Source organism: Lithobates pipiens, unplaced genomic scaffold (assembly GCF_037356315.1).
Source record: "Lithobates pipiens isolate NorthernLeopardFrog02 unplaced genomic scaffold, aLitPip1_a1.2 Scaffold_30, whole genome shotgun sequence".
Taxonomy (NCBI): domain Eukaryota; kingdom Metazoa; phylum Chordata; class Amphibia; order Anura; family Ranidae; genus Lithobates; species Lithobates pipiens.
In genome coordinates, this window is record NW_027507791.1 from 157,685,257 (window position 1) to 157,757,345 (window position 72,089).

The following is a 72,089-nucleotide window of genomic DNA, read 5'->3' on the forward strand; positions in this document are numbered from 1 at the left end:
TAATGTAGTGACAGGGTTTTCTCAGCATAGAGGGTTCTTTACCGTAAGAGCGGCAAGGATGTGGAATTCCCTTCCACAGGTGGTAGTTTTAGTGGGGAGCATCAGTAGTTTCAAGAAACTATTAGATAAGCACCTGAATGACCACAACATACAGTGATATACAATGTCCTATACTATGTTATGTACTGATATAAAATCACACACATAGGTTGGACTTAATAGACTTGCGTCTCTTTTCAACCTCAACTACTATGTAACTATAAATAAAAAAGTTGAACCTGTGTAGGAACAGCAGAAGGGGAACCTAATGCTGGATAAGGCAGGCACGTCCTTGTGCAAGAACAAAAAGACAAAAACACTCCTTTTTATTATAGTGTAGGGTGATCCTAACCAGTGTTGGTCATCTTACTTTAAAAAAGTAATTAGTTAGGTTACAAATTACTTCTCCCAAAAAGGAATTGCGTTAGTAACTCAGTTACTACATTGGAAAAGTAATTAGTTACTCAGCAAAGTAACTGTGACTTTTTTTTTTATATTCTAAGGGGCGGGTCTAGTATTACTGTAAGCAAGGGGCGCGTTCCCCCCCTGCACGTCTATTTCCCCTCTGTACCCCCCTGCACGTCTATTTCCCCTCTGTGCCCCCCTGCACGTCTATTTCCCCTCTGTGCCCCCCGGCACATCTGTTCCCCCCCCACACATATATCTGTTCCCCCTCTCTACCCCACTACACGGCTGTCATCCCCCCACAAACATATCTGTTTCCCCTCTGTACATCTGTCCCCCCCAAACTCACGGATCGGATCGTTCCTCGGATCAGAGTCACGGATCGGATCATTTTTCGGATCAGCAGATAACTGAATTTGCAAAAACCTGTGAAAATTCCACCACCATATAGTAATTGCGGCAATTACATCTACCGCCCCCCGCCGTTTACTTTAACTCAGTTACTTACATCACTGATCCTAACAAAGGGGCAGGGGCAGAGCTGACCCAGTATTATACTGACATGAGGAGACCAGATATAAAAATGTTACCGTAGGTTCCACTTTAAAATTCTGGATTCCCCCTCTATAGACAATGGTCATCAGGACAAATAGTGGTTAAATCCTACTAAACTAAAAGAAAACATATTGCCTATAAACATATTTTTAACTCTTTTACTGCTATGGTGGTGGATTGGGGAGTGTGGAGGTGGGGGGAGTTACGCACATGCTGCAGCTGGCAAGAGTGTGTGTAAATCTGAAAAATGTCACCGGGTGACCTTGCTTATATAACAGCTGTCACAGCCAAGAGACAGCAGTCAGCGGGACGCCTTTTTGTTCTATTTTTTGGCGTCCGGGAGCTGTGATTGGTCCATAAAGATGGATTGACATTGCGGGACACTTTTTTTTTTTTTTTTAATAAAGGAATTGTCAAAAACTGTCTCCTGTTGTTTTTACTTTTTTTTTACATTTTTTTTGGTGAATGGGTTGCGGTACAATGTTAAAGGGGGCTTCCAGATTCCGATAAGAGCCCCGCCCATAGACCCACACAACCACGGGCAAGGGTTGTGGGAATGAGGCCCTTGACCCCATCAACATGGGGACAAGATACTTTGGGGGGGGCCCTAAAGCACCCTTCCCATGTTGAGGACAAGCAGCCTGATATTGTTCAGGAGGGGGGGGTGCTCGCTCGTCCCCCCTCCTTTCCTGGTCTGCCATGGCTGCTTGCTCGGAAAAGGGTCTTTTTTTTAAATTTTGGCATGGAGTTCCCCTTAATATCCATATAAAACCTGAAGGGCCTGGTATGGATTGGGGGGGGGGGGGGGGGGGGGCATTCACACCATTTTTTTCAAAGGTTTATCATCTATATTACCGGCAATACATTACAGCCGCAAGCCATTTTGAATCAAATTTTTTTCCTTTAGAAATGTAATTTTGTTGCGGCACAGTAAAACACATGAGAAAGATGCACCACTTTACAGGCAGACTAAGGGTGCCCCCAGGCACGATATTTAAAAGAATATTTCATTTTTATAAGCATTATTAAAAACACTGCTCCTAAAAACTGCCACTTTAAAAACTGTCCCCTGGGGCAGTATGGATACTAATAATGTTTAGTTTGAACCAGAACATGCAAACAGACAAAAAATTTGTGCGAATATGCAAACACCATTAAAGTCTCTGGAACACAAATGTGAAAAATCAAAAGTGTTCGTTTTAAAGGCTTATATGCTAGCTATTGCCATAAAAAGTGTTTGGGGACCCAAAGAAAGAGTCAGCCCCCCATACGTCATCCTTTTTCTGTCCTCAAGCCTGCAGGATCATGGATCACCTGGAATGGCCTCTTCTTGGGCGGCTTTAGCACGAATCTCTCCAGGACTATCTGTCACGGGACAAGTTGGTCATCTTTTACCACCTTCATGACACACTATAAATAAGTTTTAATATCTTGCGCTTACCCAAAGAATAGTGAAAATTAATTGGTGTAAAATATAAAAATGCAAACAATGTGTAGTGCTGCGATTCTAAAATTGAAATACTATATATATATATATATATATATATATATATATATATATATATATATATATATTATACGGAAGTGCACGATCCTAACCAATAAAGTGAAAAAATAAGACAAATTCCTGTAATAATATCCACAACAAATGATAAAATAAATTATATTTATAGTGAATGTCTCTCTCTCTCTCTAGATAGATAGATAGATAATATATATATATTTGAATATTATTCCTTAAACCTCTGGTGGAGTAATTACCACAGTGGGAGGAAGTCCTCATATTGGAGTTTAACAGAGTGGAATATCGCAGGTGGTTACCTTGATAACATGCGTGTTTGATCCCTATAATCTGGGATCCATCCTGTCTGGTAAGAGGCTTTAATTTTCCCCTTTTGATACAAGAAAATACAACTCTGAACATCACAGATATTCATGCTTTGCACTGAATTTATATATGGACAGTCACTATATATACATATATATACATATATATATTTATTTGATGTGGATATCATGACACACTATCATGACATCCTGTATCCAGCTGCGCTTACTTCCCGTGACTTGGGAAAAAGCTTTACAGTTGTCTACTTTGTAATCGAAATTAAACAAAAAACTTTTGCAGGAACCCTCTCTGTGAGCGATTTATTTATCATATGTATGCAGCCATGGAGGCACCAGGAACACGAAAAATGTAATACCTTTCCGTAATTTTCCTTTCCTGGTACCTATCCATGGCAGCATATGCTCTCCCTTTTATATAATCCTTAAAAAAGAATGGGGTTTTTTTTGTTTTGTTTTTACAGAATCACACTTACCTAGGTGGATGCAGCATTGGTCCAGGCCTCTGCACTAAGAACCGAGCGATCAAACAATGCGGATGGCTCAGTTCTCACAGCTCCCCGAGCAGAGAGCTGCAGACTGTCAATCAGAAGCTCTCCGCTGTGCCCCGCCCCCCTACACTCACTGGAGTGCTGAGCTGTGGAGGGGCAGGAATCGACCATCTCAGGCTCTGTGGCTCGCTGAGATGGGTATCAGACTTAATTTATTTCCTGTTGGTTGGGGGTGGAGCAACCAACCATGCGTATGCTACCATGGATAGGCACCAGGAAAGGAAACTTACAGAAAGGTAAGTATTACATTTTCCATTTTAGTGTGTTATTTTACTGAAATTTTGTACTTATTTTGCATGCCAAAAAACTTTAAAAAAAAAATGTTTTGGCAGGGAAAAGGTTAAAGCTGCTGAAGTCAAATCACCCTAAAGTGGAACTTCCACTCATCAATTGGCACCACAATTGGCACCTTTCAGGGGGGAGGGGGGTACAGATACCTGTATAATACAGGTATCTGCACCCACTTCCTGGCATAGATAGCCACAGAATCTGTGTGTATTTGCCCCCGCTGTCTGCTAGGAAACACACGGATCCCAGAGACAGCAGGGACCGTCCTTATTGCACAGCGCGACTCGAGAATGCGCAATAGGAACTGGGAAGTGAAGTCGCAACGCTTCACTTCCTGATTCCCACACTGAAGATGGCGGCGGCGGCAGCACCCGAGAGCCGATCGTCCACATTTAAAAAGCCAGCAGCTGCTGTATCTGTAGCTGCTGACTTAAAAAAAAGAAACAGCGGCACTCCCGGTTTAATCAGAAATGACAACTGACCACTATCAAATGCTGTGTTTTACTTAAAGGTTTTTTGTTTTTTTCCTGTGAGTGTATTGTAAAAACAACCAACAGGCAACAACAATGATGTGTACATTGACGGCGGCCATTTTCCCGAAGACCACAGTATTTTTATTAAGGAAATTAAGTCATTTCCGCCTTAACCTTGTGTCCTCTTGTGATAAGATCTCCAGTCCAGGTCCGGAAGAAGAAGCAAGTGCAGAACCGGCGTAGTAGTGTTCGTTTGCGATGGATCTCAGCTGGGGAGGATTATTATTACTCTGTGCTTTCTCGTCGCTGTGCACAGCTGATTTGGAGACGTTAAGCTCGGGATTTGGGGGAGATAAGTTTAAGGTTGAAGGACGAGCTGTCGTGCCTGGAGTGAGGCCTCAGGAGTGGGTGAGCCGGGCCCGTGTGTTAGTAGACGGAGAAGACTATATTGGCTTCCTGCGGTAAGTTTAAAGGGCCCCATGACTTTCATTTTGATGGATGGTGTAGACTTGCTTTTTCAATGCTCGGGCTGCGTTCATACCTTTTTGTGCTACGTAAACGTGCACAAAATTGCGTGTTTATGAAAAGCTGTAAAAATGCGTAACGTTAGCAGTGCCATTCACTCCTAATAACCACAAAGCAAGAATGAATGCAACAAAAAACTTTAGGCGCTAATTGCAGGTCATTGAAATCAGTGTGTGTGTGTGCGCGCGCGCGCTCTCTCGCGCCGCCCCCCCCCATCGTATGTCACAGAAGTTGACCAACATGGGCTCCCGCCGCTGTCTGTGTTCTGAGAGGAGAGAGCACAAGTAGTGGGAAGTTTTTGACATTAATGCAGTGAATGAATTAATCACTTCAGCCCCCAAAGGATTTACCGCTTAATGACCAGGCCATTTTTTATTTTTTTTGCGATACAGCACTGCGTTATTTTAACAGACAATTGCGTGGTCGTGCGACGTTGTCTCCAAACAAAATTGACATTCTATTTTTTTATTTTATTTTTTTTCCAACAAATAGAGCTTTCTTTTGGTGATATTTGATCACCCGCCGTTTTTAATTTTTGCGCTATAAACAAAAAACCATAAATTTTGAAAACAATATTTTTGATATAATACATTTTCCCCCAAAAAAAAAGTGTTCATCAGTTTAGGCCAATATGTATTCTTCTAACCATATTTTTGCTTTAAAAAAAAAATTAAAAATCCAATAAGCGTATATTGATTGGTTTGCACAAAAGTTAGTGTCTACAAAATAGGGGATAGATTTATGACATTATTATAAAAAAATAAAAATTTAAAAAATGTATAATATATATTTACTTATTTTTTTTTTTTTCCTAGTAATTGCGGCAATCAGTGCTTTTTAGTAGGGCGGTGGACGGATTGGACACCTGACATTTTCAAAACTTTTATTTGGGAACCAGTGACATTAAAGCGGAGGTCCACCCTAAAATGGACCTCCGCTCATCGGAATCCCCCCCCCCCCCTCCGGCGCCACAATCGGCACCTTTCAGGGGGGAGGGGGGTGCAGTTACCTGGATAATCCAGGTAACTGCACCCACTTCCGGGCTAGCTCTCTGCGGAACGAGCGTAGGTTACGCCCCCGTTCCGCAAGCGCCCGCCCCCTTCAGCAAGTGCCCCGCTGCCTGCTGGGAAACACACAGCTCCCAGAGGCAGCGGGGACCGTCCGGATTGCGCCGCGCGGCTCGCGCATGCGCAGTAGGGAACCGGGAAATGAAGCCGAAAGGCTCCATTTCCTGATTCCCATACCCAAGATGGCGGCGGGACCCGGCAGCCGAGCGAGCGATCGGCTTCGGGTGCCGACATCGCGGGCGCGCTGGACAGGTAAGTGTCACTATTTAAAAGTCAGCAGCTGCAGTATTTGTAGCTGCTGGCTTTTAAAAAAAAAAAAAAAACGCGGAGTCCCGGTGGACTCCCGCTTTAATACAGTGATCAGTGCTTAAAATATGCACTGACATTAGCGCTTCAATTAACGATTATTTTCATAACCGATTAGTTGGCCGATTTTATTGTTTCGATTAATCGGTTAATAACCTTTAAAAAAAAGTGGATGTGGTTTTCGTTCAGAAATTACATTAATTTTAAAAACAATGTTAAAAACAAGTGAAAATTTCAAGCAAAATTCTTTCATTCAGCAAATGTACAACGACTTTTCGTCTGAATATTCTCATCTGAAAATTGATCTGTGTGACCAGCATAAGGCTCGGTACACACCTGTGCAGTTTGCTTCTGATCTGTTTCTGTGGTACTTTTTGCTGTATGTTTTTTTTTTTTTGCGCACGTGATTTTACTGCAATTTGCATATAATATTATTATTATTATTATTATATATATTTTTTTTTTTTTTTGCAGATTAAAAAAAAACACAAATTTCTGCAAAAACCCTAGGGATGCACCGAAATTTCGGCCACCGAAACATATTGACCGAAAAAGTCCGATAATTCAGCCGAAAATGGGACGGGGGCGGAGCACCACCCCTGGTGCCGCCCATCATGGGAGATCTATAACGCAGGAGAGCCGCCTCCGCCGTCTGGTTCAGTAGAGCGCCGGGAACATCACAGCTTTAATTTCAATAGCTGTGTGTTCCCCCGTCACACGCCGTCGCATACAGCCCCTCCCTCTTGTCCGGGGAACTGTGATAGACAGATTACCTGTCCAGATTAGACGGGTGATCTGTCTATCACAGTTCCAAGGGGCTGTATGCGATGGCGCATGACGGGGGACCACGCAGCTATTGAAATTAAAGCTGTGATGTTCCCGGCGCTTTATTGAACCAGACGGCGGAGGCGGCTCTCCTCTCTCTTCGCTGCATCACTGGCTGCACAGGGCACAACACACTTATCTTTTTTTTATCATGCCGCCAGTCTCTGACCACCCCTCGGTACCATGCCTCCAGTCTCTGACCATCTCCCGTATAAAAATATTTTTTAAAAACAGTCATTTTCGGTATCGGTGCTGTATTGGTTTTGGTTTTCGGCCTAGTGTATTTTTCATTTTCGGTATCTGTTTCGGCACCAAAAAACCCATTCGGTGCATCCCTAAAAAACGCATTACATGCTTTTCTGCAGCTTCTCCATTGAAGTATATTGAGCCAATAAAGCACCAGTTTGCATTTTTTAAAAGTCCCTGACCCTTTCAGATGTGAATGTGTCCCATAGGAAACCATGTAAATGAACTGTAGTGCATTTCTGCAAAAAGCACCAATAAACACATAGATGTGAACCAGGTCTAAGACATTTAGTAACATAATGGGGTTAAAAAAACAAAAATTAGCCCTTTATAGTAGAAAAAAAGCAGATAATCATTTTTTTTACTGTAGAACAGTGAAAGTAATATTTACAGTAGCGATTATTTGCTTTGTGTTTTTTTAACCTCCAATATGTTACTGGGCGATTAATCGATTTAATTTCATAATCGATTCGTTGTTTCAACCCTAACTGACGTTGTATAAATGGCACTGGCAGAGAAGGGGTTAACATCAGGGGAGATCAAGGAGTTAAATGTGTTCCCTGTTTTGTGATTACTAACTGTATGGAGGACTGTGTGACTGGGGAAACGCACATCTTCCTGCTCCGTGTCATCCCCTGACAGAATGGAGATCTGCGTTGTTTACTTCGTTAGATCCCTGTTCTGTCTCAGCAGGGAACGATCGTGGGCGGCCGGCAGACATTGAGTCCGCCGGACCTGCTGGTTGGCACGCCCCCCCCCCCCCCCGCGGTCAATGGGAGCCCACAAATGCTAGTGTACAAATTGCTGTACTGGTATGGCGATTTGAGCAGCCAAGCCACCTTGCCACAGTACATCTGACAAGTAGTTAACCCATTCCTGCCAAGCGTACACAGATGCGCGTACTCGACCTTCGGGGGTTATACTGGGATGATGCCCGTGGCTGCAGGCATCATCCTGGTACCGTTGTTTAGAGTAGGAGATTGGCTTTCCTAGGATAACCACTGATGCGGCTAAAAGCCATTCGGTTGTTATCCCGGCGCTCTTCCCGGGCCTCCCAGTGGCAGCTAGTGACAGACTGGAATGAAGCCGGAAATTGCTTTGTTCCAGTCTCCTTGATGTAAACACGGAAGCAACGTCGCTCCCTGTTTACTCGACTGCCAATGGCACTGGATTTTAAAAAACATACATTATTCAGATACACCATTTTTGGTGATCTGAATACTTTGAAGTATCTTTTAGACCCCCGATCCCTCCATAAAGAGTATCTGTCACCACCTATTACTGTCACAAGGGATGTTTACATTCCTTGTAACAGCAATAAAAGTGATCCAATTTTTTTAACACTATTTTAATAATATAAAAAAAATTCAAACCGCTCCCGTCGCCACAAGCAGCAAAGAAAACGCATACGGAAGTCGCACCTGCATATGAAAAAACGGCATGGGGGTCCCCCTAGATCCATACCAGACCCTTATCCGAGGCACGCTACCCGGCCGGCCAGGAAAGGGGGTGGGGACGAACGAGCGCCCCCCCCCCCTCCTGAGCCATACCACCCCAAAGCACCATGTCCCCGTGTTGATGAGGACAAGGGCCTCTTCCTGACAACCCTGGCTGTTGGTTGTCGGGGTCTGCGGGAGGGGGGCTTATCGGAATTCGGGAGCCCCCTTTAATAGGGAGGCCCCCAGATCCCACCCCCCACCCTATGTGAATGAGTATGGGGTACAGTGGGGGAGATTGTGGATATTAGTGGTAGAATTTTCACAGGTTTTTGCTAATTAAATTATTTGCTGATCCGATCTGTGACTCTGATCCGAGGAACGATCCGATCCGTGAGTTTTTTGATCCGTTGCACCCCTAGGTACAATGTACCTCTACCCATTCACCTGTGAAAAAAAATGTTCAAAAAAAAAAAACACACAAGGGCTAAAATAGTTTATTGCACAGCTCCAGTGGTCTTCCGTCTTCGGGGTGGGTCTTCTCGCCGGACTCCTCCGCTATCTTCTGCTCTTTCACTAGCGGAGGAGCCCGGCTTTCTTCTTCGCCGCCGCCCTCCTCTTCCGACTTCGGGGGTCTTGTCCCCCTCTTTGGTTCTTCTTGCCGGGCCACCGCACCTTCTTCTAGCTCTTTTACAAGCGGTGGCCCAGTCTTCTGGCGCCGTCTTCTGTTCTTCTTCTCTTCAGGAGATGTTGCCTCAGGGACGCAGTGTGCACTCTCTGCTAATCTAATCTCTTATCTTGGTTGATGGAGAGCTTGTCAGAAGTTATCATGCTAAAAACAGAGAAACTAAATGGCAGAAGGGAGGGGGGGGGGGGGGGGGGGAGAGGGAACACTACAGATAGATGTGCTTGGGTCAAAGTTCATGAATCGGGTCTATATCCACTTAGCCCCGATACACTTTTTTTTTTTTTTTTTTATTATTTTTGCCCCTGCTGATGGTCCTGGCCCTTACTGAGTGCCCCCAAATAGCTCCCAAGCCACGCTCAGTATGTCCATTCACACATGGAGCGTGCTTTAGTCCTGCCATTCATGCATATTACTTGACATGCACCACCTACCTAAACATTGTTGCTGACCAAGTACACCCCTTTGTGGAAACTGTTTTCACTGCTGACAGTGGCCTCTTTCAGCAGAATCGTGTGTCCTGCCACACTGCAAAAATGGTTCAAGAGTGGTTTGAGGAATATAACCGGTTCAAGGTGATGACTGGGTTCCCAAATTCTCCAGTTCTCAGGCCAATGAAGCATCTATTCTATGGGATGTGCTGGAAAAACAAGTTTGATCCATGGAGGCCCCACCTCGCAACTTACAGGCCTTAAAGCGGAGTTCCGTTTGGTTTTGTGTTTTTTATTAAGTCAGCAGCTGCAAAAAGTGAATCTGCTGACTTTTAATAAACACACTCGCCTGTCCCACAATCCAGCCGTCTGACCCCTTGGTTCTCTCCTCACCAGCATCCCAAGTGTGGGCACCCAGCCATGACAGCTTGCGGTTTCACAGCCGAGTGGGCATTCGTGATTCGTGCTGCGACCTCTCAATGGCTGGACAATCTTCTGGGATGTGTCCCAGAAGATTTCTGGGATGGAGGGGGAGAGAAGAACTTCCACTTGGCCGCCTAGGTGACTCAAGCGGAAGTGGGAGCTGTGTACCTGTGCAAACTAGGTACCTACTTTTGGGTAGAGCTCCACTTTTAAAGTAGTTGTAAACCGCAGACATGAAATATGAGCAAAGCATATTACTCTAGGGTTTACTTGCCTCAATTAACCACTTAAAGTCCGCCCTATAGCATTTTTACTGCTACAAGGGGGTACCTCTTTTGCCGTATCACGTGTATATAAACATGATAGGACTATTCCGGGTAGGATGCACGGTGGCAGGTGTACGTTACCTGATGTCTGCTAGTACCCGCTGTTCGTTAGGCAGAGAAACAGAACGGCTATCTGCCTATGTAAACAAGACAGATCACTGTTTTGACAGGAGGGAAATATCTTCCCCATAGTAAAAGCACCTCACACAGTATAGTAAAACACTGGCTAGGCACACAGTTAACCCATTGATCGCCCCTGATGTTAACCCATTCCCAGCCAGTGTCATTAGTACAGTGACAGTGCGTAGTTTTTAGGACTGATCACTGCATTAGTGTCACTGGTCTCCAAAATGTGTCAGCGTCAGAATATCCGCTGCTATAAATCGCTGATTGCTGCCATTACTAGTAAAAAAATAAAAATGGATGTAGTAGATGTTATAACTTTTAGTACAAACCAATCAATATACGCTTATTGGGATTTTTTTTTTTTTTTTTTATATTTATTTATTTTTTTGCAAAAATATGTAGTAGAGTACATATTGGCCTAAATTTATGAAGAAATTCGATATTTTATTTTGAGTATGTTTTATAGGTGATCAAATATCACCAAAAGAGCTCTATTTGTGGGGGGAAAAAGAACAAAAATGTTATTTTGGTACTGTTGCATGACCGCGTAATTGTCTGTCAAAGTAACGCATTGCAAAAAAATTGCCTGGTCATGAAGGGGGATAAATCTTCTGGAGATCAAGTGGTTAAGAACACTGGTCTGCTCTTTTTTTTTTTTTTTTTTTTTTTTTTTTTTCTTAATCACTTCTGACAAGTTTTACTGACACCCTGACACCAAGAGGTGACAGGGGAGGGATCTCCAGCTGATTAACAGCCTCAGCTCAAGGGCAGAACAAACTAATCGTTTATGAAAATGGTTTTCAACTATTTTCATAATTGATTAATCGGTCAGCCAATTAGTTAGCCTGTATACAGACTGCACTATTTGTTTACATATCAGGAAACACAGTGCAGCACCCATACATGTCATACATTGCCTGGGAACTTGTGAATGTGTGAGGAGCAATGCGACATGTAGTCCTGGGCAGGAAATGAGTGGTTCTAAAGGCAGCTTGCTATAGCGGCACTCTATAATATAATATACTTTGCAGCTTGTTATTGAGGCACTCTGAAGGCAGGAGGGGCCAGAAGCACCAGTGGGGGACCCCAGAAGAGGAGAATCATTGCACTCTGTGCAAAATCTTTACACAGAGCAGGTAAGTATAACATGTTTGTTTAAAAATAAATATCACTTTAAAGACTGTGTGTGCATGGAAGACCTGATATTTAGAAATCGGGGTGGCCGATATATGATGCTGATTTTTGCAGCCGATATTTTAGGGCGGTTTTTTTATTTTATTTTTTCCCTTCATCTCCTAAAATCTAACAGTTTAAATAATAAAGAGAGGATACAGAAAATTGCTTAAATTAAGCATTTGATAAACAGAATTAAACAAAGCCTCCAATTGGTGCGCTGTAAAAATAAAATAAGGTAAGGTAATAATAACTTTTGAAAGAAATAAACATTATCAACAGCAATAGAGAATGACCATTACTGAAGTGAGTTTTTGTAAACCACACAAGTGCACATTATCTTTTAGGTTTTTAGGCTTTTATCTTCAGTTCCAATCCCTAAATCTCTTCCGCTTCGCCCGCATTCATTACTTAAAAGTTTGTAGTTCAGGAAACAGTCTCTGTGCATTTTCTCCTGTGCTCCTCTTGATCCCAGTCTCAGGACACTTATCTGCACTTATCTCCACGGACCAGAACGATCACGGGCTGGGTTTTAATGTAGCAGGTGCGACACTGTGTTAATTGGCCTAATTTGTATAATAACCGGTCGATGACAAAGCAAATCGGTTTGCTTTTTTTTTTTTTTTTTTTGTTTTTTTTTTTTTTTTGTTTGCAGTAAATATGCACAGCAAAAGGTATGAACCAAGCCCCAGGCTGCTTATCGATTTCCAGACAAGAATATTCATAAGAAAAATCTTTGTACGTTCGCTGAATGAAAGACTGTAGTTTTGAAAATTTTCACTTTTAATATTCAGTTTGAGACTGGGTTCACACTGCTGCGGTTTGAGATCGCATGTGATTCGCACTGCAGTGCAAATCACATCTGATCTCTGTGCGATGCGAGTTCAGCCATACAGATAGTATGGCTGAATTCGCATCACACAGGACCCTTTTTTTGGTTCGCAGCAGAATCGGATCGCATGGGTGTTCACACCATGCGATCCGATTCCTGTCCGAGTTTGCAGATCGCACTGCGATATGCAAACTGACCTGGGGGGTTGTCATTAACGTTTCACTGACGCAGTTCGCATAGGGCAGTGTGAACTGCCGCCGGGAGGCATGCGATGCGGGAACCCAGCCTTAAAATTAATGTAATTTCTGAAAGAAAGCCACATACACTGTCTGAAAATTGCTGTGACCAATAAGTTTTCTATTCTGCTCCTTCAAATTTTCCCATCGCTGTGGTGGGAAACTAACATCGATTTGACCCCACTATCGATTAGAGACTCGAATGAATGTTCTTAAAATGAACCAACCTTGTTTTGTATGGTCAGTATTCCTCTTTTTTTTTTTTTTTTTTCTTTAACCACTTGCTGTACATCAGCCCTTTAACCACTTGGGATCCGCGCTATTGCAAAATGACGGCAATAGCGCGGACCCACATTTTCGGGACTACGTCTATTGACGTAGTCCCGGTTACGAGCGGCCTGCGCGCCCCCTGAGGGGCGCGCGCGGCGCGCTCTGTGATCGGCGAGTCCGTGAGACTCGCCTGATCACCGATCCGTGTAAGGGGTCGATCCCGACCCCTTATCACGTGATCAGCTGTCAGCCAATGACAGCTGATCATGTGATAAAACGGAGCCGGTAATCGGCTAGTATTCCTCCTCGCGCTGACAGCGCGAGGAGAAAAAAAAAAAGCCGATCGCCGGCGGCCGTGTTCGGGACATCAGTCCCGGTCACGGCCAGCAATTTAAAAGGACACCTGCCCCCTGCCAGTGCCCACCTGCCACCCGCAGTGCCATCCTGAAATAAAGTAAGTGCCCCCCTGTCAGTGCCACCCAGCAGTGCCCACAGTGCCACCCAGCAGTGCCCACAGTGCCACCCACAGTGCCACCCAGCAGTGCCACCAACAGTGCCACCCAAAATCTGCCTCAGGTGCTGCACCCCAGTGCCCAGCAGTGCCACCTATCAGAGCCACCTATCAGTGCCCATCAGTCCCATCTATCTGTGGTACCTATCAGTGCCCATCCGTGCCACCCATCCGTGCCATCTTATCTGTGCCCATCTTTGCCCATCAGTGCCGCCTTATCTGTGCCCATCAGTGCCGCCTTATCTGTGCCCATCAGTGCCGCCTTATCTGTGCCCATCAGTGCCGCCTTATCTGTGCCCATCGGTGCCGCCTTATCTGTGCCTATTAGTGCCGCCTTAACTATGCCTATCAGTGCCCACCAGTGCAGCCCATCAGTGCCCACCAATGCAGCCCATCAGTGCCGCCTAATCAGCGCACTTCAATGAAGGAGAAAAATGACCCGTTTGCAAAATTTTATAACAAACTATTAAAACATGATTTTTTTTTTTTTTTTTTGCATCTTTTTTTGTTTGTTTAGCAAAAAATAAAACTCCGAGCTGTAACTAAATACCACCAAAAGAAAGCTCTATTTGTGGGAAAAAAATGATAAAAATTTCATTTGGGTACAGTGTTGTATGACCGCGCAATTGTCACTCAAAGTGCATCAGCGCTGAAAGCTGAAAATTGGTCTGGGACTGAGGGGGGTTTAAGTGCCCAGTAAGCAAGTGGTTAAGCAGACACGTGCTGTCTGCATGGAAGCCATTGCAGGTGGCCGTCAGTCCCATCCCCCTACAGTTAGAACACACACAAGGGAACACAACTGTTAACTCCCTTGATCGCCCTCTAGTGTTAACCCCTTCCCTGCCAGTGACATTTACACAGTGATCTGTGCATTTTTATAGCACTGATCACTTTGTAATTGTCAATGGTGCCAAAAATGTGTCAAGTGTCCGATCTGTCTGCCATAATGTTGCTGTCCCGATATATTTACATTACTAGTAAAAAGAAAAAATGCCCTAAATCTTTCCCCTATTTTGAAGACGCCAAAACTTTTGTGCAAACCAATCGATATATGCTTATTGCGTTTGTTTTTTTTTTTTTTGCGCAAAACATAAAACCTGCAGAGATGATCAAATACCACCAAAATAAAGCTCTATTTGTGGGCACAGCATTGCACTACCGTGCAATTCAGTTAAAGCAACGTAGTGCCAAATCGCAAAACATGACCCAGTCATTGAGCAGCCAAATCTTCCGGGGCTGAAGTGGTTAAATATATACCAGATTCAACCTCTAATAGTATATACACTATATCTCTTCTGTCTGTTTTTCTCGGAGAGGATTAGAGATTTTGCTCCCTAACCATAGAGCTGGGTAATGATATTAAGGCATTAAACTTGCCTTTTTTTTTTTTTTCTTTTTCATATTAACTAAATTATACAGCACACTTTATTTTAAGGTTGTTGATTAATTGAAACAATAATCGACCACCTAATTGATTATGAAAATAATTGTTAGTTGCTGCCCTACTCAGCTCTGTTCCTGGGGGGGCGTCGGAGGAGTGGGGGGGGGTGTATCCCTTTCCTTCAATCGGCTGTCAGAGCTGAGATCTGCAGAGTGTAATTTCATTTCTCCGCCCCCTTTTTTTCTGAACCCTCAGGCAAGCTTTAAAATTCAATACTCTGCATGGATGTAGAGAAGAGAGGCTACAGGTTTTACAGGTACAACTTGTGTAGAATTTGTTTCAACTGTGTATTACCTGAGGCCAGTCACTTCATTGGGTATCTGTAAGAGGTTTACACTAATTGTGAAGGATCTGCTACTGACAGATTGGTGCCAGATAACGCAGCAAATCTTCAGAGGTCTGGGGCTGTTTTGGTAGCAAAAGGGGGACATACTTAAAATATTAGGTGGATGGTTTTGTGCTCTGTTCTTATTTCTTTGGTTCCTTCAGCGTACGTAAGTTCCCTGCATACTAAAAGTGGTTGTAAAGCTTGTTATACTTGCCTGCTCTGTTTTGCACAGAGTGGCCCCGATCCTGCTTTTCTGGGGTCCCCCAGCGGTGCTCCTCCTCTCAAGTGTCCCCACAGAGAGCCGGTGTCCATGGTGGCACTCATGCGGGCACACTCCCCAGTCCTGCTGCTGAGTCCCTTGTCACTGGCTTTGATAGACAGCAGCGGGAGCCAGTGTCACCTGTTGCTATCGATCTGTCCAATGAGGATCCAAGACAGTGGCTGGAGCTGCTGGGCTCGTCTCCATCGCTGGAACGATCGGGTTCAGGTAAGAAAAAGGGGGGAGGGGTCGGGGGGGCTGCTACAGCACAAAAGATTTTTCACCTTAATGCATAGAATGCATTAAGGTGAAAAACCGCAAAGGGTTTACAATCCCTTTTAAAGCATTTACCTTCATTTAATCTTATATGAAACCACAGGATTCCTAACCATTTTCCATTTGGTATCCAGCACCGTTTACTGCATTTTTTCCGCACAAAAAAAATTAAAATGAGGTTCTAACCCACTTTGTCCAAAATAAACAATTTTTTAACTTTAATATTTACAAGATTGCTTGTTGCTTTTAGGATGGATGGAAGCTTTATGGTCCATGATGTTCCTCCAGGTTCCTATGTAGTAGAAGTTGTGTCTCCAGCTTATCGATTTGAGCCAGTCCGAGTGGATATCACATCAAAGGGAAAAATGAGGTAATTATGAGTATTTGTGATTAAAATCTTAAGCACGAGCTAGCTCAAAATTCTTTTTTATTATTTTTATTTTTTTTGCAAAGATCTTATTTTTTTTTTTTTTTAAATGCCAACCATCTTACCTGCTCTGTGCAATGGTTTTGCACAGAGCATCCTGATCCTCCCCTTCCCCGGTCCCCTACCGGTGCTCCTGGCTCTTGCTATGGGGGCACTCGTGCAGGCTCACTCAAGACATTTCTGTGTGTCCATAAATGCACAGAGAGCAACTCGGCCCAGCCCCTAGCTCCCTCATCACTGACTGTGATTGACAGCAGCGGGAGCCAACGAGGAGGGAGAGAGCCTTTGTTCTCGTGCACAGCACTGGATCAGGCTTAGGTATGCAAGTGGTGGAAAAATATATATATATATGTGTGTGTGTGTGTGTGTGTGTGTGTGTGTGTGTATATGTGTGTCATGTGACTCGTTAGTGTTACAAGGTCGCAGGTGTGTTTAAATTTGGTGTTATTGCTCTCTCTCCCATACTGGTCACTGGAAGTTCAACATGACACGTTATGGCAAAGAACTCTCTGAGGATCTGAAAAAAAAGAATTGTTGCTCTACATAAAGATGGCATAGGCTATAAGAAGATTGCCAAGACCCTGAAACTGAGCTCCAGCACGGTGGCCAAGACCATAAAGCGGTTTAACAGGACTACTCAAGTTCTACTCGGAACAGGCTTCGCCATGGTCAACCAAAGAAGTCGAGTGCACGTGCTTAGCGTCATATCCAGAGGTTATCTTTGGGGATAAAGACGTATGAGTGCTGCCAGCATTGTCTACAGAGGTTGAGGAGGGGGGGTCAGCCTGTCAGTGCTCAGACCATACACTGCATCAAACTGGTCTGCATGACTGTCGTCCCAGAAGGAAGCTTCTTCTAAAGATGATGCACAAGAAAGCCCGCAAACAGTTTGCAGAAGACAAGCAGACTAAGGACCTGGTTTACTGGAACCATGTCCTGTGGTTTGATGAGACCAAGATAAACTTATTTGGTTCAGATGGTGTTAAGCATGTGTGATGGCAACCAGGTGAGGAGTACAAAGACAAGTGTGTCTTGCCTACAGTCAAGCATGGTGGTGGGAGTGTCATGGTCTGGGGCTGCATGAGTGCTGCTGGCACTGGGGAGATGCAGTTGATTGAGGGAACCATGAATGGCAACATGTACTGTGACATACTGAAGCAGAGCACAATCTCCTCCCTTCCGACACTGGGCCGCAGGGCAGTATTCTAACATAACGACCCCAAATGCACACCTCCGAGAAGACCACTGTCTTGCTAAAGAAGCTGAGGGTAAAGGTGATAGACTGGCCAAGCATGTCTCCAGGTCTAAACCCTAGTGCGCATCTGTGGGGGCATCCTCAAACGTAAGGTGGAGGAGCGCAAGGTCTCTAACATCCACCAGCTCTGATGTCATGGAGGAGTGGAAGCGGACTCCAGTGGCAACCTGTGAAGTTCTGGTGAATTCCATGCCCAAGAGGGTTAAGGCAGTGCTGGAAAATGATGGCCATACAAAATATTAATGCGTTGGGCCCAATTTGGACATTTTTCACTTAGGGGTGTGCTAATTTTTGTTGCCAGTGGTTTAAACATTAATGGTTGTGTGAGTTATTTTGAGGGGACAGCAAATTTACACTGTTATGCAAGCTGTACACTCTCACTAAAGTACTGTTTAAAAGTGTGTGTGTGTGGTTCCCCATAGAAGTCAATGGAAACTCAGATAATTAGTTTTTACAGTGACTTTGCGCCAGAAACGCTCAGAGGCTCGGAAATGGAGTGTTTACTAGTGTCACCGGTGCTCCCGCACCTCTGGCCAAATGCAGTACTGCACAATGCAGAGGCTTGAATCCTGCTTGTTTTGTGAGACAACACTCGCAAACTGAGTCAGCTCGTATTGCGAAATGCTTGTTAACCGCGTTACTCGCAATCTGAGGCATTAGTGTGTATATGTGTGTGTCTTGCAAAAGTATTCACCCCCCACCCCCTTGGCATTTTTCGTGTTTTGTTGCCTCACAATCAGGAATTAACATGGATTGTTTGAGGATTTGCATCATTTAATTTATTAAGATCCCTTTCACACCGAGCTGCGGGTGGCGTCGGCAGAAACGAGTTCACCGCTCCAAAGAAGCTGCTGGCAGGACTTTTTCATGACGCCCTGCCAGCGCACCACTAGAGTGTGAAAGCCACCGCTAAAAATAGCGCCTGAAAAACTCTGGCAGTGTGAAAGGGGTCTTGCAGAACATGCCCACAGCTTTGAAGGTAGGTGTGTGTGTGTGTGTGTGTGTGTGTGTGTGTTTTTGATTTTTTGTTTTGCTTCACAATATAAAAAAAAAAAAAAAACGCATAGGACATAATAACAAAGTCAATGTGCATAATTGTTCACCCCCACCCTCTAAAGTCAATACTTTGTAGAGCCACCTTTTGCAACTATCACAGTTCAAAGTCACTTTGAATAAGTCTCTATGAGCTTGCCACATCTTACCACTGGGATTTTTGCCCATTTCTCCTTGCAAAACTGCTCCAGCTCCTTCAAGTTGGATGGTTTTCGCTTGTGAACAGCAATCTAAGTCTGACCACAGATTTTCTATTAAATTGAGGTCTGGGCTTTGACTAGGCCATTCCAACACATTTACATGTTTCCCCTTAAACCACTCAAGTGTGGCTTTAGCAATGTGTTTGGGGTCATTGTCCTGCTGGAAGGTGAACCTCCGTCCTAGTCTCAATTCACACACAGAGTGGTACAGGTTTTGCTATCCATGGTTTTTAGCACCATCCATCTTTCCCTCAACGCTGACCAGTTTCCCCGTCCCGACTTCTGAAAAAACATCCCCACGGCATGATGCTGCCACCACCATGTTTCACAGTGGGGTGGTGTTCTTTGGATGATGTGTAGGGTTTGTGCCAGACATAGCATTTTCTTTGGCCAAAAAGTTCAATTTTAGTCTCATCGGACCAGAGCACCTTCCTACTGTCTCCCACATGCCTTTTTGCAAACTCAAAACGTGCCATTTTTTGTTTTTCATTGAAATGGCTAATAGTTTTCTTTTGGCCACTCTGCCATAAAGCCCAACTCTATGGAGTGTACGGCTTGTTGTTGTCCTATGTACAGATATACTCCAGTCTCTGCTGTGGCACTCTGCAGCTCCTCCAGGGTTACCTTAGGTCTCTGTGCTGCCTCTCTGATGCCCCCCTTGCTCGGTCTGTCAGTTTTGGTGGCCGTCTCTTGGCAGGTTTGCGGTTGTGCCATGTTCTTTCCATTTGGTTTTGATAGTGCTCTTAGGGATCACCAAAGATTTGGATCTTCTTCCTTTTTTTTTTTTTTTTTTTTTTTTTTTTTTTCTTTATTATAATAACCTAACCCTGACTTGTACTTCTCAACAACATTGTCCCATACTTGTTTAGAGAATTCCTTGGTCTTCATGGCAGTGTTTGGTTAGTGTTGCCTCTTGCTTAGGTGTTGCAGCCTCTGGGGCCTTTCAAAAAGGTGTGTGTGTGTGTGTGTGTGTGTATGTGTGTGTGTGTATATGTATATATATATATGTGTATGTATGTGTATGTATGTGTGTAATGGCAGATCATGTGACACTTAGATTGCACACAGGTGACTTCTGAAGGTAATTGGTTGCACCAGAGATTTTTATGGGCTTCCTAACAAAGGGGGTGAATACATACGCACATGCCAATTGTCAGTGTTTTTTATTTCTGAAAAAGTTTTATGTATATATTTTTCTAATTTTACTTCACCAACTATTGTGTTCTGATCCATCACATATAATTCAGATTAACAATGTAGGTTAAAAGCTGTGTGTGTGTGTTTCACTTGCCACTTTATTAGGTACATGTGTTCAATTGCTTTGTAACACAAGTGGCTAATTGGACAATCACATGGCAGCAACACAGTGCATTTAGGCATCTAGCTGTGGTGAGGACGACTTGCTGAAGTTCGAACCCAGCATCAGAATGGAGAAGAAAGGGATTTTTGTGACGTTAAACGTGGCATTGTTGCTGGTTTGAGTATTTCCAAAACTGCTGTTCTACTGGAATTTTCACGCACAACCATCTCTAGGGTGTACAGAGAATGGCCCCAAAAGGAGACAATATCCAGGCAGTTGTGTGGATGAAAATGCCTTGTTGATGTCGGAGAGTGGGCAGGCTGGTTGATGATAGAAGGGCAACAATAACGCAACCACGTGTTATAACCAAGGTATGTAGAATACCATCTCTGAACGCACAACACATCGAACCTTGAAACAGATGGGCTACAGCAGCAGATTTGCATCACTACCTTGTTGAATTTATGCAACGAAGAATTAAAGCATTTCTGAAGGCAAAAGGAGTCAGCCCGGTACTAGCAAGGTGTACCTAATAAAGTGGCCGGTGAGTGTGTGTATATATACACTAAGATGGGGATTTGGTGCCGATATAATCATCCTTAACCATTTCGTAGCCATTGTAATATGACGTCCGCAGAGTGGCTCTGTCATCTTGGGGAGGACAACATATGTCCTCCGCTTCCCGGCGTTGTAGGGGGCGCTTCCGCCACGTTACTCGGGCATGCATGCACAGCGGCCGCAATTCCCATGATTGCTCGACACAGAGCAGGATCGTGGATCTATCTATCTATCTGTCTATCTATCTGTCTGTCTGTCTGTGTGTGTGTGTGTGTGTGTGTGTGTGTGTGTGTGTATAAACACACAGATCCACGTCCTGTCAGGGGAGGGGAGACAGATTGGTGTTGGTATATACAAGGAACACACAATCTGTCTCCCTAGTCAGTAGGGATGCACCGAATGGGTTTTTTGGTGCCGATACCGAAAATGAAAAATACACTAGGCCGAAAACCGAAACCGATACAGCACCGATACCGAAAATGACTGTTTTTAAAAAATATTTTTGTACAGGAGGTGGTCAGAGACTGGGGACACGGTAGAGGAGGTGGTCAGAGACTGGGGACACGGTAGAGGAGGTGGTCAGAGACTGGGGACACGGTAGAGGAGGTGGTCAGAGACTGGGGACACGGTAGAGGAGGTGGTCAGAGACTGGGGACACGGTAGAGGAGGTGGTCAGAGACTGGGGACACGGTAGAGGAGGTGGTCAGAGACTGGGGACACGGTAGAGGAGGTGGTCAGAGACTGGGGACACGGTAGAGGAGGTGGTCAGAGACTGGGGACACGGTAGAGGAGGTGGTCAGAGACTGGGGACACGGTAGAGGAGGTGGTCAGAGACTGGGGACACGGTAGAGGAGGTGGTCAGAGACTGGGGGCACAGTAGAGGAGGCATCCCCCATTGCAGCCAGTGTGCCATTTTGCAGCCAGCCTGTGCACTGTGTGCAGGGAAGAGAGCTGCCTCCGCCGCCGCCTGTTTGATAACAGCGCCGGGAACATCACAGCTTTCATTTCAATAGCTGTGTGTTCCCGGCCGCACGCCGAAATTTCGGTGCATCACTACTAGTCAGTCCTATTTCCTCCCCCCCCAGTTAAAATCACTCCCTAGGTAACACATTTTAACCCCTGGATCGCTCCCTAGTGTTAACTCCTTCCCTACCAGTGACATTTACACAGTAATTAGTGCATATTTATAGAACTGGTCGCTGTACAATTGTCAATGGTTTCAAAATAGTGTCCAATGTGTCCGCCGTAATGTTGCAGTCCCAATTAAAAATCGCAGATCGCCCGGATTACTAGTAAAAATAAGAAGAAATTCCATAATTCGATAACCTATTTTGTAGGCACTATAACTTTTGTGCAATCCATATACACTTATTGCGTGTGTATATATATATATATATATATAATTTTTTTTTATTTTTTTTTTTTTTATTTTTACCAAAACAATGTAGAATACGTATTGGCCTAAACGGAGGAAAATGTATTTTATTTTTTAAATTGGGATATTTATTATAGCAAAAAGTTAAACATTTTTTATTTTAAATTGTTGGGTTTTTTTTGCGCAAAAAATAAACTGCAGAGGTGATCAAAAGCTCTAATATGGGGCTTTGTAAGCCCCATATTAGATGTAAGGACCAAAAACTATTTTAACTAGTCTACTGTGAGAAGTCTCCAATGAAACATACAGGCATAGGAAGAATTGGGGTTGGTGGCAAAAAGATTTGTTTGGTCCACAATGTACTGAGGCAAATCTTGAGGGGGAAAAAACAATTTTCGAAAAACTTTCAGTGTTGAGCTGCATACCTGGATATGAAGTGAAAGGTTGGATTGTAACTGACCCTGACCTTGAAGGCAGACATAATGGGTTTGCCAGGACATCGGGAAGCTAGGTTTGGGCCCAGAAGATATATATTATTTTGGGTTTACTTTAACCTGGCAAACTGATTTCAAATCTGACTGCATCACACTGTGAAATGTATCTGAATTTTCTGCATGCAATATTTTAGAATGCATTCATTACTATAATCTATGTATTACTGAATCTGTAACTCTCTCAAGGGCCAGATATGTAAATCACATCAAAACCACAGAAGTACTCCGGTTACCATATCCTCTCCAGATGAAATCTTCAGGTCCTCCATCCTATTTCATCAAGCGAGAGACCTGGGGGTGGACAGACTTTCTTATGAACCCAATGGTAGGTTTTGTGTTGAATCGGCTTGTCATTAATTGATATATTGATCTTATTTGATATAGCAATCCTATATTTTTCTACTTTAGCCACCACATGAAGCAGTTTATTTTTTTTTATTTTTTTGTTCCCTTTTATAACATTTTAAGTGAAGTTTTCTACCTTAACCACTTAAGGATCGCCGTATTGCCAATGTACGTCATTACAATGGCACCGGCAGGCACAAGCACGTACATGTACGTGCCTGCCTTCCAGCGGGTGGGGGGGTCCGATCGGACCCCCTCCCGCTGGATACGGCGGTCCATTTCGCTGCAGGAGCGATCCGGGATGAGGGGATGGCTGTTGGTTTCTGGCCACCCCCTCTCGATCGCTCCTGGCGAATGAGAAGCTTCCTCCCACTGTGTATTGTATACACAGGCAGGGAGGAAGTGATGTCATTCTCCTCGGGGCGGTCTTTTTGACCGGACTACGAGGAGAAGACAGGAAGTAAGTGTGCACCAACACTACACAGACATGTAGGAACACACAGGCACACAAACTTCCCCCCCCCCCCGTCACAGTGTCACTGATTGCAGTGATCATTTATTTACTGATCACTGCATTCAGTGTCAGTTGTAAAAGTAAAAACTGTCAGAGCAGTTAGTGTTAGGTCCAGGGTAGCCCCCTACCACCCCCCAATAAAGGTTTAACCCCCTGATTGCCTCTAGAGTTAACCCTTTCACCCTCTTTTGCCAGTGTCACTAAGCGATTATTTTTCTGATCGCTGCATTAGTGTCGCTAGGTAGCTAGTTATTTTTTTAGGTTCACTGCCAGGTTTTTATAGCGCTAGGTACCCCCATATACTACCCAATAATGGTTTTAACCCCCTGATTGCCCCTAGTTGACCCTTTCACCAGCGATCACAGTATAAGTGTCACTGGTGACGCTGGTTAGCCAGTTAGTTATTTAGGTTCCCCGTCAGGTTTTTATATAGCGCCAGGGACCCCCATATACTACCTAATAAAAAATTTGAACCCCCTGATTGCCCCTAGTTAACCCTTTCACCAGTGATCACCGTATAAGTGTTACGGGTGACTCTGGTTAGTTTGCTTTTTATAGCATCAGGGCACCCACCATTTATTACCCAATAAAGGTTTAACCCCCTGATCACCCGGCGGTTGATATCAATTAGGTTTTAGGGTCAGGGTCTGCGTCGCCCCCGGCAGCGCTAGGTTAGTGCCAGTACCGCTAACACCCACACGCAAAGCATAAACCTCCCGTAGTGGTATAGAATCTGAACAGATCAATATCTGATCTGATCAGATCTATACTAGCATCCCCAGCAGTTTAGGGTTCCAAAAAAACGCATTGTTAGCGGGATCAGCCCAGATACCTGCGTTTTGCCCCTCTGCCCAGCCCACCCAAGTGCAGTATCGATCGATCACTGTCGCTTACTAAACACATAACTGCAGCGATCGCAGAGTCAGGCCTGATCCCTGCGATCGCTAACAGTTTTTTTTTTTTTGGTAGCATTTTATATTTAAATCCGGAAGACAGTGCTTGGTTTTCGGGGTCCCGTACGTGGCTAGGCTCCCAAAAAGTCCCCCACATGTGGTATCCCGGTACTCGGGAGAAGCAGCAGAATTTATTTTGGGGTGTAATTTGACTTGTGCCCATAGCATGTGTGAGCAATATATCATTTAGTGACAACTTTGTGCAAAAAAAAATAAAAAATTGTAAAATTCCTGCAACTTGTGGCAAAATATAAAATATTCCATGGACTCAACATGCCTCTCAGTAAATAGCTTGGGGTGTCTACTTTCCAAAATGGGGTCATTTGGGGGGGGGGGGTTTGTGCTATTTTGGCATTTTATGGCCTTCGAAACTGTGATAGGTAGTGAGGAGTGAAATCAAAAATTTGCACCCTTAGAAACCCTGAAGGCAGTGATTGGTTTTCGGGGTGCCGTACGCAGCTAGACTCCCAAAAAGTCCCACATATGTGGTATCTTTGTACTCAGGAGAAGCAGCAGAATATATTTTGGGGTGCAATTCCACATATAACTATGGCACGTGTGAGCAATATATCATTTAGTGACAACTTTTAGTAAACTTTTTTTTTTTTTTTTTTTTCATTATTCAATCACTTGGGACAAAAAAATATATTCAATGGGCTCAACATGCCTCTCCACAACTTCCTTGGGGTGTCTACTTTCCAAAATTGGGTCATTTTGGGGGGGGGGGGGGTTTGTACTGCCCTGCCATTTTAGCACCTCAAGAAATTAGATAGGCAGTCGTAAATTAAAAGCTGTGTAAATTCCAGAAAATGTACTCTAGTTTGTAGATGCTATAACTTTTGCGTAAACCAATAAATATACGCTTATTGACATTTTTTTTTACTAAAGACATGTGGCTGAATAAATTTTGCCCTAAATGTATGACTAAAATTGAGTTTGTTCGATTTTTTTTTCTTATAACAAAAAGTAGAAAATATCTTTTTTTTTTTTTTTTTTCCTCAATTTTCGGTCTTTTTCCATGTATATCGCAAAAAATAAAAATCGCAGAGGCAATCAAATACCATCAAAAGAAAGCTCTATGGGAAGAAAAGGACGCAAATTTCGTTTGGGTACAACATTGCATGACCGCGCAATTACCAGTTAAAGCAGTGCAGTGCGAAATTGTAAAGACCTTTGGTCCTTAGGCTGTTAATTGGTCCGGGGCTGAAGTGGTTAAAGAGGAAGTAACCCTGATGATTTTACTTCCTCTTTCATTCCCTGCAAAGGCAAAGCATAATGGACTACTATGCATCGCATAGTAGCCCATTATGTGTCACTTACCTGACACAGGAGCCAGCGAAGTCGCCGCTGTCCCCTGTAGTCCGCCGCATCCATCTTCTTGGTGGGGGTCTCGCATGCCCACGGGAGCCGACGCGCGCGGCAGCTCCGTCTCTGAGAATGCCGCGCTCAGTGCCCCTGCACGCCGCTGTCTACGGCGCATGCGCCGTAGACAGCAGTGCCTGTTTTCGGGTAAATATCTCCTAAACCATATAGGTTTAGGAGCTATTGCTTGGACCTACAGGTAAGCCTTAATCTAGGCTTACCTGTAGGTCAAAGTGGTTTGTAAGGGTTTACAACCACTTTAAGCCCCAGACCATTTTGCAGCTAAAGGACCAGACCCTTTTTGCGATTCGGCACTGCGTCGCTTTAACTGACAATTGCGCGGTCTGGCGACGTGGCTCCCAAACAAAATTGGCTTTTTTTTTTTTTTTTTTTTTTTTTTTCACGAATGGAGCTTTCTTTTGGTGGTATTTGATCACCTCTGCGTTGTGTGGTGTGTGTGTTTGTTTTTTTTTGTTTTTTGCACTATAAACAAAAAAGCAACAATTTTGAAACTTATTTTTTTTTTTATATTTTTGCTATAATATCCCCAAAAAATATATTAAAATTTTTTATTTATATTTTTTCCTCAGTTTAGGCTGATGCGTATTCTTCTACATAAGCGTTTTATTGATTGGTTTGTGCAAAAGTTATAGCGTCTACAAATTAAGGGATAGTTTTATGGCTTTTTTTTTTTTTTTTTTGCGATGACATGGCGGACGCGTCAGATAATTTTGACATTTTTGGGACCATTGACTACAGCGATCAGTGCGACTAAAAATGCATTGACTACTGTAAAAATGGCAGTGAAGGGGTTAACACTAGGGGGCAGTGTAGGGGTTAAGTGTGTGTGTGTGTGTGTGTGTTTTTTTTTTTTCCCTCTGTAGGGGGCGTGGCTTGGTGTGTGACGTCACATATCATCGTTCCCTATGACAGGGAACAGACGATCAGTGACAAACTCACTAGGTAAACAAACCTCTCCCCGTGCTTCCTATCTCTTCCCGTTCTTCAGAAGCTCTCCTGGGTCCCACCGTCACAGAGCTCAGGACCGGGTCGCAAGTGCGGCACGTGACCCACAAATCGGCAGAATGGCACGGCTGGGCACAAGCACGTATGTTGCCCTTTAAGAGCCCAGCCGTGCCATTCTCCCGATTTGTATATCGGCGAGAGGCGGTCCTTAAGAGGTTAACTGCTTGCTGCCCGCTCACTGTCCAATAACGGTGGAGACAGATTTTGAGTAGAGCCGATCAGCGGCATCTCCTCACGGGGGAATATGTAGAAATGTGATCATCAGTGCCCTGATTACAATAAAGTGTCATCAGTGCCCACCAGTGGCAGCAATCAGTGCACACCACTGCCCACAAGTGCCACCAGTCAGTGCCCATTAGCAATGACACTCAGTGCCACCCATCAATAACGACTCAGTGCCCATAAGTGTGGCATATTAGTGCCACCTAATTGGTGCCCATAAATGCTGCCTCATCAATGCCCACCACTTCAGCCTATCAGTGAAGGTGAAAAATTACTTGGTTACCAAATTTACTGACAGGAAAAAAAACTGAAACATAATTATTATTTTTTTTTTTTCAACATTTTTGGTCTTTTTACAAAAAAACCCAGCAGTGATTAAATACCCCCAAAAGTAAACTTTGTGTGAAGAAAATTATAAAAACACACATCCCTGTGCTGTCAGCGGAGAGGAGACATGTCGTTTTTTCCTAGTAAGTTGAAACAGTGATATTTCTCCTCTTACTCTGTCCCATCCCCATACAGTTAGAACACACTGAGGGAATACACTTAACCCCTTGATCGCCTCCTAGTGTTAACCTTTTCCCTGCCAGTGACATCTACACATTAAACGGTGCATTTTTATAGCAATATACACTTCGCACAAAAATTTTATGTGTGTGTGTGTGCGCGCGCGCACACATAATTTAGTTTTTTTTTTTTTTTTACGAAAATGTAAAAATACATATTGGCCTAAAACTGATGAAGAAATGTGTTTTAAAAAAAAAATGGGGCTATTCATTATAGCAAAAAAGTAAGGGATATATATAGAGATATATGTAACATCTTATCCCTCCCTCAGAAATACTGCTTTAAATATAAAGGTTGTTTTTAGTTCTTCCCTAGTTTAACGTTTATTGTAAAGGCAATCTTTTTTTTTTAAATAAAAAAAGATGTCATACTTGCCTGCTCTGTGGATTGATATTGATCGTCCCCTCCACTTATGAAGCCCCTCGCTGGCGTTGTAAGCTCCTCTCCTCTCGGCGTCCTCAGCCAGGCTTGTGTTGTGGGGGCACTTGTGCAGGCGTGCTCCTAAGCCAGGTTGTGTGCATCATAGCACATTTAAGCAACCACCCCCTGTCACTCCTCACAGGAGTTTGCGTGACAGCAGCACGAGCCTATGGCTCCCCATGCTGCCTGCGTCTTCTATGAGACCAGGAAATGGAGAAGGGCTGCAGCTGGAATAGCCAGGTGCGTGTTTAAGGATGGGCGGGGGGTGGGGGGGGGGGGGGGTAGTTGGGCTTTTTTTATTTATTTATTTTTTACCTTAACTCAGAGTGCTAATGGTTTATTGAATCCATAGTTGGTAAGCAGTATCTTCTAATGTAACTTGTATTCCTTTTCTAACCTATTTAAATGTTTCTGTTTTAATTTTACAGGTAATGATGATGGTTCTGCCACTACTGATCTTTGTGCTGCTTCCTAAAGTTGTAAACACTAGTGACCCAGAAATGAGACGGGTAATTACCATTTTGTGATGTAGTTAATTTTGAAGTTAGGTACTGGCGTGTTGAATCCTTAACTGTGTCATTAAAATGCACAGTTGTGTGTTCGCTGGTACTAGTTCTTATCTTGCTCTTTAAACTATAGCCACTTCAGCTTAAGGCCTTTTTTTTTTTTTTTTTTTTTTTTTTTTTTGTACACTTTTGCTTACATGTAAAAATCCTTTATTTTTTGTAAAAATATAAAAAAAATGTTACATAGATTTAAATGTATACCAACTATGTCACGCTTTCAAATTGTGCACGCCTGTGCAACGGTGACAAACAACAAATTTTATTTTAAACTTCCATCTTTGAATTGTACGTATAGGTAAGCCGATAATAATAAGGCTTTTACCAATAGGTAGTGTAAATATCTCCTAAACTGACAGGTTACTGTACATGAAATAACTGGAAAAGATTTAAGATTAAATATTTTCTAGCACAGATGGAATAGACGGGCCCTCACACAGGTGTTTGCTGAATCATATAGCGCACACTAAAGGCAGCCAAAAACAGACAAAAGCCTGCTGTGCTGTCTAAAATCAATGGGCCAGATATATACGGTAAAATGTGCAATGCTTAAGCCAGGGCTCGACAAAACCCGGGCGCCAGGTCGCATTTGCGACTAGAATTAGCGACCTGGGGCAGCACAGCTGGGGGTATCCTGTCTCCATGGACCCCCCCAGCGTGATCTCGTCAGGCCGTTCCGCCGGCGGCCGGTAATTGAGGCCACGGCTTTGAGGCCTTCTGCGGTCCTATGATTCCTTCTGGAATCTGGCGTCCTCTTGTGGTGGCCGTTGGTATGACAACCAGCAATGCTAATGGAGCTTCCCCTGCCTGGTTTTATTGCCTGCCTATCTCCTTCCCTTTATTTAGAACCCCTAAACATTATATATATTTTTTATGCTAACACCCTAGAGAATAAAATGGTGGTCGTTGCAAAACTGTCTGTCACACCATATTTACGCAGCAGACTTACAAGCGCACTTTTTGGGGGAAAATAATTTATTTAATAAAAAAAATAAGACAACAGTAAAGTGAGCCCAATTTTTTTTTATATATTGCGAAAGATAATGTAAAGTCGAGTAAATTGATACCCAACATGTCACGTTTCAAAATTGCGCCTGCTCATGGAATGGCGACAAACTTTTACCCTTTACAGAGGAGGTCTAGGGCTAAAATTATTGTTCTCGCTCTACCGATCATGGCGATGCCTCAAATGTGTGGTTTGAACACCGCTTTCATATGCGGGCGAGACAGGGCGCGTTTAAAATTATTTTTATTTTCTTACTTTAACTTTTATTTTTATTTTTTTCACTGTTCTTTTAAAAAAATAAAAAAATAAATGACACTTTTATTCCTATTACAAGGAATGTAAAAATCCCTTGTAATAGAAAAAAGCATGACAGGTCCTCTTAAATATGAGATCTGGGGTCAGAGAGACCTCAGATCTCATATTTACACTAAAATGCAATAAAAAAAAATTTTGTTATTTGGAAAAAAAAAAATGTCCCTCTAAGAGCTATGGGCAATGACTTGGAGACAGGTGAGGGGGCTGCGCTATCTTCCCCTCACTTGTCTGCATGTCAGGCCAGGGACAGATCCGGATCGCCGTTACCAACCTGGCTCCTAACTTTTTTAGCTGGCTCCTAGATTCCAAGCAAATTTGTCAAGCCCTGGCTTAAGCAGAAATTCTCCCAAAAAGAGCAGCAGCAAAACGGGGCATAAAGGGAATGTCAAAGCGGGCCGAGAATGATTGCCTGCCAAAGATAATGGAATAAGACTGAGCCTCATAGTGAAAAATAAAATCCAAGAATCTATGAATGAATTCATAAAATATATATTAAATTTAGACTTGTCATAAATGGAAGGATATTACAGATTTGAGACATTGCCCAGCAGTAAAGCGCTGTCATGCCCCAAGAATCCAACCCTCCAGAGTAGGTACAACAGTCGAAGGTGAAAAACCAAATAGCGCTGTAACTGATTACATGAAAAGTTTCCTACCTTAACACATGAACATTCTATTCAGGTATCTGGAAACCAAACTGGTATCCTGGCTGTGCAGCGAATTATGACTGCACCTTAGCTGGTTTTAAAAGGTGAACAAAGTGGGAATGATAGGAGCAATTACCTTTCTATTGGCAACTCTAAGAAATATAAGAAGCTAAGGAAAAAATACTAAACATTTTGGTCTGTGTAGATGACATGCAGCAGGTAAAATAAGTATTGAACACGTCACCATTTTTCTAGGTAAATATATTTCTAAACGTGCTATTGACATGAAATTTTTCACCACGTTGAACAACCCATGCAATCCATTTATACAAAGAAACTAAAACAAATAAAATAAATTGAAAAATTAAGTTGTGTAATAAAAGGGAATGACACAGGGAAAAAGTATTGAACCTGCTAACTGAAATGTATTTAATACTTCATACAAAATCCTTTGTTGGCAATTACAGCTTCAAGACACCTCCTGTATGGAGAAATTAGTCTCATGCATTGCTCAGATGTGATTTTTGGCCCATTCTTCCACACAATCTTCAAATCTTGAGGGTTCAGTGGGCATCTTCTATGAACTTTGATCTTCAGTTCTTTCAATAGATTTGCTATTGGATTCAAGTTAGGTGATTGGCTGGGCCATTCTAGCAGCTTTTTCTTTCTTTGAAACCAATTGAGAGTTTCCTTGGCTTTGTGTTTGGGATCATTGTCTTGCTGAAATGTCCACCCTTGTTTCACCTTCATCACCCTGGTAGATGGCAGCAGAATTTTATCAAGAATGCCTCCCTTCCCATGATGTTCCCACCTCCATACCTAGTTTGTATTATGGCATCCAAAGAGTTCAATTTTGGTCTCATCTGATCAGACTATAGTCTCCCAGTATTGAACAGGCTTGTCTAAATGTGCAGCAAACTTTAACCACTTTCAGACCGGACCATTTTGCTGGTCAATGACCAGAGGTCTTTTTACAATTTGGCACTGTGCTGCTTTAACTGGTAATTGCGCGGTCATGCAATGTTGTACCCAAACAAAATTTGCGTCTTTTTTTTCCCACAAATAGAGCTTTCTTTTAAAGGTATTTGACTGACTCTGCGATTTATTTTTTTTTTTTTTTTTTTTTTTTTTATTTTTTTTTTTTTGCGATATAAACGTAAAAAGACCGCAAATTTTGAAAAAAAATATTTTCTACTTTTTGTTATTAGAAAAATCCAATAAACTCAATTTTAGTCATACATTTAGGCCAAAATGTATTCAGCCACATGTCTTTGGTAAAAAAAAGTCAATAACTATGTTTATTGGTTTGCGCAAAAGTTGTCACATCTACAAACTAAGGTACATTTTCTGGAATTTACGCAGCTTTTAGTTTGACTGCCTATCTCATTTCTTGAGGTGCTAAAATGGCAGGGCAGTACAAAACCCCCCCCCCAAATGACCCCATTTTGGAAAGTAGACACCCTAAGGAAATTGATAAGAGGCATGTTGAGCCCATTGAATATTTTTTTTTTTTTTTTTTGCCTCAAGCGATTGACAATTTTTTTTTTATTTTTTTTATTTTTTTTATTTTTTTTTTTTACACAAAGTTGTCGCTAAATGATATATTGCTCACACATGCCATGGTTATATGTGGAATTGTACCCCAAAATACATTCTGCTGCTTCTCCTGAGTACGGGGATACCACATGTGGTCGACTTTTTGGAAGCCTAGCCGCGTACGGGGCCCCGAAAGCCAAGCACCGCCTTCAGGATTTCTAAGGGCATACATTTTGTAATTTCACTCCTCACTACCTATCACAGTTTTGAAGGCCATAAAATGCCAAGATGGCACAAAACACCCACAAATGACCCCATTTTAGAAAGTAGACACCCCAAGCTATTTGCTGAGAGGCATGTTGAGTCCATGGAATATTTTTATATTTTGCCACAAGTTGCGGGAAAATTACAAACTTTATTTTTTTTTTTCACAAAGTTGTCACTAAATGATATATTGCTCACACATGCCATGGGCATATGTGAAATGACACCCCAAAATAAATTCTGCTGCTTCTCCTGAGTACGGGGATACCACGTGTGGGACTTTGGGAGCCTAGCCGCGTACGGGGCCCCGAAATCCAAGCACCGCCTTCAGGATTTCTAAGGGTGTAAATTTTTGATTTCACTCCTCACTACCTATCGCAGTTTTGAAGGCCATAAAATGCCAAAATAACACAAACCCCCCCCCCCCCCCCCCCAAATGACCCCATTTTAGAAAGTAGACACCCCTAAATTTAGGGGTACACTAGTGAGACTCGCAGGTAAAAAAGCACCTAGGCTGTCAGCGACTGTATAAAAACGCTACAAAAAAAAACGTTAGCGATTGCAGGGATCAGGCCTGACTCTGCGAACGCTGCAGTTATGTGTGTTGTGTTTTGTAAGTGACAGTGATCGATACTGCCCTTGGGTGGGCTGGGCTGGGCTTGGCGGAAGGGCTAAACGCAGGTGCTAGCAGGTATCTGGGCTGATCCCGCTAACAATGCGTTTTGGGAAACCTAAACTGCTGGCGACGCTAATATAGATCTGATCAGATACTATATTACTAAGGGAGGTGTATGCTTTGCGCGTGGGTGTTAGCGGTACTGGCACTAACCTGACGCTGCCTGGGGCGACGCAGACCTTATCTGACCCTCAAACTTATATCACCCGCCGGATGATCAGGGGGTTAAACCTTTATTAGGTAATAAATGGTGGGTGCCCTGAAACTATAAAAAAAATAACAAATCGACCAGCGTCACCTGTAACAGTTATATGGTGATCACTGGTGAAAGGGTTAACTAGGGGCAATCGGGGGGGCTTTATGCGGTAGTATATGGGGGTCCCTGGCGCTATAAAAAGCTGCGGCGAACCCAAATACCTGCCTAACTAGCGTCACCTGTGACACTAATACAGCGATCAGAAAAACGATCGCTTATTAGGCTTGGTTCATACTGGAGCGTTGCGGGAATGCCGCGAATCCGCGGCGGGTTCCCGCATCGCATGCCTCCCGGCGGCAGTTCACACTGCCCTATGCGAACTGCAGGGAGTGTCAGTAAAATGTTAATGACACCCCCAGATTAGTTCGCATATCGCAGTGCGATCTGCAAACTCGGACAGGAATCGGATCGCATGGTGTGAACACCCATGCGATCCAATTCTGCTGCGGACCAAAAAAGGCCCCGTGCGAGTTTGCGGCGGGTGCGATGCGAATTCAGCCATACTATCTGTATGGCTGAACTCGCATTGCACAGAGATTGGATGTGATTTGCAGTGCGGTGCGAATCACATCCGTTCTCATAAACCGCTGCAATGTGAACCCAGCCTTAGTGACACTGGCGACGGGGGTGATCACGGGGTTAAACCTTTATTGGGGGGGGTTAGGGGGTACCCTAGAGCTAAAGGGGCTAACCCTAACTGCCCTAACAGTTATTGCAGTCACAAATGACACCAATGCAATAATAAAAAAAAATAAAAATGCAATTGGTGTCAGTCAGTTCAGTGCATTACCTATTGTTTTCTTTGAAACAATTGTACCTGCTAATGCCAGGTCTTTCTAAAACGCTCCACAAGTGGTCCTTGCCTCTTGGACAACTCTTCTGATTCTTTTCACTCCTCTGTCAGAAATCTTGGGAGGAGCACCTGATCGTGGCCGATTTTTTTTTTTTTTTTTTTTTTTTTTTTTATGGTGAAATTATGTTCTTTGCACCTCCAAATTATGGCCCCAACTGTGCTCACTGTAACATTCGTAAGTTTAGAAATCCTTCTGTAACCATTGCCTTCAGTATGTTTTGCAACAATAATGTTGCAAAGGTCTTGAGAGAGCTCTTTGCTTTTACCCATCATGAGATGTTTCTTGTGTGACGCCTTGGTTAATGATGCACATTTTTATTTTTTATAGGCAATCAGTTGAGACTGAACCAGCTGATATTAATTTGTACTGACAAGGGGCAGGATTGCTTTCTAATTGCTGACAGATTTCAGCTGGTGTATTGGCTTTTCATGCCCTTTTGCACCTCCCTTTGTGTGTTCAAAACTTTTTCCCTGTGTCATTCCATTTTATTACACATAGCCTAATTTCTGAATTTATTTGTATTGGTTTCTTTGTATGTATGGTTTGTTACCAACGTGGTGAAAATTTCATGTCAATAGCACCTTTTAGAAATACATTTTACAGTGGAAAAAAAGTGACTTGTTCAATACTTATTTTGCCCGCGGTAACTAAGGCTATTCTTGTAGTATCTTATCGGATAGCCTTATATGTCATCAATTGAGGGATTGTTATGGCAGTTTTTATGTTGTATATAATATTTGCCTTTGGGCTTTTTTTTCACTATTCAGTGTGGAGTGGTGGTTTGTATGATTTGGTCTGTGCAGTTTAAGGTGTGAAATCCTATAGCAGCATTAATCATTTTGTAAATGCATTTCTCTTCCTAAGGAAATGGAACAGTCCATGAACATGCTGAACTCCAACCCAGAGCTGCCTGATGTGTCTGAATTTATGACAAGACTTTTTACTTCGAAGTCCTCGAGCAAATCCAGCATCGGGGGAAAAGTTGGCAAGAGTGGGGTTGGCAAGAGGAGGTAGTGATTTGCTGGATCAATCCTTTACAGGGATCTGTTGGAGTTCATACCAAGTTGTCATTTTCTTTATGAGCACCTTTTCCATTGCTTAAAAAAGTAGTCGTTATTTTTCAAGATAAGATCACTGTTCTTCAAGACAAAACAAGAAAAACTCAGACACCTGCATTCATTTAAAAAATGTATAGGTTTATCTCCAGTTATGTTTCAAATAAACTTGAACCAACAGCATAGTCATAAAAGTTTATTAAATCATGCTACTTATTTTATGGTTCTCAATCACTTTTTCATGTAGAAGGAAAACAAGAATACTCTAAGCCTAGTTTACATGGATTTTACTGTGATGGGAGATTATCAATGTTATCCTTTAACCACTTCAGCTCCGGACCAATAAACACCTTAAGGACCAGAGGTCTTTTTACAATTTCGCACTGCGCTGCTTTAACTGGTAATTGCGCGGTCATGCAATATTGCACCCAAACGAAATTTGCGTCCTTTTCTTCCCACAAATAGAGCTTTCTTTTGATGGTATTTGATTGCCTCTGCGATTTTTTTTTTTTTATTTATTTTTTTTATTTTTTATTTTTTTTGCGATATAAATGGAAAAAGAGCGAAAATTTTGAAAAAAAAAGATATTTTCTTCTTTTTGTTATAAGAAAAATCGAATAAACTAAATTTTAGTCATACATTGAGGGCAAAATTTATTCAGCCACATGTCTTTAGTAAAAAAAATGTCAATAAGCGTATATTTTTTGGTTTGCGCAAAAGTTATAGCGTCTACAAACTAGAGTACATTTTCTGGAATTTACACAGCTTTTAATTTATGACTGCCGATCTCATTTCTTGAGGTGCTAAAATGGCAGGGCAGTACAAATCCCCCCCCAAATGACCCCATTTTGGAAAGTAGACACCCCAAGGAAATTGCTGATGGGTATGTTGAGCCCATTGAATATTTATTTTTTTTTGTCCTAAGGGATTGAATAATGACAAAAAAAAAAAAAAAAAATTTTTTTACAAAAAGTTGTCACTAAATGATATATTGCTCACACATGCCATGGTTATATGTGGAATTGCACCCCAAAATATATTCCGCTACTTCTCCCGAGTATGGGGATACCACGTGTGTGGGACTTTTTGGGAGTCTAGTCGTGCACGGCACCCCGAAAACCAATCACCACCTTCAGGATTTCTAAGGGTGCAAATTTTTGATTTAACTCCTCACTACCTATCACAGTTTCGAAGGCCATAAAATGCCAAAATAGCACAAAACCCCCCCAAATGACCCCATTTTGGAAAGTAAACACCCCAAGCTATTTACTGAGAGGCATGTTGAGTCCATGGAATATTTTATATTTTGCCAAAAGTTGCGGGAATATTACAAACTTTTTTTTTTTTTGCACAAAGTTGTCACTAAATGATATATTGCTCACACATGCTATGGGCAGAAGTCAAATTACACCCCAAAATAAATTCTGCTTCTCCCGAGTACGGGGATACCACATGTGGGGGACTTTTTGGGAGCCTAGCCACGTACGGGACCCCGAAAACCAAGCACTGCCTTCCGGATTTGAATATAAAATGCTATAAAAAACAAACTAACCAGAGTCACCCGTAACACTTATACGGTGATCAGTGGTGAAAGGGTTAACTAGGGGCAATCAGGGGGTTCAAATTTTTATTAGGTAGTATATGGGGGTCCCTGGCGCTATATAAAAACCTGACGGGGAACCTAAATAACTAACTGGCTAACCAGCGTCACCAGTGACACTTATACTGTGATCGCTGGTGAAAGGGGGTGAAAGGGTTAACTAGCAGCAATCAGGGGGTTAAAACCATTATTGGGTAGTATATCGGGGTACCTAGCGCTATAAAAACCTGGCGGTGAACCTAAAAAAATAACTAGCTACCTAGCGACACTAATGCAGCGATCAGAAAAACGATCGCTTAGTGACACTGGCAAAAGGGGGTGAAAGGGTTAACTAGCGGCAATCAGGGGGTTAAAACCATTATTGGGTAGTATATCGGGGTACCTAGCGATATAAAAACCTGGCGGTGAACCTAAAAAAATAACTAGCTACCTAGCGACACATGCAGCGATCAGAAAAATGATCGCTTAGTGACACTGGCAAAAGGGGGTGAAAGGGTTAACTCTAGGGGCAATCAGGGGGTTAAATCTTTATTGGGGGGTGATAGGGGGCTACCCTGGACCTAACACTAACTGTCCTGACAGTTTTTACTGTCACAACTGACACTGAATGCATTGATCAGTAAAGAAATGATCAATGCAATCAGTGACACTGTGACTGGGGGGGGGAGGGGGGGGCGGGGGGGCGATCGGGGGGGGGGGGTTTGTGTGCCTGTGTGTACCTACATGTCAGTGTAGTGTTGGTGCACACTTACTTTTACTCTTCTCCTCGTAGTCCGGTCAAAAAGACCGCCCCGAGGAGAATGACATCACTTCCTCCTTCCTGTGTAAACAATACACAGGGGAGGAAGCTTCTCATTGGCCAGGAGCGATCCAGAGGGGGTGGCCGAAAACCAACGGCCATCCCCTCATCACGGAGCGCTCCTGGACCGAATCGGACCGCCGTAAACAGCGGGAGGGGGTCCGATCGGACCCCCCCACCCGCTGGAAGGCAATCGCGTAGATGTACGTGATTGTGCCTGCCTGTGCCATTGTGCTGACGTACAATGGCAATACGGCGGTCCTTAAGTGGTTAAATAATGAGACTGTTCACATTTACAAAAAAATTAAAATAAATGCACATATTTTTTTGCAGGTTAGGAGCCTGTAAAGCATTGCACCGACTATTAGTAGATCATAGGTGTAATGCCACGATCCTTCCAGGCAGCCTCTAATTTCAGCTTGTTTATTTTAACCACTTTCAGACCGGACCATTTTGCTGGTAAATGACCAGAGGTCTTTTTACACTTTGGCACTGCGCTGCTTTAACTGGTAATTGCGCGGTCATGCAATGTTGTACCCAAACAAAATTTGCGTCCTTTTCTTCCCACAAATAGAGCTTTCTTTTGATGGTATTTGATTGCCTCTGCGATTTTTATTTTTTGCGATATAAACGTAAAAAGACCGCAAATTTTGAAAAAAAATGATATTTTCTACTTTTTGTTATTAGAAAAATCCAATAAACTCAATTTTAGTCATACATTTAGGCCAAAATGTATTCAGCCACATGTCTTTGGTAAAAAAAAAGTCAATAATTGTATATTTATTGGTTTGCGCAAAAGTTGTCACATCTACAAACTAAGGTACGTTTTCTGGAATTTACGCAGCTTTTAGTTTACGACTGCCTATCTCATTTCTTGAGGTGCTAAAATGGCAGGGCAGTACAAAACCCCCCCAAATGACCCCATTTTGGAAAGTAGACCCCCTAAGGAAATTGATAAGAGGCATGTTGAGCCCATTGAATATTTTATTTTTTTTGCCTCAAGCGATTGAATGACAAAAAAAAAATTTTTTTTTTTTTTTTTTACACAAAGTTGTCACTAAATGATATATTGCTCACACATGCTATGGGCGTATGTGAAATGACACCCCAAAATAAATTCTGCTGCTTCTCCTGAGTATGGGGATACCACATATGTGGGACTTTTTGGGAGCCTAGCCGCGTACGGGGCCCCGAAAACCAAGCACCGCCTTCAGGCTTTCTAAGGGCGTTACAGTTTTGAAGGCCATAAAATGCCAAGATGGCACAAACCCCCCCCAAATGACCCCATTTTGGAAAGTAGACATCCCTAAATTTAGGGGTACACTAGTGAGACTAGGTAATAAATGGCGGGTGCCCTGAAACTATAAAGAAATAACTAACCAACCAGCGTCACCTGTAACAGTTATATGGTGATCACTGGTGAAAGGGTTAACTAGGGGGCAATTAGGGGGCTTTATGCGGTAGTATATGGGGGTCCCTGGCGCTATAAAAAGCTGCAGCGAACCTAAATACCTACCTGCCTAACTAGCGTCACCTGTGACACTAATACAGCGATCAGAAAAACGATCGCTTATTAGGCTGGGTTCACACTGGAGCAATGCGGGAACGCCACGAATGCGCGGCGGGTGAACACCCATGCGATCCGATTCTGCTGCGGGCCAAAAAAGGGTCCCGTGCGAATTTGCGGCGGGTGCGGCGAATGGCTGAACTCGAATCGCACAGAGATCGGATGTGATTTGCACTGCAGTGCGGTGCGAATCACATCCGTTCTCATAAACCGCTGCAATGTGAACCCAGCCTTAGTGACACTGGCGACGGGGGGTGATCACGGGGTTAAACCTTTATTGGGGGGGTTAGGGGGGTACCTTAGAACTAAAGGGGGCTAACCCTAACTGCCCTAACAGTTATTAGTCACAAATGACACCCGCCGGGTGATCAGGGGGTTAAACCTTTATTAGGTAATAAATGGCGCGTGCCCTGAAACTATAAAAAAATAACTAACCAACCAGCGTCACCTGTAACAGTTATATGGTGATCACTGGTGAAAGGGTTAACTAGGGGGCAATCAGGGGGCTTTATGCGGTAGTATATGGGGGTCCCTGGCGCTATAAAAAGCTGCGGCGAACCTAAATACCTACCTGCCTAACTAGCGTCACCTGTGACACTAATACGGCGATCAGAAAAATGATCGCTTATTAGGCTGGGTTCACACTGGAGCGATGCGGAAACGCCGCGAATCCGCGGCGGGTTCCCGCATCGCATACCTCCCGGCGGCAGTTCACACTGCCCTATGCGAACTGCTGGGAGTGTCAGTGAAATGTTACTGACACCCCCAGATCAGTTCGCATATCGCAGTGCGATCTGCAAACTCGGATCGCATGGTGTGAACACCCATGCGATCCGATTCTGCTGCGGGCCAAAAAAAGGGTCCCGTGCGAATTTGCGGCGGGTGCGGCGAATGGCTGAACTCAAATCGCACAGAGATCGGATGTGATTTGCACTGCAGTGCGGTGCGAATCACATTCGTTCTCATAAACCGCTGCAATGTGAACCCAGCCTTAGTGACACTGGCGACGGGGGGTGATCACGGGGTTAAACCTTTATTGGGGGGGGTTAGGGGGGTACATTAGAACTAAAGGGGGCTAACTCTAACTGCCCTAACAGTTATTACAGTCACAAATGACACCAATGCAAAAAAAAAAAAAAAAAAATGACATTGGTGTCACTGACTGGGGGGCAGGGGTAATTGGGGGGGTAAAGGGGGGGTGTGAGTGTGCCTGGCATGTTCTACTGTGTGTGTAGAGTGTTGGTGCAACTCACTGATCCGCTCTCCTCCGTGTCGCAACGAAAAATACCGACACGGAGGAGAGAATACATCACTTCCTCTCCTGTGTTTACATTACAGGAGAGGAAGTGATGTCACCGGGGATTTCTATTCGTCGGGAGCGATCGCGAGGGGGTGGCCATGAATGAATGGCCGTCCCCTCGTCCGGGATCGCTCCCGAACGAATACCGACCGCCGCAGGCACCGGGCGGGGGCCCGATCGGGCCCCCGACCCGCGGGAGGCAAGGGACGTACATGTATGTCCTTATGCCTGCCCGTGCCATTCTACCGACGTACATCGGCGTGCGGCGGTCGGCAACTGGTTGGGTTGATTTTATTTAGCAGCTGGCTGGTTTGCCATGCACAGCTGGTTCAGATTTTGGTTGCTTTGGTCTTAATAAATTCCCCTCATATGTTGTGATAAACCTTTCCCAATTATTAATGTTAATCATCATCATTGATTTTTAATCTTTCTTCAGTTCCTCTGTTCTCTCAATTTCTCTCATTCTCTAGCATGTGTGTGTGTACATGAAAAATGTTAGCTAATGCAATTCATACATATATTGATTTTGAAGACAACTTTCGAAATATTTATAAGTAGCAAAGGTTTATTTGGTAATGGTCTTTCTTTTTCTGTTTTCATCAACCATTTTTTGATTATCTGCTTCTGATTACATATTGTTTTGAAACACATTTTAAAAGTATAAAACCTGTTTTTGTATATATTCTCCATCTGTTTTCAGCATACAGTAGAATGTATGTTTTGCTATAAATATGCACGAACATGCTCATATTTCCTGATTTCTTAATTCCACCTAGCTTTTTTGCATAGCATATTATACTTGTTTAGTATTTTTTGATTTTTTTTTTTTTTTTTTTAAAACTAAGTGGATTTTAAATGTATTTATAAGTTTGAGGAATTGCGTATTAATATTTATCTCCATCATCTTTAAATTCTCGTGAAATCCCACAGTGGACCAAGTGCATGGAGCACTTGGATCTGTTTTAATTAGTGCCCATATTGCACAGTAGAAGGACTTTTTTTTTTTTTTTTTTCTGCAGGCTGTTGGCTCCACCCAAATTATGCGCATTCCAATGGGGAAGCTATTACACAACACACTTCTGATCAATGACTACAGTGTGCAATAAAATACATATTTTTTGGTTTCTGCCAACTGGTGGCTCCAACCCAGGCTGAAGCCAAATTTATAGGCATTACAATAGGGGAGCTGTAGCTAAAGCATTCTAACCTCTGCTTCTGTAGAGTGTTTTTAATTTAACTGGCATCAAACTATAACTTTCTTATTATGCATTATAAGCACTGGTTAATAGACACATGCATTTGTTTTCGTCAGAATTTTGGGTTATTTTCGTTATCGTTTTTACTTTTAACAAACGATAATGAACATGCAGGATCTGAAAGCCGAAAGATCCGATATAAACAAATGCTTTATTTTCGTTGCAACAACAGTTTGATATAGATAGGAGATTTGACAGGCTGCTGACAATAGCGATCTGTGTCTATCGAACCTGTGGTCAAATGTGCCTAACCTTAGCTCTATTAGTCCAAGATTATTCGACATGAAGATTCGAGTAAGCAGTTGCCGCGAGTGGACATTTATGGTCAAATACTCCGCCCATAGGCTATAGAAGAATTCTAATGTTGGTTGACTAGTAATAATTATATTAATCATTACTACTAGTGGCATACAACATTAAAATTCTACTATAGCTTGTAGGCGGAACATTCGATAAGAAATGTGTGATTTCGGTGTTGTACAGTTTAGCTTCTCTGTTGAATCTTCTTAGAACATTCAACAGACACCATAAGCCTTCCATAACGGATTCAACCTTAATTATTTCGGGTTTTCGGAGAAATGCGTTTTTTTTTTTTTTTTTTTTTTTTTTTTTGAATATCATTAAGCCCAACTTTACCAACAGCCCCCTTTCCCTCAACATTTAATGGAATGGCATCAAACATTTACTGCCCTACATTCCCAGGTATCTTCTTCATTGCATGATTCTGAGTTAAGATATCATCAACAGTATTTGGGTGCTGGAGATTGCATGGTGGACAGATGTCCTTGCAGCGATGGTGGGAGCTGTGATTGCAGGAGATGTTCTCAGGGGATGGCTGGGATTGGTGTCTGGCAAAAACAAAGTCAGCAGAATGTGCAGATGCTTCAGTTCAGACATCAGGCAGAGACAGGTCAACAAACAGGCAAAGGATCAGTCCAGGCAGCAACCAGAAATGTGGCCAATAAACTGGCCAGACTCAGTATAGGTAGCAGGCAGAGGCAACACTGCACTGGTGTAGTGCTGATCAGCAATACTATTGGTGGTTGGCTGACTGATGCGGTGGCAATCAGGGACGCTGTTATTGGCGTACACTGGGGCTTGTGTGGCAGTAATTGGTATCACTTGCTGGCTTACACTAGATTAAGGACACTGGGACCAGTGTGGCAGTGAACAGGGACATTGTTTTTGGCTGAGGCTTCATGTACACTAATGGCTCTTAAACTTGAGTTTAGAAGCCTTTGGCAGAAAAGAAAAAAAAAAAGCGCCTAAACTCAACTCTATAAAATGTCAATGTACACAGCTTTTACCAGCGTATAGGAACTGGTGCAGTTAGGGGAGTTTCATCCTCCCACTCCTGAACATGGAGGAATTACGTTCATGATAGGACGCTTTGACCACCAGCTGTGGGAAAACAAAAAGCGTGGCAAAATTCAAAAATGTGGTGTGATTTTTGTCATGTTTTTTTTGCGGGTTCCTGCCGTCAAGGTAGGCAGTATGTATATGAAGCCTTACACTGGGACTGCTCTGGTGGCTATCGGGAACATTGTGGCTGGTTGCACTAGTATGGTGATATGATGTATTGCTGTATCTAGTGATTAGACACAAGCTGGCTGCAGTCAGATACAGTGTCATCAGAGCAGCCCACCAGTGTAATAACTAGCCACAGTAGTACAATGTACTACTGACACTGCTCTGGTTACAAACACCCGTAAGGCCTCATTCACACGGGTGTTCTATAGAATACACCCATGCATGTCCCTGTTTACCCACAAAGGGATGTACAGATGTTCCATGCATCACTATGCAGGCAGTTCTATTGAAATCAATTGGACAGACGCTGCTCCCAATGGATGCATGGCCCTGAAAGCATAATGCCTGCGTTCATGGCCATGCACGTACATGGATGTTAGATTGGGAGCAGCATCTGAATCCCTGCTGCAGCTGCGTCCCAATTGGCATCAATAGGACTGCCTGCACAGACATGCATTTAACACCTTTTGCAGGTAAACCTATCCCTGCATGGACATACACTATAGTACACCCTACTAAAATAAATGTTTTAAATTAACGATAACTGTGGTATCGGACCAGGTAGCCTGCATCTAATCTTTAGTCTAATAATTACTCTAATCGTTAGTACTGCTAAGACTATGTCACTTGTAGTAGGAGTTTTCACTGTACTCTCACTGTCCTATGAGGCTGCGTGTGAGTGCTGACTAGCCTGCTGATTAAAAATCACATTCACCCTGCCAAGGCACAAAAAAAAAAAAAAACTAGCAATACACACCAAACTGAGCAGGTGGAGAGGGGAGGATCAGAGAAGACAGGATCAAACAGCCTTTTTTTTTTTTTTTTAAACACACAATGATGATGATGATTGACCCCTCAGGTTCCGCAGTGAGTATAACAAGCATGCTTTACTGCAGATACAGACCGATTTTACTGTTGTGGGTTTCAAAACGCGTAAATGGAGAGTTTTCAAAAAAGGTCAGGAGCACACCCGAGGGCATAATATAGGGATATGCCGTCTTGATATCAGTGTACTTATCCCAAAACGGGCCCACACTCGTGGATCTGGAAGAAGCCTAGAAGTAGGATCTGGAAGAAGTGTGGTTGCCCCAAAGAGGAGGTTACGGCAGCCATTGATTGGACTGTCCAAAACTGATTTCAAACCCAAAGCGTAACCCTAGTAGGAATGGGGAGGGAAGAATAAGCCTGAGAGCCCTTGTACACAAGATTACTCAGCTCCATGAGGGATCCCAGTAGGGCAGCCTCCAAGCCGCCACATTTGCCCTAGATCTTGAAACCAACCAGCAGACTCTTATAGCTGCTTAATAGTATAGCAGATAATTTGGCAGTAAATTTTAGAAATCGGTCATTAATATGTTCGGAGGTCGCCAGCAAGTCCCAATTCACTCCCCTAACTCTTCCTTTATGGATGATAAAAAAAATGTCCCTTAGCCAGCCATGCCAACGGTCTCCCATTTTTATCTCCATATTTGAATATGTGTTGGGCAGTGGAAATTGGGGATTGCTGAGTCATGCCAGCCTAGAGAACAGAGACTTCTTACAGGGCTTGCTGCCAAGCAACATAACCAGCTCAATCAGCGTTTGCAATCTAAGCAACCTCCTGTTGTCTGAGGGTATCTTCTAGTTGCTCCAGAGAGTGCACAGAATCCCTTTTAACTTCTAAATTGCAAGTCCTATATCCCTCTAAGCCAAGGGGTTAGCAGAGTCCTCATTGGTAATCCAAAACCGAAAAAGTGCCTCCAGGATAGTTTCCTGGATCTTGGAGTCCATAATCCAGTACCTGGACAGCTTCCACAACCCTCCGCCTACTGGCGCAGCAAATTGCGTTGAGATCAAAAGTGGGTCATGATGCGAGATACCCCTAAACAGGATATCAACAGACACCTGCCACAAGACTGCTGAGGAAGCAAAAATAAGGTCTAGACAGGAAACAGATCAGTGAGTGTCAGGATGGCAAGTATATTCTCAGAGGGATGAAAATGGCAGCACACATCCATCAGTGCAAAAGAGGAAGCCCATTGGGATAAACTAGGAGACCAATCAGTGGAGGGGGTGGAGTCTGTCCAGGTAAGGAGCAGGAGTTAAACTAAAATCCCTCAAAAGTAAAACATTCACAACCCTGTAAAGAGTGACTTGTTGCATAATAAAGAAAAGTAACATCAGCAGGGGGGTGGAAATAAAGACCCACAATCCCAAAAGCAGTACCAGCAATGAATGCATGTAGTATCACATAGCGACCCCCTGGGCTGTTTTAACTTCTAGTACAGTGATGGCGAACCTTTGCACCCCAGATGTTTTGGAACTACATTTCCCATGATGCTCCACTACACTGCAGAGTGCCAGAGCATCATGGGAAATGTAGTTCCAAAACATCTGGTGTGCCAAGGTTCGCCATCACTGTTCTAGTAGGGCAGCACAGTGGTTCGAATCCCAACCACGACACTACCTGCCTGGAGTTTGCATGTTCTCCCTGTGCCTGCGTGGGTTTCCTCCGGGTACTCCGGTTTCCTCCCACAATCCAAAGACATGCAGGTAGGTTAATTGGCTTCTGTCCAAAATTGGCCCTAGTATATGAGTGGGGACTTTGTATTGTGGGCTCCTTGAGGGTAGGGACCGATGTGAGTGTGCAAAGTGAAGGGACAATTGTAGACACTCACTCAGGTTGAACTGGATGGACTGGTGTCTTTATTCAACCTTACTAACTATGAAACTACAGAGATCTATGGATGAGAATACTGAAACCCGGCATAATTTGAATAGGTACTGTGATAATGACCACCCAAGCCTTTTTAAGTCTAAGAATTTGGGAGTCCATCAAATGGGTTTCTTGGCTACACAGGTGTAGCTTAAATCTACGGACATAGGTGAAAACTAGAGACTTCTTCACAGCCAAGTTAGAGGAGTTGTAAACCCTCAGTTTTCACTTTAATGTATTCTATGCATTAGGCCGCGTACACACGCGGGGACTGTTCGCCCAACTTTGTCCGTCAAACAGTTTCGGCAAACAGTCCGCTCAAAATTAGCATGGACGGACATGGCCACACACGACGGACGAACAGTTTGCTGAAACCGTGCGCGATGACGTGAACGGCACGTACGACGGGACGAAAAATACGACGTCCTATACACTGCATTATAACTTTCGGCGTGAAAATCCTTTCTGAGCATGCGCGCAACTTTGTTTGACGAACAAGCCTACACACGAGCGGACTGTTCGCTGAAACAAGGTTTCAGCGGACAGTTTTTCGGAAAAACCGAAAAACCTTGTCCGTCAAACTGTCCGCTGAAAGCCCACACACGAGCGGACTGTCCGCCCAAACACTGTTCAGCGGACAAAGTTGGGCGAACAGTCCGCCCGTGTGTACGCGGCCTTAGGGGGAAAAAACCTGTGCTACAGCTGTCCCCTAGAGGCCCCCTTTTTATTACCTAAACCTGGTCGTTCCAGTGACGAAAATGAGCCCAGCAGCTCCAGCCGCTGTCTCTGGTCCTCATTGGATTTGATTGTCAGCAGTGGGAGCGAATGGCTCCTGCTGCTATCAGTGACACGGGAGCCAGGGGCGAGGCCAAGGTCTGCTGTCTGTTTCAATAGATGCAGCAGGACTCGGGAGCATACCCTCATCGGTGCCCCCATGAAAAGCAGCTCTCCGTGGGGGCACTCGGAAGAGGAGGAGCCAGAAGCACCTCCGCCGGACCCCAGAAAAGGAGGATCAGGGCAACTCTGTGCAAAACCCTTGCACAGAGCAGATAAGTGTAACACTTAATAAGAGGACAGTATGCAACCAGTCTAAACTATGTGGCGTGTTCACCAATGCCAGGAGCCTGGCGGACAAGATGGGTGAACTAGAGATACTGTTGAACAAGGAGGATTTCCATTTTGTGGGAATTTCAGACCTGGTTCAACAGCTCTAATGATTGGCTGGCAATCATTCATGGGTATTCCCTTTATCGCAATGATAGAGAGGGTAAAAACGGGGAGTGATATGCCTATATATCAAGAATAATGTACAGGTGAACGTGAGAGATGACATCAATAAGGGAGCTAGGGAGGAGGTGGAATCCTTATGGGTAGAGCTCCAAAGGGATGACGCTAAGAGGAAAATAATACTGGGCATATGCTATAGCCTTAGCTATAGCCTTAGCGAGTTGTGGATTAGCAGCAAGGATGGCAAGTGTTATGATAATAAGGGATTTTAATTATCCAGACAAGACTGTGTGGAGGGAACCACACATTTTTCGAAGGCTCGCCAGTTCCTAAATGTCTTAACCCTTTCATGACTAAGCCTATTTTTGGAATTTGGTGTTTACAAGTTAAAATCCATATTTTTTGCTAGAAAATTACTTGGAACCCCCAAACATTATATATATTTTTTTAGCAGAGGCTCTAGAGAATAAAACGGCGATTGTTGCAATATTTTATGTCACACGGTATTTGCGCAGTGGTGTTTTAAACGCAACTTTTTGGGAAAAGGGACACTTTCATGAATAAAAAAAAAAAAAAACAGTAAAATTAGCCCAATTTTTTTGCGAAATGTGAAAGATAATGTTACGCCGAGTAAATAGATACCAAACATGTCACACTTTATAATTGCGCGCACTTGTAGATTGACGACAAAGTACGGTACCTAAAAATCTCAATAGGCGACGCTTTAAACATTTTTTACGGTTACCAGGTTAGCGTTACAGAGGAGGTCTACTGATAGAATTATTGCTCTCGCTCTGACGATCGCGGCGATACCTCACATGTGTGACTTGAACACCGTTTACGTACGCGGGCGCGACTTCCGCATGCGTTTTCTTTGCTTCGCGAGCTCGCGGGGACGGCGGGCGCTTTGAAAATTTTTTTTTTATTTTTTTATTTATTTTATTTATTTTTTAATGACTAAATTGTTTAAAAAAAAAAAAAAAAAAAATTTGATCACTTTTATTGCTGTCACAAGGAATGTAAACATCCCTTGTGACAGTAATAGGCGGTGACAGGTACTCTTTATGGAGGGATCGGGGGTCTAAAAGACCCCCCACCCCTCCTTTACACTTCAGTGTATTCAGATCGCCGAAAACGGCGATTCTGAATACCGGATATTTTTTTAAAACCGGCGCCATTGGCAGCCGAGTAAACGGGAAGTGACGTCATGACGTCGCTTCCGTGTTTACGATGAGGAGACTGGAACGAAGCCGATTACGGCTTCGTTCCAGTTCCTCCCCAGCAGCCAGAGCCGACGGATCTTTAATCGGTGCTCCCGATCGAGCGGGAGCACCGGTAACAGCGGCGAGAGGGGGGGGCGTCCCCTCCCGCTCCTCCGGCATAACAGCCGAGCGGCTTTTAGCCGCATCGGTTGTTATGCCTGGATAGCCAATCGCCTGCTGTAAAAATCGGTACCGGGATGATGCCTGCAGGTGCGGGCATCATCCCGGTATAACCCCCGGAAGCCGAGTACGCAGATGTGCGTACGCTCGGCGGGAAAGGGTTAAAGAACAGTTTCATGGGACAGATGGTAGACGCGCCAACTAGAAATAAAGTGTTACTAGATCTACTGATTACCAACAATACAGACCTGATAACGGATGTGGAAATGCGGGGCAATTTAGGAAACGGCTATCACAGGTCAGTATAAATCAGACAGACAAATAGGATACAAGGGGAACACAAAGACACTGAATTTCAAAAGAACCAGCTTCCCTAAACTAGGAACCTTGCTAGAAGATATAAATTAGGATAAAATATTAGAAACAAACAACACGGCGGAGAGAGAGGTTTGCTTTAAGAGCATATTAAATAAGGGCATTATCCAGTGCATCTCATTGGGAAATAAATTTAAAAGAGTAAACAAAAGATGGATGGCTTAACTCTAATGTAAAAATGCATATAAAAGCAAAGGAGAAGGCCTTCAAAAATACCCTGGCTGAGGGATCATCTGCATTCAGACTTTACAAAGAATGTAACAAGATATGCAAAGCCACGTACACACAACCGGACTTTCCGGCAGATAAGATCCGACGGAATAATTTCATTGGATATTCCAGCTGACTTTTTTTTTTAAAAAAGTCTGACGAACCTAGAAACAGAACATGTTTTAAATCTTTCCGACGGAATCAATTTCCATCGGAAAAAACGTTTGTCTGTATGCTAGTCCGATGGACCAAATACGACGCAAGGGCAGCTGTTGGCTACTGGCTATTGAACTTCCTTTTCTAGTCCCATCATACGTCATCGTGTTAGAAACAAACAGGCTTTTTTGTGATCATGTGTAGGCAAGTCCATTGGATCGGAACTCCATCGGAAAGACAGCCAGAGTGTATTCTGATGGAAAGTCCGGTCGCGTGTACGTGGCATAAGGATGCAATTAGGGTTGCTAAGATAGAACATGAAAGACGTATAGCGGAGGAGAGCAAAAAAATCCAAAGAATTCTTTAAGTATATAAACAGTAAAAAAGGGAGGACAGACCATATTGGCCCAATAAAGAATGAGGAAAGACATCTGGTTACAAAGGATGGGGAGATGGCGAAGGTATTATATTTATTCTTCTCCTCAGTCTTCACGTGGGAATCGGGGTGGGCTTCAATAACCAAAACTGCAGCGTTTGTCCTCACCCTTGTGGCTAACAGAGGACAGAATTAGAAATAGACTTGGGAAACTTAAAGCGGTTGTATAGTCATTTTTGTAACTTTTACCTACAGGTAAGCCTATAATAAGGCTTACCTGTAGGTAAAAGGGATATCTCCTAAACCTGTTTATCTGCCAAACTAGTAATCAGCAGGGATTCATGAAGAATCATTCTTGCCAAACCAATCTATTAACCTTATATGAGGAGGTGAGCTGCCATCTAGATAAAGGAAGGTCTGTAGACGTGGTGTATCTGGTTTTTGCAAAAGCATTTGACAGTTCCCCATAAACATTTACTGTACAAAGTAAGGTCAGTTGGCATGGATGCCACATGGGGTGAGTATATGGATTAAAAACTGGCTACAAGGGCAAGTTCAGGGGGTGGTGATAAATGGGGAATACTCGGAATGGTCATGGGTGGGAAGTGGGGTCCCCCAGGGGTCTGTGTTGGGACCAGTCCTGTTTAATTTGTTCATAAACGACCTTGAGAATGGGGTAAACAGCTCAATCTCTGTTTTTGTGGATGAAACTAAGCTAAGCAGGGCAATAACTTCTTAGCAGGATGTGGAAACCTTGCAAGAAGAACTGAACAAATTAATGGGGTGGGTAACTACGTGGCAAATGGGGTTTAATGTAGAAAAATGTAAAATAATGCATTTGGGTGGCAAAAATATGAGTGCAATCTATACACTGGGGGAGAACCTCTGGAGGAATCTAGGATGGAAAAGGACCTGGGGGTCCTAGTAGATGACAGGCTCAGCAATGGCATGCAAACAAAGAAAACAGAATATTGGCATGCATTAAAAAGGGCATTAACTCCAGGGATAAAATGAGAATTCTCCCACTCTACAAGACTTTGGTCGAGCCTCATCTGGAGTATGCTGTCAAGTTCTGGGCACCAGTCTCAGGAAGGATGTACTGGAAATGGAGCGAGTACAAAGAAGGGCAGCTAAGCAGGGTCTGGAGGATATTAGTTCTGAAGAAAGGTTGCAAGCACTGAACCTATTCTCTCTGGAGAAGGGACACTTGAGAGGGGATATGATTCCAATATACAAATACCATACTGGTGACCCCACAATAGGGATAAAACTTTTTCTTGCAAGGGAGTTTAATAAGACACATGGTCACTCACTAAAATTAGAAGAAAAGAGGTTTGGCCTTAAACTGCATAGAGGGTTCTTTACTGTAAAGCCCCATACGCACTGTCAGTTTTTCGGCTGAATTTTTCCTTCGGATTTACCAAAACCATATAATATGAGGTCAAACCTTAGGAGTTTCAATTTGTATGCAAACAGCCAGGCACTTGCACTACATGGTTTTGGTAAACCTGAAAGAAAAACCCAGCAGAAAAACTGATAGTGTGCATGGGGCTTAAGAATGGTAAGGATGTGGAATTCCCTTCCACAGGCAGTGAATTCAGCGGGGGGCAGCGATAGTTTCATAAAACTATTCGATAAGCACCCAAACGACCGCAACATACAGGGATATACAATGTAATACATATAATAATATATAATGTAATGACATATAATCACACGCATAGGTTGGACTTGTGTTTTTTTTTAACCTCGCCTACTATGTAACTATGTTTATTATTTACAAAAAAAAAACACACTTTTACAATCACTTTAAGGGTGCGAACATTCCATATAAGGAGTATGAAGAACTTAGCCATGGAACAAGTTGGGAATATAATGGATAGGGAACAAGGGGCGTGACCGGAAGTCGACGGGAGCGGACGTGCTGTGCCAGAGCTCCGACACAGCCGCCGCTTCATCCACCACCATCGGGACGATCCGAGCGGGGAGAGAGCCCTGGACTCCCCCCGCTGGGTGCCGGAACCCTCCTGCGTCATCCCGGGGGTTTTTTTTGCAAGTTTTGCCGGCCGCTCGAGCCCCATCCAGGCTCGCGGCCTACTTCTGTCTGCCAGACCGCCGCCGCCATCTTGGGGCCTACTTTACCCCTGGACCTCTGCGCCATCACAGGTGCCCTGCAGCACGGCTGACGTCCCCTAACGGCCATCGGGGGTAGAGACGACCAGCGGAGGTGTCCTGAAACGCCTCCGGAAGATCCGGCCGCGCTGAGGCCTACTGCGGAGCCCCTTTCACACGAGGCCGGCCGCCATCTTTAGGCCCCGGGCCTATACGACCCACTTGCCCAGCGGAGGTGCTGGTAGCTGCTGTTGAGGAGGTTTGCATCCATCCTCACCCTCCGTCTGCGGTGCAACCTGCCAGAGGTCCCTGGAGGATTCCGAACTGCTCTCCCCCACTGTGACTGACCTCCACCTTGACTCACAGATACACAGCGCAGTGTTCTGCCATCTCAACAGGTACCTTTCTGCAACTACCCCCCCTTCATCCCCCCCTGTGCCCCTGCTTCCCCCCACGTCCACCTGGGCTGACTGTTTTGCCCCCCCGAATCTCCCTGTATCTCCCCTGCACTCCCTTCCACTCCTGTGCCTACTTGCCCAGGCCTATTGACTGCCAGAACATGTGAGAACCCCTATACTATGACAACCATGTGATTTTGGGTCCCCACCCCCGCCTTCCTGAGGCTCCTTCTCAGCATTTTCCAGCTTTACTACCTCCGGGAGTCGCATCCTCACCCACTCAGCCCAGCCGTGCACCCCATGGGGAAGATAGGAGACCAAAGAAAGTCCTACGCTTCTGTTCTTCTCCCCCAAACTTCATCCACCATGGACCGTTATCTACACAAATCCATCCCCTCTTCCCAACTAGAGGGAGACCCTGCATCAGACCCTCCAATTCGCTATGAACCAGATTTGAACTGCCCGGACGCTCCTTCGCCCACCCTAGACCAGGGGTCCCCCACTTTGCTGACGGCAGATGTCCTGGACGCTAAGCTCCAATCCCTGCTCAAAGCTATCACTCACTCCATAACTCAGGAAATTGGGAAGCTGGCCAAGGAGCTGAGGGGTGAGACTGACCAGTTGGGCAGCCGAACGGACACCCTAGAGACTAAATTTGATGAACTGGTCCAATATGTTCAAGTGTTAGAGGAAAATAACGCCGCTGTTAAACACTCTGTTTCTCAACTCCAAACACAACAAGAAGACCTCGAGAATCGTGAACGCAGGCAGAACCTGCGGATCAGAGGCATTCCTGAAGTGGTGGAGGACAGGGATCTCCGCTCCTACCTTCTAAGCTTGTTTAACGTGGTGCCCCCCCCCCCCCCCCCGAGTTCCAGATATTGATTGGCGATTAGACAGGGCCCATAGATCACTGGCGCCTAAACCCCCTGCAGGTGCAAACCCAAGGGACGTGTTGGTTCGGTTCCACTACTTTGACAGTAAGGAAGCACTTACACTCGCCACTCATAATCAATCCAAGCTGGACTTTAAAGGTGCCAAAATTCAAATATTCAATGATCTCTCGCCCATTACCTTGGCAAGACGAAGGAACCTACGTCCCTTGACGCTTCATCTCCAAACCCACAAGGTTCCATAAAGATGGGGTTTTCCCTTCCGCCTCTCGGTGACCCGAGAAGGCACTCAATTCTCTCTTCGTGATCTACATGAAAGCGGCGCCTTCCTGCGCAGTCTTGGCCTCCCTCCTCTCCCAGATGAAGAACCTACCCCGCTTCCCTCTACACCTCGGCTGTCCGCACTTCCTGCCCAGATTTGGACCCCAGTTCGACCAAAGCCTTCTAGATCCAACCTCACCCCTCAACGGAGACCTTCCTTCAGACCCCCGACTTGAGGAACACTGCATCGGAACACGATTGAGCTTATCTACCCCCCTGGATGGGGCCTTGTTGGATTTTCCATGGTGCAGTTTTATGCCATTATACCATGGTGGATCCCCCATACTTATTCCCTGATGCCCAAGGGGTGCACTGTTCATTGTTCATTGCTTTCTTTTTCCTTCTTTTTTTACTAATAAAAAAGGGAAAAGGTTTTTGGGACTTTAAATGAGGCTGGCACTAAAGGAATGCCTGTCTCTATCCCTATCAAAAATATATTAGGAGAGAGAACAAGATTGGGACTTTAAATGAAGCACACATCAGTAAAAAAGTAAGTCAAGTGACTATAATATTTATTATATAAAGTCCATGATATGTTATACAAACATTTCGGGTATCAACCTCAAAAATGCTCAGGGCATACAGCCTCCACACGATAACTCATGGACTGGTATTACACAATAATTTACAATCGAATACAAATTCATATAAAACATAAAAAGCAATAAATACATGTATAAACATATCCTACTGTAGTTGAACCCAAAATGGCCAGGATAACCATGGTAAGTGAATAATAGATTAAAAAAAGTTTTTTGAATAACCATGCCTAAGTAATAAATTATAAGACGGAGAAGATCAAATAAGTCTTGATATTCCATGGTTGAGACAAAGGATAATGGCCAACGGCTCTACGCGTTTCGCGGTATTCCAACCGCTCATCAGGAGCATGCAACATGGAATAATTCTGAAAATTATATATAAAATAAAATGAAAATTTGAATTAATTGATAAAAAATTAGCGGAGTAATTTAATTATTATAATTAATTTCAAGGCTGGGCGTCAAACTCACATCTGCATCAGCGGGCCAATAAAACAGCATCTGGGTCCGCAAAAAGAGCCGCAGTGCATAGCCACCAGGCACCGAGGCAGCCCGCGGGAAAGGTAACCACCAACGCAGACACTTCCAGGGTGGGAGGATGCAATACCTGTGAAGTGAATGCAAATATCTATCTGAAAAATCTATGTGTGACAGACCAGATAAGGATCTGTCTTTGTGTGAAAATATATTTGTATAAGAAGATAGGGTGAAGAAATGAGGGAGCAAGAAAAAAGGGGGAGCACCAAAACATGAAGATAAAGAGAGTGTGAGCAAGAAAATACCAGACTAAAATGATTAGGTAAGTGAGCTAAATATCGTGAGAGTAAGTGAAAGTTCAGGGAAGAAAAGAGAGATGAATGTATGTAGCCCAACCTGTGAAGCGCCCACAATGGAGAACCATCCTGGTCCCAAACACCGGCGCCATGCTGGCAAACACACTACCAGAGAGTAGGACTGCCTTCACCTGGGCGGCTCAGCCGTCAGGCGATTAGTGCCAATCCATCTCCCCAGTGTGATTGCGGAAGAATGACTATCCGACGGCACCAGAGCGCCATGAGGACGCCTAATGCCCGGCACATATAACATGACGTCAGTGAAAAGGGACCAAGTATCCACCCCCTCAACATGGCCAGAAGGCGGGGAGAGGGGAGGAGCACCGCATAGCACACCGCGTGCGTGGAGGTCAGCAGTAACGGTCAAATCAGCGAAACCCAAGCCGCTGTCAAGGGCCCACGGATGCAGTACAAGCGGGACGCATTAGCCAATATATCAATCAATAAATAATAACTATTGGGCCATTTTTGACAACAGCCTATACATGCTAGCAAGAGTATTCTACAGACTACTGATGTGTGCTTCCATCCCGGGTATTTGATAATAAAAAAGGGAAAAGGTTTTTGGGACTTTAAATGAGGCTGGCACTAAAGGAATGCCTGTCTCTATCCCTATCAAAAATATATTAGGAGAGAGAACAAGATTGGGACTTTAAATGAAGCACACATCAGTAAAAAAGTAAGTCAAGTGACTATAATATTTATTATATAAAGTCCATGATATGTTATACAAACATTTCGGGTATCAACCTCAAAAATGCTCAGGGCATACAGCCTCCACACGATAACTCATGGACTGGTATTACACAATAATTTACAATCGAATACAAATTCATATAAAACATAAAAAGCAATAAATACATGTATAAACATATCCTACTGTAGTTGAACCCAAAATGGCCAGGATAACCATGGTAAGTGAATAATAGATTAAAAAAAGTTTTTTGAATAACCATGCCTAAGTAATAAATTATAAGACGGAGAAGATCAAATAAGTCTTGATATTCCATGGTTGAGACAAAGGATAATGGCCAACGGCTCTACGCGTTTCGCGGTATTCCAACCGCTCATCAGGAGCATGCAACATGGAATAATTCTGAAAATTATATATAAAATAAAATGAAAATTTGAATTAATTGATAAAAAATTAGCGGAGTAATTTAATTATTATAATTAATTTCAAGGCTGGGCGTCAAACTCACATCTGCATCAGCGGGCCAATAAAACAGCATCTGGGTCCGCAAAAAGAGCCGCAGTGCATAGCCACCAGGCACCGAGGCAGCCCGCGGGAAAGGTAACCACCAACGCAGACACTTCCAGGGTGGGAGGATGCAATACCTGTGAAGTGAATGCAAATATCTATCTGAAAAATCTATGTGTGACAGACCAGATAAGGATCTGTCTTTGTGTGAAAATATATTTGTATAAGAAGATAGGGTGAAGAAATGAGGGAGCAAGAAAAAAGGGGGAGCACCAAAACATGAAGATAAAGAGAGTGTGAGCAAGAAAATACCAGACTAAAATGATTAGGTAAGTGAGCTAAATATCGTGAGAGTAAGTGAAAGTTCAGGGAAGAAAAGAGAGATGAATGTATGTAGCCCAACCTGTGAAGCGCCCACAATGGAGAACCATCCTGGTCCCAAACACCGGCGCCATGCTGGCAAACACACTACCGGAGAGTAGGACTGCCTTCACCTGGGCGGCTCAGCCGTCAGGCGATTAGTGCCAATCCATCTCCCCAGTGTGATTGCGGAAGAATGACTATCCGACGGCACCAGAGCGCCATGAGGACGCCTAATGCCCGGCACATATAACATGACGTCAGTGAAAAGGGACCAAGTATCCACCCCCTCAACATGGCCAGAAGGCGGGGAGAGGGGAGGAGCACCGCATAGCACACCGCGTGCGTGGAGGTCAGCAGTAACGGTCAAATCAGCGAAACCCAACCCGCTGTCAAGGGCCCACGGATGCAGTACAAGCGGGACGCATTAGCCAATATATCAATCAATAAATAATAACTATTGGGCCATTTTTGACAACAGCCTATACATGCTAGCAAGAGTATTCTACAGACTACTGATGTGTGCTTCCATCCCGGGTATTTGATAATAAAAAAGGGAAAAGGTTTTTGGGACTTTAAATGAGGCTGGCACTAAAGGAATGCCTGTCTCTATCCCTATCAAAAATATATTAGGAGAGAGAACAAGATTGGGACTTTAAATGAAGCACACATCAGTAAAAAAGTAAGTCAAGTGACTATAATATTTATTATATAAAGTCCATGATATGTTATACAAACATTTCGGGTATCAACCTCAAAAATGCTCAGGGCATACAGCCTCCACACGATAACTCATGGACTGGTATTACACAATAATTTACAATCGAATACAAATTCATATAAAACATAAAAAGCAATAAATACATGTATAAACATATCCTACTGTAGTTGAACCCAAAATGGCCAGGATAACCATGGTAAGTGAATAATAGATTAAAAAAAGTTTTTTGAATAACCATGCCTAAGTAATAAATTATAAGACGGAGAAGATCAAATAAGTCTTGATATTCCATGGTTGAGACAAAGGATAATGGCCAACGGCTCTATGCGTTTCGCGGTATTCCAACCGCTCATCAGGAGCATGCAACATGGAATAATTCTGAAAATTATATATAAAATAAAATGAAAATTTGAATTAATTGATAAAAAATTAGCGGAGTAATTTAATTATTATAATTAATTTCAAGGCTGGGCGTCAAACTCACATCTGCATCAGCGGGCCAATAAAACAGCATCTGGGTCCGCAAAAAGAGCCGCAGTGCATAGCCACCAAGCACCGAGGCAGCCCGCGGGAAAGGTAACCACCAACGCAGACACTTCCAGGGTGGGAGGATGCAATACCTGTGAAGTGAATGCAAATATCTATCTGAAAAATCTATGTGTGACAGACCAGATAAGGATCTGTCTTTGTGTGAAAATATATTTGTATAAGAAGATAGGGTGAAGAAATGAGGGAGCAAGAAAAAAGGGGGAGCACCAAAACATGAAGATAAAGAGAGTGTGAGCAAGAAAATACCAGACTAAAATGATTAGGTAAGTGAGCTAAATATCGTGAGAGTAAGTGAAAGTTCAGGGAAGAAAAGAGAGATGAATGTATGTAGCCCAACCTGTGAAGCGCCCACAATGGAGAACCATCCTGGTCCCAAACACCGGCGCCATGCTGGCAAACACACTACCGGAGAGTAGGACTGCCTTCACCTGGGCGGCTCAGCCGTCAGGCGATTAGCGCCAATCCATCTCCCCAGTGTGATTGCGGAAGAATGACTATCCGACGGCACCAGAGCGCCATGAGGACGCCTAATGCCCGGCACATATAACATGACGTCAGTGAAAAGGGACCAAGTATCCACCCCCTCAACATGGCCAGAAGGCGGGGAAAGGGGAGGAGCACCGCATAGCACACCGCGTGCGTGGAGGTCAGCAGTAACGGTCAAATCAGCGAAACCCAAGCCGCTGTCAAGGGCCCACGGATGCAGTACAAGCGGGACGCATTAGCCAATATATCAATCAATAAATAATAACTATTGGGCCATTTTTGACAACAGCCTATACATGCTAGCAAGAGTATTCTACAGACTACTGATGTGTGCTTCCATCCCGGGTATTTGATAATAAAAAAGGGAAAAGGTTTTTGGGACTTTAAATGAGGCTGGCACTAAAGGAATGCCTGTCTCCATCCCTATCAAAAATATATTAGGAGAGAGAACAAGATTGGGACTTTAAATGAAGCACACATCAGTAAAAAAGTAAGTCAAGTGACTATAATATTTATTATATAAAGTCCATGATATGTTATACAAACATTTCGGGTATCAACCTCAAAAATGCTCAGGGCATACAGCCTCCACACGATAACTCATGGACTGGTATTACACAATAATTTACAATCGAATACAAATTCATATAAAACATAAAAAGCAATAAATACATGTATAAACATATCCTACTGTAGTTGAACCCAAAATGGCCAGGATAACCATGGTAAGTGAATAATAGATTAAAAAAAGTTTTTTGAATAACCATGCCTAAGTAATAAATTATAAGACGGAGAAGATCAAATAAGTCTTGATATTCCATGGTTGAGACAAAGGATAATGGCCAACGGCTCTACGCGTTTCGCGGTATTCCAACCGCTCATCAGGAGCATGCAACATGGAATAATTCTGAAAATTATATATAAAATAAAATGAAAATTTGAATTAATTGATAAAAAATTAGCGGAGTAATTTAATTATTATAATTAATTTCAAGGCTGGGCGTCAAACTCACATCTGCATCAGCGGGCCAATAAAACAGCATCTGGGTCCGCAAAAAGAGCCGCAGTGCATAGCCACCAAGCACCGAGGCAGCCCGCGGGAAAGGTAACCACCAACGCAGACACTTCCAGGGTGGGAGGATGCAATACCTGTGAAGTGAATGCAAATATCTATCTGAAAAATCTATGTGTGACAGACCAGATAAGGATCTGTCTTTGTGTGAAAATATATTTGTATAAGAAGATAGGGTGAAGAAATGAGGGAGCAAGAAAAAAGGGGGAGCACCAAAACATGAAGATAAAGAGAGTGTGAGCAAGAAAATATCAGACTAAAATGATTAGGTAAGTGAGCTAAATATCGTGAGAGTAAGTGAAAGTTCAGGGAAGAAAAGAGAGATGAATGTATGTAGCCCAACCTGTGAAGCGCCCACAATGGAGAACCATCCTGGTCCCAAACACCGGCGCCATGCTGGCAAACACACTACCGGAGAGTAGGACTGCCTTCACCTGGGCGGCTCAGCCGTCAGGCGATTAGCGCCAATCCATCTCCCCAGTGTGATTGCGGAAGAATGACTATCCGACGGCACCAGAGTGCCATGAGGACGCCTAATGCCCGGCACATATAACATGACGTCAGTGAAAAGGGACCAAGTATCCACCCCCTCAACATGGCCAGAAGGCGGGGAGAGGGGAGGAGCACTGCATAGCACACCGCGTGCGTTGAGGTCAGCAGTAACGGTCAAATCAGCGAAACCCAATCCGCTGTCAAGGGCCCACGGATGCAGTACAAGCGGGACGCATTAGCCAATATATCAATCAATAAATAATAACTATTGGGCCATTTTTGACAACAGCCTATACATGCTAGCAAGAGTATTCTACAGACTACTGATGTGTGCTTCCATCCCGGGTATTTGATAATAAAAAAGGGAAAAGGTTTTTGGGACTTTAAATGAGGCTGGCACTAAAGGAATGCCTGTCTCCATCCCTATCAAAAATATATTAGGAGAGAGAACAAGATTGGGACTTTAAATGAAGCACACATCAGTAAAAAAGTAAGTCAAGTGACTATAATATTTATTATATAAAGTCCATGATATGTTATACAAACATTTCGGGTATCAACCTCAAAAATGCTCAGGGCATACAGCCTCCACACGATAACTCATGGACTGGTATTACACAATAATTTACAATCGAATACAAATTCATATAAAACATAAAAAGCAATAAATACATGTATAAACATATCCTACTGTAGTTGAACCCAAAATGGCCAGGATAACCATGGTAAGTGAATAATAGATTAAAAAAAGTTTTTTGAATAACCATGCCTAAGTAATAAATTATAAGACGGAGAAGATCAAATAAGTCTTGATATTCCATGGTTGAGACAAAGGATAATGGCCAACGGCTCTACGCGTTTCGCGGTATTCCAACCGCTCAACAGGAGCATGCAACATGGAATAATTCTGAAAATTATATATAAAATAAAATGAAAATTTGAATTAATTGATAAAAAATTAGCGGAGTAATTTAATTATTATAATTAATTTCAAGGCTGGGCGTCAAACTCACATCTGCATCAGCGGGCCAATAAAACAGCATCTGGGTCCGCAAAAAGAGCCGCAGTGCATAGCCACCAGGCACCGAGGCAGCCCGCGGGAAAGGTAACCACCAACGCAGACACTTCCAGGGTGGGAGGATGCAATACCTGTGAAGTGAATGCAAATATCTATCTGAAAAATCTATGTGTGACAGACCAGATAAGGATCTGTCTTTGTGTGAAAATATATTTGTATAAGAAGATAGGGTGAAGAAATGAGGGAGCAAGAAAAAAGGGGGAGCACCAAAACATGAAGATAAAGAGAGTGTGAGCAAGAAAATACCAAACTAAAATGATTAGGTAAGTGAGCTAAATATCGTGAGAGTAAGTGAAAGTTCAGGGAAGAAAAGAGAGATGAATGTATGTAGCCCAACCTGTGAAGCGCCCACAATGGAGAACCATCCTGGTCCCAAACACCGGCGCCATGCTGGCAAACACACTACCGGAGAGTAGGACTGCCTTCACCTGGGCGGCTCAGCCGTCAGGCGATTAGCGCCAATCCATCTCCCCAGTGTGATTGCAGAAGAATGACTATCCGACGGCACCAGAGCGCCATGAGGACGCCTAATGCCCGGCACATATAACGTGACGTCAGTGAAAAGGGACCAAGTATCCACCCCCTCAACATGGCCAGAAGGCGGGGAGAGGGGAGGAGCACCGCATAGCACACCGCGTGCGTGGAGGTCAGCAGTAACGGTCAAATCAGCGAAACCCAAGCCGCTGTCAAGGGCCCACGGATGCAGTACAAGCGGGACGCATTAGCCAATATATCAATCAATAAATAATAACTATTGGGCCATTTTTGACAACAGCCTATACATGCTAGCAAGAGTATTCTACAGACTACTGATGTGTGCTTCCATCCCGGGGATTTGATAATAAAAAAGGGAAAAGGTTTTTGGGACTTTAAATGAGGCTGGCACTAAAGGAATGCCTGTCTCCATCCCTATCAAAAATATATTAGGAGAGAGAACAAGATTGGGACTTTAAATGAAGCACACATCAGTAAAAAAGTAAGTCAAGTGACTATAATATTTATTATATAAAGTCCATGATATGTTATACAAACATTTCGGGTATCAACCTCAAAAATGCTCAGGGCATACAGCCTCCAAACGATAACTCATGGACTGGTATTACACAATAATTTACAATCGAATACAAATTCATATAAAACATAAAAAGCAATAAATACATGTATAAACATATCCTACTGTAGTTGAACCCAAAATGGCCAGGATAACCATGGTAAGTGAATAATAGATTAAAAAAAGTTTTTTGAATAACCATGCCTAAGTAATAAATTATAAGACGGAGAAGATCAAATAAGTCTTGATATTCCATGGTTGAGACAAAGGATAATGGCCAACGGCTCTACGCGTTTCGCGGTATTCCAACCGCTCATCAGGAGCATGCAACATGGAATAATTCTGAAAATTATATATAAAATAAAATGAAAATTTGAATTAATTGATAAAAAATTAGCAGAGTAATTTAATTATTATAATTAATTTCAAGGCTGGGCGTCAAACTCACATCTGCATCAGTGGGCCAATAAAACAGCATCTGGGTCCGCAAAAAGAGCCGCAGTGCATAGCCACCAGGCACCGAGGCAGCCCGCGGGAAAGGTAACCACCAACGCAGACACTTCCAGGGTGGGAGGATGCAATACCTGTGAAGTGAATGCAAATATCTATCTGAAAAATCTATGTGTGACAGACCAGATAAGGATCTGTCTTTGTGTGAAAATATATTTGTATAAGAAGATAGGGTGAAGAAATGAGGGAGCAAGAAAAAAGGGGGAGCACCAAAACATGAAGATAAAGAGAGTGTGAGCAAGAAAATACCAGACTAAAATGATTAGGTAAGTGAGCTAAATATCGTGAGAGTAAGTGAAAGTTCAGGGAAGAAAAGAGAGATGAATGTATGTAGCCCAACCTGTGAAGCGCCCACAATGGAGAACCATCCTGGTCCCAAACACCGGCGCCATGCTGGCAAACACACTACCGGAGAGTAGGACTGCCTTCACCTGGGCGGCTCAGCCGTCAGGCGATTAGCGCCAATCCATCTCCCCAGTGTGATTGCGGAAGAATGACTATCCGACGGCACCAGAGCGCCATGAGGACGCCTAATGCCCGGCACATATAACATGACGTCAGTGAAAAGGGACCAAGTATCCACCCCCTCAACATGGCCAGAAGGCGGGGAAAGGGGAGGAGCACCGCATAGCACACCGCGTGCGTGGAGGTCAGCAGTAACGGTCAAATCAGCGAAACCCAAGCCGCTGTCAAGGGCCCACGGATGCAGTACAAGCGGGACGCATTAGCCAATATATCAATCAATAAATAATAACTATTGGGCCATTTTTGACAACAGCCTATACATGCTAGCAAGAGTATTCTACAGACTACTGATGTGTGCTTCCATCCCGGGTATTTGATAATAAAAAAGGGAAAAGGTTTTTGGGACTTTAAATGAGGCTGGCACTAAAGGAATGCCTGTCTCCATCCCTATCAAAAATATATTAGGAGAGAGAACAAGATTGGGACTTTAAATGAAGCACACATCAGTAAAAAAGTAAGTCAAGTGACTATAATATTTATTATATAAAGTCCATGATATGTTATACAAACATTTCGGGTATCAACCTCAAAAATGCTCAGGGCATACAGCCTCCACACGATAACTCATGGACTGGTATTACACAATAATTTACAATCGAATACAAATTCATATAAAACATAAAAAGCAATAAATACATGTATAAACATATCCTACTGTAGTTGAACCCAAAATGGCCAGGATAACCATGGTAAGTGAATAATAGATTAAAAAAAGTTTTTTGAATAACCATGCCTAAGTAATAAATTATAAGACGGAGAAGATCAAATAAGTCTTGATATTCCATGGTTGAGACAAAGGATAATGGCCAACGGCTCTACGCGTTTCGCGGTATTCCAACCGCTCATCAGGAGCATGCAACATGGAATAATTCTGAAAATTATATATAAAATAAAATGAAAATTTGAATTAATTGATAAAAAATTAGCGGAGTAATTTAATTATTATAATTAATTTCAAGGCTGGGCGTCAAACTCACATCTGCATCAGCGGGCCAATAAAACAGCATCTGGGTCCGCAAAAAGAGCCGCAGTGCATAGCCACCAAGCACCGAGGCAGCCCGCGGGAAAGGTAACCACCAACGCAGACACTTCCAGGGTGGGAGGATGCAATACCTGTGAAGTGAATGCAAATATCTATCTGAAAAATCTATGTGTGACAGACCAGATAAGGATCTGTCTTTGTGTGAAAATATATTTGTATAAGAAGATAGGGTGAAGAAATGAGGGAGCAAGAAAAAAGGGGGAGCACCAAAACATGAAGATAAAGAGAGTGTGAGCAAGAAAATATCAGACTAAAATGATTAGGTAAGTGAGCTAAATATCGTGAGAGTAAGTGAAAGTTCAGGGAAGAAAAGAGAGATGAATGTATGTAGCCCAACCTGTGAAGCGCCCACAATGGAGAACCATCCTGGTCCCAAACACCGGCGCCATGCTGGCAAACACACTACCGGAGAGTAGGACTGCCTTCACCTGGGCGGCTCAGCCGTCAGGCGATTAGCGCCAATCCATCTCCCCAGTGTGATTGCAGAAGAATGACTATCCGACGGCACCAGAGCGCCATGAGGACGCCTAATGCCCGGCACATATAACGTGACGTCAGTGAAAAGGGACCAAGTATCCACCCCCTCAACATGGCCAGAAGGCGGGGAGAGGGGAGGAGCACCGCATAGCACACCGCGTGCGTGGAGGTCAGCAGTAACGGTCAAATCAGCGAAACCCAAGCCGCTGTCAAGGGCCCACGGATGCAGTACAAGCGGGACGCATTAGCCAATATATCAATCAATAAATAATAACTATTGGGCCATTTTTGACAACAGCCTATACATGCTAGCAAGAGTATTCTACAGACTACTGATGTGTGCTTCCATCCCGGGGATTTGATAATAAAAAAGGGAAAAGGTTTTTGGGACTTTAAATGAGGCTGGCACTAAAGGAATGCCTGTCTCCATCCCTATCAAAAATATATTAGGAGAGAGAACAAGATTGGGACTTTAAATGAAGCACACATCAGTAAAAAAGTAAGTCAAGTGACTATAATATTTATTATATAAAGTCCATGATATGTTATACAAACATTTCGGGTATCAACCTCAAAAATGCTCAGGGCATACAGCCTCCAAACGATAACTCATGGACTGGTATTACACAATAATTTACAATCGAATACAAATTCATATAAAACATAAAAAGCAATAAATACATGTATAAACATATCCTACTGTAGTTGAACCCAAAATGGCCAGGATAACCATGGTAAGTGAATAATAGATTAAAAAAAGTTTTTTGAATAACCATGCCTAAGTAATAAATTATAAGACGGAGAAGATCAAATAAGTCTTGATATTCCATGGTTGAGACAAAGGATAATGGCCAACGGCTCTACGCGTTTCGCGGTATTCCAACCGCTCATCAGGAGCATGCAACATGGAATAATTCTGAAAATTATATATAAAATAAAATGAAAATTTGAATTAATTGATAAAAAATTAGCAGAGTAATTTAATTATTATAATTAATTTCAAGGCTGGGCGTCAAACTCACATCTGCATCAGCGGGCCAATAAAACAGCATCTGGGTCCGCAAAAAGAGCCGCAGTGCATAGCCACCAGGCACCGAGGCAGCCCGCGGGAAAGGTAACCACCAACGCAGACACTTCCAGGGTGGGAGGATGCAATACCTGTGAAGTGAATGCAAATATCTATCTGAAAAATCTATGTGTGACAGACCAGATAAGGATCTGTCTTTGTGTGAAAATATATTTGTATAAGAAGATAGGGTGAAGAAATGAGGGAGCAAGAAAAAAGGGGGAGCACCAAAACATGAAGATAAAGAGAGTGTGAGCAAGAAAATACCAGACTAAAATGATTAGGTAAGTGAGCTAAATATCGTGAGAGTAAGTGAAAGTTCAGGGAAGAAAAGAGAGATGAATGTATGTAGCCCAACCTGTGAAGCGCCCACAATGGAGAACCATCCTGGTCCCAAACACCGGCACCATGCTGGCAAACACACTACCGGAGAGTAGGACTGCCTTCACCTGGGCGGCTCAGCCGTCAGGCGATTAGCGCCAATCCATCTCCCCAGTGTGATTGCGGAAGAATGACTATCCGACGGCACCAGAGCGCCATGAGGACGCCTAATGCCCGGCACATATAACATGACGTCAGTGAAAAGGGACCAAGTATCCACCCCCTCAACATGGCCAGAAGGCGGGGAGAGGGGAGGAGCACCGCATAGCACACCGCGTGCGTGGAAGTCAGCAGTAACGGTCAAATCAGCGAAACCCAAGCCGCTGTCAAGGGCCCACGGATGCAGTACAAGCGGGACGCATTAGCCAATATATCAATCAATAAATAATAAATTGAATAACCATGCCTAAGTAATAAATTATAAGACGGAGAAGATCAAATAAGTCTTGATATTCCATGGTTGAGACAAAGGATAATGGCCAACGGCTCTACGCGTTTCGCGATATTCCAACGGCTCATCAGATGCTGTTTTATTGGCCCGCTGATGCAGATGTGAGTTTGACGCCCAGCCTTGAAATTAATTATAATAATTAAATTACTCCGCTAATTTTTTATCAATTAATTCAAATTTTCATTTTATTTTATATATAATTTTCAGAATTATTCCATGTTGCATGCTCCTGATGAGCGGTTGGAATACCGCGAAACGCGTAGAGCCGTTGGCCATTATCCTTTGTCTCAACCATGGAATATCAAGACTTATTTGATCTTCTCCGTCTTATAATTTATTACTTAGGCATGGTTATTCAAAAAACTTTTTTTAATCTATTATTCACTTACCATGGTTATCCTGGCCATTTTGGGTTCAACTACAGTAGGATATGTTTATACATGTATTTATTGCTTTTTATGTTTTATATGAATTTGTATTCGATTGTAAATTATTGTGTAATACCAGTCCATGAGTTATCGTGTGGAGGCTGTATGCCCTGAGCATTTTTGAGGTTGATACCCGAAATGTTTGTATAACATATCATGGACTTTATATAATAAATATTATAGTCACTTGACTTACTTTTTTACTGATGTGTGCTTCATTTAAAGTCCCAATCTTGTTCTCTCTCCTAATATATTTTTGATAGGGATGGAGACAGGCATTCCTTTAGTGCCAGCCTCATTTAAAGTCCCAAAAACCTTTTCCCTTTTTTATTATCAAATACCCGGGATGGAAGCACACATCAGTAGTCTGTAGAATACTCTTGCTAGCATGTATAGGCTGTTGTCAAAAATGGCCCAATAGTTATTATTTATTGATTGATATATTGGCTAATGCGTCCCGCTTGTACTGCATCCGTGGGCCCTTGACAGCGGCTTGGGTTTCGCTGATTTGACCGTTACTGCTGACCTCCACGCACGCGGTGTGCTATGCGGTGCTCCTCCCCTCTCCCCGCCTTCTGGCCATGTTGAGGGGGTGGATACTTGGTCCCTTTTCACTGACGTCATGTTATATGTGCCGGGCATTAGGCGTCCTCATGGCGCTCTGGTGCCGTCGGATAGTCATTCTTCCGCAATCACACTGGGGAGATGGATTGGCGCTAATCGCCTGACGGCTGAGCCGCCCAGGTGAAGGCAGTCCTACTCTCCGGTAGTGTGTTTGCCAGCATGGCGCCGGTGTTTGGGACCAGGATGGTTCTCCATTGTGGGCGCTTCACAGGTTGGGCTACATACATTCATCTCTCTTTTCTTCCCTGAACTTTCACTTACTCTCACGATATTTAGCTCACTTATCTAATCATTTTAGTCTGGTATTTTCTTGCTCACACTCTCTTTATCTTCATGTTTTGGTGCTCCCCCTTTTTTCTTGCTCCCTCATTTCTTCACCCTATCTTCTTATACAAATATATTTCCACACAAAGACAGATCCTTATCTGGTCTGTCACACATAGATTTTTCAGATAGATATTTGCATTCACTTCACAGGTATTGCATCCTCCCACCCTGGAAGTGTCTGCGTTGGTGGTTACCTTTCCCGCGGGCTGCCTCGGTGCCTGGTGGCTATGCACTGCGGCTCTTTTTGCGGACCCAGATGCTGTTTTATTGGCCCGCTGATGCAGATGTGAGTTTGACGCCCAGCCTTGAAATTAATTATAATAATTAAATTACTCCGCTAATTTTTTATCAATTAATTCAAATTTTCATTTTATTTTATATATAATTTTCAGAATTATTCCATGTTGCATGTTCCTGATGAGCGGTTGGAATACCGCGAAACGCGTAGAGCCGTTGGCCATTATCCTTTGTCTCAACCATGGAATATCAAGACTTATTTGATCTTCTCCGTCTTATAATTTATTACTTAGGCATGGTTATTCAAAAAACTTTTTTTAATCTATTATTCACTTACCATGGTTATCCTGGCCATTTTGGGTTCAACTACAGTAGGATATGTTTATACATGTATTTATTGCTTTTTATGTTTTATATGAATTTGTATTCGATTGTAAATTATTGTGTAATACCAGTCCATGAGTTATCGTGTGGAGGCTGTATGCCCTGAGCATTTTTGAGGTTGATACCCGAAATGTTTGTATAACATATCATGGACTTTATATAATAAATATTATAGTCACTTGACTTACTTTTTTACTGATGTGTGCTTCATTTAAAGTCCCAATCTTGTTCTCTCTCCTAATATATTTTTGATAGGGATGGAGACAGGCATTCCTTTAGTGCCAGCCTCATTTAAAGTCCCAAAAACCTTTTCCCTTTTTTATTATCAAATACCCGGGATGGAAGCACACATCAGTAGTCTGTAGAATACTCTTGCTAGCATGTATAGGCTGTTGTCAAAAATGGCCCAATAGTTATTATTTATTGATTGATATATTGGCTAATGTGTCCCGCTTGTACTGCATCCGTGGGCCCTTGACAGCGGCTTGGGTTTCGCTGATTTGACCGTTACTGCTGACCTCCACGCACGCGGTGTGCTATGCGGTGCTCCTCCCCTCTCCCCGCCTTCTGGCCATGTTGAGGGGGTGGATACTTGGTCCCTTTTCACTGACGTCATGTTATATGTGCCGGGCATTAGGCGTCCTCATGGCGCTCTGGTGCCGTCGGATAGTCATTCTTCCGCAATCACACTGGGGAGATGGATTGGCGCTAATCGCCTGACGGCTGAGCCGCCCAGGTGAAGGCAGTCCTACTCTCCGGTAGTGTGTTTGCCAGCATGGCGCCGGTGTTTGGGACCAGGATGGTTCTCCATTGTGGGCGTTTCACAGGTTGGGCTACATACATTCATCTCTCTTTTCTTCCCTGAACTTTCACTTACTCTCACGATATTTAGCTCACTTACCTAATCATTTTAGTCTGGTAATTTCGTGCTCACACTCTCTTTATCTTCATGTTTTGGTGCTCCCCCTTTTTTCTTTCTCCCTCATTTCTTCACACCATCTTCTTATACAAATATATTTTCACACAAAGACAGATCCTTATCTGGTCTGTCACACATAGATTTTTCAGATAGATATTTGCATTCACTTCACAGGTATTGCATCCTCCCACCCTGGAAGTGTCTGCGTTGGTGGTTACCTTTCCCGCGGGCTGCCTCGGTGCCTGGTGGCTATGCACTGCGGCTCTTTTTGCGGACCCAGATGCTGTTTTATTGGCCCGCTGATGCAGATGTGAGTTTGACGCCAAGCCTTGAAATTAATTATAATAATTAAATTACTCCGCTAATTTTTTATCAATTAATTCAAATTTTCATTTTATTTTATATATAATTTTCAGAATTATTCCATGTTGCATGCTCCTGATGAGCGGTTGGAATACCGCGAAACGCGTAGAGCCGTTGGCCATTATCCTTTGTCTCAACCATGGAATATCAAGACTTATTTGATCTTCTCCGTCTTATAATTTATTACTTAGGCATGGTTATTCAAAAAACTTTTTTAAATCTATTATTCACTTACCATGGTTATCCTGGCCATTTTGGGTTCAACTACAGTAGGATATGTTTATACATGTATTTATTGCTTTTTATGTTTTATATGAATTTGTATTCGATTGTAAATTATTGTGTAATACCAGTCCATGAGTTATCGTATGGAGGCTGTATGCCCTGAGCATTTTTGAGGTTGATACCCGAAATGTTTGTATAACATATCATGGACTTTATATAATAAATATTATAGTCACTGGACTTACTTTTTTACTGATGTGTGCTTCATTTAAAGTCCCAATCTTGTTCTCTCTCCTAATATACTTCTTTTTTTACTGTTTGCAACTTTGGTATACTGCCTTTTGACTGTTATATTATTATTTATCCTGTTTTTTCTTGCATTTTCTTACACAGTTGCTGCGTTGGTTTTTTGAAAGTTGGCTGAATTAGTTTTTCCAGCTATGGAAGGTGGGGGGTGGCCTATGGGCTCCTCCCCCCTCCACACTAGGTGGTCCTCGCGACCCCTGTTTTGGTCCCGGGCTCGGACCTGGGCTTCCTGGAGGTTGTTTTTCTCCAGGTTTCTCTTCGGATGTCACTTTTATTTTTGTTTTTTCTTTTTTTTTGTCCTTTTTTGTGGTTGCTGCCCATGCAGTCTCCCCATAGGCTGTTTTTTTTAGTGTTTTTGGTTTTTGTCTACAGCTTTTTTTCGGTGATTCACATATCCTTGTGACACCGCTCACCTTTACACTAGTTTCTCTTGGGAAGTTCTTTTTAGTCAGGCCTCGGTCTCCTTTGTTTTTCTTGGTGACCGACAGCCACAATTTTCTAGATGTATGTCATTGTCAATATTACTGTCACACCACTATGTCAGGCTCTCTCTCTTTCTCTTCCTTTGTTTCTTTTTCTCCTCTTGCTTCTTCCTCCCTACCGCTTGGGACTCAATCTCCACTGACTGTTTTATGCTTCTTTCTATGCTCTTTCACCAATCTCCTTTGTTATGTCGTTGAAATTTTTTACCTGTAATGTGAAAGGTTTAAACTCTGTTCGGAAGAGGTGGTTGGCTCTGAAAGAGTTTAAAGCTTCTAGGGCCGACGTGATACTGATCCAGGAGACACACTTCCGTCCTGGGGGTTCCCTTAAATTTGCCAGCAAAACATTTCCGACCTCCTTTCTGGCTTCGGATCCATCTGGCAAGGCAGGCGTGGCGATCCTGATTGTCCGCTCCTGCCCGTTGCGAATCCAAGCTTCTTACCTGGACCCCCAGGGCAGATTTATTATTCTGGATTGCATGTTTCAGTCTCAACCTGTCACGATCCTAAATGTATATGCTCCCAATTCTGGTCAAGTTCGCTTCCTCAGTGCTGTTTTTGACATGTTAGATAAGTATGCACACCCTTTTACAGTGATTGGTGGAGATTTTAATATGGTCATGTCCCCAGGTAAAGACAAACATGTTTTGTTTCCCCCTAAGACCCCCTCCAAAGTAGACTCCCTCTCCAAATCGTTCCGCAGACTTATCAGAACCTTAACTTTATCTGGCGCCATAAGGCCCACAGGATAGCTAGTTCCGTAGTGCTCACTCCCAGAGCTAGAGGTGGACTGGGGGCCTCGGACCTCCTTAAATATTATTATGCTACACACTTGAAACCGGTCATAGTATGGTCACATAGAATGTCGTCCAGTGTGTGGTCTGACATTGAAATGAGCATTACTACTCCGGTCCACCCCTGCTCGATGATTTGGGCAGAATTGGAAACTTCCATACATCAACTTAGGAACCTTTCCCTGCGCCCCATGCTCTTTACTCTTTCTATATGGAAGAAATGTGCCCAGCGTTTCTCCCTGACCTCTCCGTGCTCGCCATTATTAAACGTATTGTTCAACCCTGACATTCCGGACAGCCTGACTTACTCACGCATGCTCCCTTGGACACGTGCGGGCGTCTTCCAACTTCGTAATCTGGTACATCCACTTACACATTCGCTTCTATCCTTCTATTCAACTTAAATTTCAGGTCCCCAAGGGTTTATTTTACTCCTATCTTCAAATCAGACACTACTTTAGCTCCAAAAACCCCACCCTTACCTTGAATAACCCTACCCCTTTTGAACTTCTTTGCTCCCAAGGTCCATACCAAACGAAACTCATCTCTGAGATTTACAAATACTTACAGGCCTCTCCCTCTCTTTCTGGCCCAGGTCACCTCTATATGCACAAGTGGTCTCGGCTTCTTGGCCAGACCATTACCACCCCCCAATGGCTGAAAATTTGGGAGACTGCCTCTAAATCGTCTCGATGTGTAGAGCAGAAAGAGACAATCTATAAAATCCTAATGTTTTGGTACAGGACCCCACAGCTCCTACATAAATACGATCCCCGGGTTTCCCCACTCTGCTGGAGATGTCGGAAGGCTATTGGATCTCTTTTTCACATTTTCTGGGAATGTTC

At 43.4% G+C, this 72,089-nt stretch overlaps 1 protein-coding gene across 1 annotated transcript; it reads left to right on the plus strand.

The window, feature by feature from the left end:
* The first annotated feature begins 4,319 nt into the window (after positions 1 to 4,319).
* On the plus strand, positions 4,320 to 35,337 carry EMC7 (ER membrane protein complex subunit 7). The gene is made up of 5 exons (XM_077465017.1): positions 4,320 to 4,617; positions 16,129 to 16,248; positions 22,727 to 22,865; positions 28,378 to 28,458; positions 34,931 to 35,337. The coding sequence occupies exons 1-5, from the start codon at positions 4,415 to 4,417 to the stop codon at positions 35,078 to 35,080; spliced, it is 693 nt and encodes a 230-aa protein (XP_077321143.1). The 5' UTR covers positions 4,320 to 4,414; the 3' UTR covers positions 35,081 to 35,337.
* The last annotated feature ends 36,752 nt before the right edge of the window (positions 35,338 to 72,089 follow it).

Bases quoted from the DNA above. Each gene is read 5' to 3' on its own strand.
- EMC7 (XM_077465017.1), top strand. From the start codon at position 4,415: ATGGATCTCAGCTGGGGAGGATTATTATTACTCTGTGCTTTCTCGTCG. The intron at 4,618-16,128 runs GTAAGTTTAAAG...TGTTGCTTTTAG, and splicing joins GACTATATTGGCTTCCTGCG to GATGGATGGAAGCTTTATGG. The intron at 16,249-22,726 runs GTAATTATGAGT...AACTCTCTCAAG, and splicing joins ACATCAAAGGGAAAAATGAG to GGCCAGATATGTAAATCACA.